Source organism: Ornithorhynchus anatinus, chromosome 7, assembly GCF_004115215.2.
Source record: "Ornithorhynchus anatinus isolate Pmale09 chromosome 7, mOrnAna1.pri.v4, whole genome shotgun sequence".
In the NCBI taxonomy this organism is placed as follows: domain Eukaryota; kingdom Metazoa; phylum Chordata; class Mammalia; order Monotremata; family Ornithorhynchidae; genus Ornithorhynchus; species Ornithorhynchus anatinus.
In genome coordinates this window covers 63,141,645-63,207,515 of record NC_041734.1, presented here as the reverse complement: position 1 = coordinate 63,207,515, position 65,871 = coordinate 63,141,645, and the positions used below count along the sequence as shown (strand labels likewise).

At 47.3% G+C, this 65,871-nt stretch overlaps 1 protein-coding gene and 1 long non-coding RNA gene across 2 annotated transcripts; one reads left to right on the top strand and one right to left on the bottom strand.

Annotated features, from left to right (window-relative positions):
- The first annotated feature begins 6,630 nt into the window (after nucleotides 1-6,630).
- On the top strand, nucleotides 6,631-24,862 carry LOC100088487 (fas apoptotic inhibitory molecule 3). The gene is made up of 8 exons (XM_029068406.2): nucleotides 6,631-6,809; nucleotides 8,598-8,930; nucleotides 11,946-12,125; nucleotides 14,769-14,988; nucleotides 15,170-15,276; nucleotides 16,532-16,687; nucleotides 17,108-17,166; nucleotides 24,021-24,862. Exons 1-8 carry the CDS (start codon nucleotides 6,755-6,757, stop codon nucleotides 24,186-24,188), a joined length of 1,278 nt encoding a protein of 425 aa, XP_028924239.1. The 5' UTR covers nucleotides 6,631-6,754; the 3' UTR covers nucleotides 24,189-24,862.
- Nucleotides 24,863-25,165: 303 nt separating this feature from the next.
- Nucleotides 25,166-28,594, bottom strand: LOC107547452. The gene is made up of 3 exons (XR_003760984.1): nucleotides 28,521-28,594; nucleotides 27,838-27,906; nucleotides 25,166-26,150 (listed from the first exon to the last, which is right to left on the bottom strand). It is a non-coding gene; the product is annotated as an uncharacterized LOC107547452 (long non-coding RNA).
- Nucleotides 28,595-65,871: the final 37,277 nt, after the last annotated feature.

The window sequence follows — 65,871 nt, the reverse complement described above, 5'->3', positions numbered from 1 at the left end:
GGTCAGAGACCGTGACCATGACAGTGATCATGACTGCGCTTAGAGGGTGAGCCCAAAGGCATGTGAGAGGTCTCTTCCGACTTCCAGCTTTAGTTTAGAGAAACAGTGTGGCTTAGTGGATAGAGCTCAGGCCAGGGAGTCAGAAGGACCTGGGTTCTAATACCCCTCCGCCACTTGTCTGCTGTGTGATCTTGGGCAAGTCACTTCACTTCTCTGGGCCTCAGTTACCTCATCTGTAAAAGGGGGATTAAGAGTGTGAGCCCCATGTGGTACAAAGGCTGTGTCCAACTGTTCTAAGTGCTGGGTTAGATACAAGGTAATCAGGTTGGACACAGTCCATGTCCCACCTGGGGCTCACACTCTTAATCTCCATTTTACAGGTGAGGTAACTGAGGCACAGCAAAGTGAAGTGACTTGCCCAAGGTCTCACAACAGATATGTAGCAGAGCTGGAATTAGGACTTACTTCTTCTGATTTCCAGGCTCGGGCTCTTTCTACTAGACCATGCTGCTTCCTCTGATTACCCTGATTAACTTGTATCTACCCCAGTGTTTAGAACACCATTATTATTATTAGTTAGCGACAAGGTAGGGACGTTGTTGACCTATTGCCTGTACCCCACAACGGGGTCTAGGGCTTCCTCTGTGTTTCTCATCCCTGAAGAGGATAAAGGGAAGAGGGTCCCCTAAAAAGCTCAGGTTTCACAGTTTGATCTGTCTCCATATCTTCTGCTCCTCCTTCTCCTTCCCCTCCTCTCTTTCCTTCCACCACTCCTTCGGAGGGGCCAGGCCCCCTGCCGCTTTAGCTCATGTGAACTTGACACTTAACTGCCCCTGCCCCAGCTGGCCCCACTGGGCCCCGAACAGTAGAATGAGAGGTGTCCCTGCTTCCCCAGCTCTTCTGCCCCTCAGGTTCTCCAAATCTATCAGTGATTGTTTGACCGACCTAACTGGTCAACCAAAACCAGACAAGTGGGGTGGTTTGCCTCTGTGCTTGCTGAGCGAACAGTCAGTGATTTTTCCTGATGGTGGGGGCGATGGAGGTGGGGGTGGGAGGGGTGAGAAAGAGACAGGGGCACCTAGGCTCTGAGGCACTGCTCAGAAGCTGGGGGACTGGAGAGCATCGCTCAGAGCTCCCTGCCACCCCCCGCTAGGAATCAGGAATCTAGGAAGAGATGGGAGGAGAAATGGTGTCCAACAAGCCCACTCTTTGCTGCTTGGGTGAATGAGATGGATGTGAGAAGAACTGACTGCCTGGCTGGTTAACCCGGCCTGGCCTGGGTACGACGTGCAGTGCCGATGGGCTCTGGACACGCTCCAGAGGGATGACATTTTGCAGTTTGCCCCCCGTCTTCCGAACAGAAAAGGTGGTTGGACTTGCCAAGAGCCATTTGGGTTGGTGTCCTTGGAGTAACTATGCCTGGTCTCCCAGCTCTGAATCCTCTTTCTCATCCAGTCCGTGGACCAGGGACGCAGAGCTCAAAGGCCGTAGTTGTGTGAGGAGGAATTCTCCTCCTCTGCTGCCCGTCTTGCTCCAGGTCTGGGGCCCAGAAGGCCTATAGAGATAGAAGGGTGGGAGGTGAAGTTTCTGTCAGCCGTCCCCAACCTATGTCTCCTCCAGCCAACCCATGAACTACACATTCTCTCCCCAACCATCTCTGTATCTATGCTCCCCACCAACCAGGCAGGCCAGCCCCAGGGTCAAAACGCTCACCAAGGGATGTTGGGTTCTCCCCAGAGCAGGCAGCACCCCCTGCATCTGGGAAAACAACATATCAGTGGTTTATTCTGGGCCCTGAACTTCATCATTTCCGGCTGCCTCCACCTCACACTCTCGTTCTCTCCTCTGGGAGGAAACCCCACATTTCAGCTGCTCGGAGGCTCTGAAGCGAGACAGCCTAACCAGCAGGCGGGCAGGCAGGCGGGGGTGGGGAAAGAGCAACGCAAACATCCGCCGGCCCAGGCAGGGGCTTCCTGTCCCACCTGCTTCTAGGTGGCAAAGTGTAAAGTGGAAGTGGTATGGCCTAGTGGAAAGAGCCCGGGCCTGGTCGTCAGACGATCTGGGTTCTAGCTCTGAATCTGCCACTTGACTGCAGTGTGATCTTGGGCAAGTCACTTAATCTCTTTGGATCTCAGTTTCCTCAGCTGTAAAATGAGGATTCCAGTCTCCCTCCTACTTAGACTGAAAACTCCATGTGGGTCAGGGTCTCTGTCCAACATTCATTCATTTATTCATTCATTCATTCATTCATTCATTCAATAGTATTTACTGAGTGCTTACGATGTGCAGAGCACTGTACTAAACGCTTGGAATGTACAAATAGGTAACAGATAAAGTCCCTGCCCTTTGAAGGGTTTACAGTCTAGTTGGGGGAGACAGACAGACGAAGACAATAGCAATAAATAGAAACAAGGGGATGAACATCTTATTAAAACAATAGCAAATAAATAGGATCAAGGTGATGTATATCTCATTAACAAAATAAATAGAGTAATGAAAATATATACAGTTGAGCGGACGAGCATAGTGCTGAGGGGAGGGGAAAGGAGGGGGGAGGAGCAGAGGGAAATGGGGGAAAAGAGGGCTTAGTTGAGGGGATTAGAGGGGGATCAGGGGGAGCAGAGGGAACAGAGGGAAAAGGGGAAGCTCAGTCTGGGAAGGCCTCTTGGAGGAGGTGAGCTCTAAGTAGGGTTTTGAAGAAGGGAAGAGAATTAGTTTGGCGGAAGTGAGGAGGGGGGGCATTCCAGGACCGCAGGATTTATAGAGTGCTTACTGCGTGCAGAGCACCGTACTAAGTGCTTGGGAAAGTACGATACAATATTAAACAGACACATTCTCTGCCCACGATGAGCTTACAGTCTAGAGGGGGGAGATGCTAAGCTGGAAGAATCACGCATGCGTCCAGGTGTGTCAGGCCCACTAAGGCACATATATCTCAACCCGAATTTTCCTAAATGTGGGGCTGTTCAAGAATTCATTCATTCATTCAATTGTATTTATTGAGTGCTTACTATGTGCAAAACTCTGTATTAAGCAATTGGGAGAGTACAATAGTACAATAAACAGACACATTCTCTGCCCACAACAAGCTTACAGTTGAGGGGGAGACAGACATTTAATATAAATAAATTACAGATCTGTGCATAAGTGCTGTGGGGCTCGGAGAGGGGATGAATAAAGGGAGCAAGTAAGGGGCAGAAGGGAGTGGGAGAAGAGGAAAGGAGGCCTCTTGAAGGAGGCAACCTCCGTGTGTTTGGAGAACTGGAGTGTGACAGGCAGGCAGCTTGCCAAGGGTCCAGGGCTCCATCTAGGGTGTAGAGAAACAGGCAGGAGCAGCCCTTATCTTGCAGGCCCTCAGGTCGCTTCAGGGTGGCTGACAGCGGCATCAACAGCATCAGCTGCAACGGTGGGTGGGAGAGGCCGAGGCAGAATGGGCCCTGCGGTGATGGGAGTGGGAAGCGGGGGAGCAGTCCTCACCTCCCTCGCTTCCTGGGCTCCAAGTCCTCAGGCATGTCTCGTGGAGAAACTCCGTGGCTAGTGAGGATCATAATAATAATGGTATTTGTTAAGCGCTTTCTATGTGTCAGGCATTCACTCATTCATCCAGTTGCATTTATTGAGAGCTTACCATGTGCACAGCATTGTACTAAGAGCTTGGGAAAGTACCATACAGCAATAATGGGAGACAATCCCTGCCTGCAACAAGCTCAGAGACTTATCCAGTGTGGCTCAGTGGAAAGAGCGCGGGCTTGGGAGTCAGACCTCATGGGTTCGAATCCAGGCTCTGCCACCTGTCAGCTGTGTGACTTTGGGCAAGTCACTTCGCTTCTCTGTGCCTCAGTTCCCTCATCTGTAAAATGGGGATTAAGACTGTGAGCCTCACGTGGACAACCTGATTACCCTGTATCTACCCCAGCGCTTCGAACAGTGATCTGCACATAGTAAGGGCTTAACAAATACCAACATTATTATAGAGAAGCAGCGAGGGTCAGTGGAAAGAGCATGGGCTTGGGAGTCAGAGGTCATGAGTTCGAATCCTGGCTCTGCCACTTATCAGCTGTGTGACTGTGGGCAAGTCACTTCCCACTCCTGACACTCCTCTTCTTTTTAGAGAAGCAGCGTGGCGCAGTGGAAAGAGCACGGGCTTTGGAGTCAGGGCTCATGAGTTTGAATCCCAGCTCTGCCACTTGTCGGCTGTGTGACTGTGGGCAAGTCACTTAACTTCTCTGTGCCTCAGTTCCCTCATCTGTAAAATGGGGATTAAGACTGTGAGCCCCACGTGGGACAACCTGATTCCCCTGTGTCTACCCCAGTGCTTAGAACAGTGCTCTGCACATAGTAAGCGCTTAACAAATACCAACATTATTATTATTATTATCACTTCTCTGTGGCTCAGTTACCTCATCTGTAAAAATGGGGATTAACTGTGAGCCTCACGTGGGACAACCTGATTATCCTGCATCTACCCCAGTGCTTAGAACAATGCTCTGCACATAGTAAGCACTTAACAAATACCAACATTATTATTATCATTATTATTATTACTTCCACCCTCTCTTTCATTCATTCATTCAATTGGATATATTGAGCACTTACTGTACTAAGTGCTTGGGAGAGTACAATATAACAGTAAACAGACCAAGGGGCTCATACTCTATCGCCCTATCCACCTACTTGCCCTTTCCAAATCTTCCATTTATTCATTCAATGGTATTTATTGAGCTCTTATTCATTCATTCAATAGTATTTATTGAGCACTGTTCTAAGCACTAAGCAGAGCCGGGAGTCGAACCCATGACCTCTGACTCCGAAGCCCAGGCTCTTTCCACTAAACCACGCTGCTTCCAATTCGGCAACAGATAGAGACAATCACTGCCCAACAGCAGACTCCCACTCTGGCCTCCAGGATGAGGGAAGGAGAGGCGGGAGATCCCGGCTCTTCCCCTTTCGCCTCGGTGGTGGCTCCCCCAGGACAGGCCAGCCCAGCCAAGCCCAGACCACTACAACTGGGGTAATTCATTCATTCAAAAGTTTTTATTAAGCGTTTACTATGTGCAGAGCACTGTACTAAGCGCTTGGAATGTACAAATCGGTAACAGATAGAGATAGTCCCTGCCCTTTGATGGGCTTACAGTCTAATCGGGGGAGACAGACAGACAAGAACAATGGCAATAAATAGAATCAAGGCAATAAATAGCCAGGGGAGCCACATCCCAAATGTTAAACCGATCCTGGCGCTCAGGCTTCACCCTAACCCCCTTAAGAAAGGAGCAGAGGAAGGATTCAGCGCCATCTCAGCTCAGGAGAGCCTAGCTAAGGGGCTGGGAGTGGGGTGTTAGGTTGCTCGGGGGCGGGGGGCTTATGGGACAAATGATCCAAAGGAGCAGGACTGAGTGGGGGATTCAATCCTGCCGGACTCTCCCCGGATTTGGCTGAACTCCTTCAGCCCCCAAGTCGTTGTCTCTCCTCCAGTCTTTCTCCAATGGGCACTGTTCTAAGAGCTGGGGTAGATACAAGTTGATCAGGTAAGACACAGTCCCTATTTCACATGGGGCTCACAGTCTAGGTATTTAATAGGTATTTAAGCCTCATTTTACAGATGAGGAAACTGAGGTATAAATTAAGTCACTTACCCAAGGTCAAAAAACAGTCAAGGGGCAGAGCATGGATTCATAAGAATAATAACAATAATTATGGTACTGGTTAAGGGCTTACTTTGTGCCTAAAGCTATTCTCAGTGCTGGAATAGATACAATTCATTAGGTTGGACATAGACCTCGTCCTACAAGGGGTTCATAATCATGTCCCCATTTTACAAGCACAGATAGGTTAAGTGACTTGCCCAAGGTCACCCAGCAGACATATAATAATAATTGTGGCATTAGTTAAGTATTTACTATGTGCCAGGCACTGGACTAAGTGCTGGGGTTGGTACTTGCAAATTGGGTTGGACAGAGTTCCTGTCCCACGTGGGGCTCACAACCTTAATCCCCATTTTACAGGTGAAGTAACTGAGGCCCAGAGAAGTTAAGTGACTTGCCCAAGGTCACCCAGCAGACAAATGGGGGAGCCAGGATTAGAGTCCAGGTCCTTCTGAATCCCAGATCTGTGATCTATCCTATAAGCCACACTAGAACCAAGGTTCTCTGACTTTGAGGTCCATGCTCTTTCCAGTGGGCCTCGATGCTTCCCATAGAACCAGCCTGACTTCCAGGCCCCCAGATTCCACCATTCTGTCTTGTAACAATGCAGGGAGAAAAGCTCAGGAGAAATTAGAAATGGAAATTTGTTTTCAGGAAGAATGTTCTGACCACTAGCTTTTGTCCAGCAAAGCCGAAGACAGTGGCCAAGCTTCCATCCCTGGATTTCTCTAATAACGGGAGAGACGTTTGAGCTGGGTCAGAGGTCAACCCAATTGAGGTTGAGCCTCTGGAAGTCAGCTAGGCAGAGAGATTATTGCAAACAAAAGGCACCCAATAAGCCTGAGGTGTTTGTGTCTGAGCCTGCATTCTCCATTCCACTTGTCGCGATGTGTTATTTCAAACCTGGTCGACCAGCTTCCTTTGTGGTTTCTTATTTTCCCTACTACAAGGGCTGGGGTGGGGGCGGGGGTCTAATCATGTAAACTCAGCTAAGGGTGACTTCCTGCTTTCTGTGTTTTGCGCCTCTCGGGGAGCCAGAGACGTGAGACCCCGAGAGGACTAGGCATCAGGGTTTACGTCTCCCCTTCTGAGCCCGGCCTCTGGCCCTTGGGATGGGTGTCGCCCCTCCAACGGCCTTCTCTCTCTGGATCTACCTCATCTTGCCTAGTAAGTATGAAGGGGAGACTGGGCCAAAGGATCCCAAGGTGGGCGGGAGAGGGAGGGGTGTTCTCCAAGGAACTCATAGCCAATCTGGAATCCTGAGACGTTCCTGTCTCTGCTCCGAACTCTCCTCCTGGGGTCCGGCTTGGGAGTTGAAGTCTGGGTGAACCCTGCGGGGAGAGGACGGCGGCAGAGCCGGGGTGTTGATTAAGCCGTTACTATGTGTCAAACACTGTTCTAAGAGCGGAGGTAAATACAAGTTGATCAGTTTAGACACAGTTCCTGTCCCATATGGGGCTCACATTCTAGAGGAGGAGAGTAGGTATTTATTTAATCCCCTTTTTACAGATGAGGAAACTGTAAAAAGAGGAGGCTTGGTTCATATTTTGGCCAAGACCCCGGCCCGCTATCTCTGGTCCCAGCAGGCGACACTTGTAAAAGCACCATTTGAACTGAACTGGATTATGTCCCTCGGTCTGGAGACGGAGCTTTCCAGGGCTTGGTATTCCATAGGCCCTGGGAGTGATTATAATAATTCTCGTCATCTCAGTCAAGTAAGGATTCTTGGATTCTGTTCTATGGTCGGGGGAAGGAAGGTTTGTCGTTTGGGGATGGAGAAGTTGGGGATGGTGAAGGAAGGATGGTCTGCCCCCACAGGGTGACCTTGAGCTGAGGGGAGCAGACAGGGGAAGGAGGTGCCCTCACAGGGACAACCACCCACCTGATCTCCTGGAGTGTTTCTGTAGCTTGGGGCCCAGGATTCCTTCATCCCATCCTGGTCTCCACCTCTGGGGCACGGAGCAAAACAGACCCAATTTCCCCGGGTCTCAGTTTACCCTTTCTGTCTAGTGGTCTTATTCTTGAAACTAAACCCCAAGCTGGCTCACTACAGCTAACTCACTGCCCTGTGGGGAAAAGCAGCTGTCCTTTCCTCACTAAGAACTTCTCCAAAGAGGCTTTTCCAACTAGTCTTCATTTTTCCTACTCCTCTTTTCTCTTCAGAGTCGCCCCTGCACTTGGATTTGTGCCCTTTCAGTACTCTATAGTCTAACCCACCTGCAGCCTCATGTTGCTTATATAAATATCCATAATTTATATTCATGCCTATCTTCCCCTCTAGGCTGTAAATTCCTTGTGGGCAGAGAATGGGCCTACCAACTCTGTTGTATTGCGTTCTCCTAAATGCTTAGCACAGAGCTCTGCCAATAGTGATCACTCAGTAAATAGCCTGGATTGATTACTGTGTGCTGAGCATCATACTAGGAACTTGGGAGAGTACAGTACAACTGAGTTGAAAGACACAAGGAGCTTACAGTTTAGTGGAGGAATGGTCCTATAGACAAATAGACCTAGATGAGCGATATCAAACCCCAAACCAGAGACTCTGTTGGACTGTAAGTTCTAGAGAAGCGGAGTGGCTTAGTGGCAAGAGCATGGGCTTGGGAGTCTGAGGTCATGGATTCTAATCCCATCTCTACCACTTTTCAGCTGTATGACTTTAGGCAAGCCACTTAACTTCTCTTTGCCTCAGTTACCTCATCATAAAATGGGGATGAAGACTGTGAGCCCCATGTAGGACAACCTCATTACTTCGTATCTACTCTAGAGCTTAGAACGGTGCTTGGCATATAGTAAGCGCTTAACAAACACCATCATTATTATTATTTCCAACTCTGTGGATTTGCACTTTCCTCAGTGCTTTGTATAGTGCTCTACACACACACACAATAAGTACTCAATAAATATCATAGATTGGTTGATGGATGGATTGATTTTTTTTTTCTTAATTGGCAGTTTCTGGTGCTCTGAGGCCACCATGGATCCAACTGACCGGAGAGAGGGCTGGCTCCGTCACCATCAGATGTCCGGCCAAGCAAAGCCTTGGGAGAAAGTTCCTGTGTCGGGAATCACACGAAACAGAAATGTGCAACACGGTGGTGTCCACTACGCAGTACGTCGGGAAAGATTACAAGAACCGAGTCAAACTTACTGAGGTGCCTCAAGAGGACATCTTCCTGGTGGAGTTGGGAGAGCTGACCCAGAGTGATACCGGGCTCTATGCTTGTGGGACGGGCCTGGTCACTGACCGGGGGAAGACCCTGTGGGTCAGCCTGAGTGTGATAAGAGGTAGGTTCTCCTGCTTGATGGCTCCAGGGCAGTAAGAGAGAGCTGGGTCTTGGCATCCTTAAGGATCACTGGAGGCAGTGGATTTCCCTCCTGATCTAGTCCTTTTACACCCAAAAGAGTCAGGAGTTTCAGAGTGAGCAGGGAATTGAAATCCACAGGTAATGAAAAATCTTCAGTTTAGAAAATGGCTCTTTCTCTTTCTCCTCCTCCTCTCTTCATTCTTTTTCTCCTCCTCTCCCTGCCCCTCCTCTTCTTCCTCTCCCTCCACCTCCTCTTTCTCCTCTTCCTCCTCCTCCCTCTCCTTCTCTTTGTTCTCTTGTTTCTCCTCTTTTCCCTCCTACTTTTCCTTCTCCTCTTCCTTCTCCTCCTGCTCTTGCTCCTTTCCCTACTCCTCTTTCTCTCTCTTCTCTATTTCTCCCTCCTCCCCTTCCTCTTCCTTTTCTTCCTACTCCTCTCCTGTTTCCTCCTATTGCTATGCCTCCTCTTCCTCTAGACCATGCAGTGAGAGGCCTGTGGGCAGATTTGAACATTCTCTCCTCTCCCTGTACCTGTCCACTCCCTGGAAGAGGGCTAATGAGAAGTAAATAGCTGTGGGCAGCTATACAAACCACAAATTGGGCATTCTCCCCTCTCCCTACCCCCAACCACCACCACGGGCAAATGAAATATTCCACCTATATCCAATTGCAGCTCATCTACCCAGACACAAACAAGAAGCAAGATTTCATCAAATTTCAGTGGAATTCAGGGCCACCACTGAAGCTTGAAGGTAATGGGTTCAAGACAGAGTAACAGTAGGCTGTGATGGTCAGCAGATAGAATTCATTACCCCCAGAGAGTGCCCAAATAACAACAGGTTCAACAAGGAGTTGGGCTGAATCATATGCCAGAGGTACACGATGGTTATCAGAGCGAGAAGTTAAGGATGTCAGTCTGTCTAACTGTAACCATGATGCCGAATGTCATGGTGAGCTGCCAATCCACTGTTCCTCCAAAGATCCTTTGGTGCCACTACCAAAGACAGAACATTGTGTTGAATGGATTAATCCTGTAGAGGCATTGTTGATGTCCTAATGAAATGGTTTTGTCAAAGCTTCTAACCTTTCCTCTTACTCCCTCCTCCTCCTCTATGGTTCTCCACTGGGGCTCCCAAATCCTTATTTCCTGCCTCAGAGACCAGCTCCTTCCCTCAGAACAACAGCCTGAGACCCTTAAGCTCAACGTTGATGTTTTGGGATAAGGTTTAATACGAAGCAATGTGGCCTGGTGAAAAGAGCAAGGACCTGGGAGTTAGAGAATCTAGGTTCTAAACTTGGCTCTGCCACTTGTCTTAAATAAATAAAATAAATGTTGGTATTTGTTAAGCGCTTACAATGTGCAGAGCACTGTTCTAATTGCTGGGGTAAACACAGGGGAATCAGGTTGTCCCACGTGGGGCTCACAGTCTTAATCCCCATTTTACAGATGAGGGAACTGAGGCACAGAGAAGTTAAGTGACTTGCCCAAAGTCACACAGCTGACAAGTGGCAGAGCTGGGATTAAAACTCATGAGCCCTAACTCCAAAGCCCGTGCTCTTTCCACTGCGCCACGCTGCTTCTCAAGGTCTTCTCTGTGACCATGACCATATCACTTAACTTCTCTGGACCTTGGTTACCTCATCTGTAAAATGGAGCTGTGAACCCCATGTGGGACAGGGACTGTGTCTAACTTCCATTCATTCATTCATTTAATCATATTTATTGAGCGCTTCTGTGTGCAGAGCACTGTATTAAACACTTGGGAGGATACAATACAACAATAAACAGTGACATTTCCTGCCCACAGTGAGCTTATGGTCTAGAGTAGGGGAAACAGACATCAATAGAAATAGACATCAATACAAATAAATAAAATTATAGATATGTACGTAAGTGCTGTGGGGCCGGAAGGGCGGAACAGCAAAGGGAACATAGGGTGATGTAGAAGGGAGAGGGAGATGAGGAAAAGTGGGTCTTACTTAGTCTGGGAAGGCCTCTTGGGGGAGATGTGCCTTCAGTAAGGCTGTGAAGGGGGGAGAGTAATTGTCTGTCTGATTTGAGGAGGGAGGGTGTTCCAGGCCAGAGGCAGAATGTGGACTAGGGGTCAGTGGCGAGACAGGCAAGGTCAAGGCACAGTGAGAAGGTTAGCACGAGAGGAACGAAGTGTGCAGGCTGGATTGTAGAAGGAGAGAAGTGAGGTGAGGTAGGAGGGTGTAAGGTAGTGGAGTGCTTTAAAGCCAATAATAAATGTTGGTATTTGTTAAGCGCTTACTATGTGCCAAGCACTGTTCTAAGCGCTGGGGTAGATACAAGGTAATCAGGTGTCCCACGTGGGGCTCACAGTCTTCATCCCCATTTTACAGATGAGGGAACTGGGGCACAGAGAAGTGAAGTGACTTGCCCAAGGTCACACAGTATTTGTTAGGTGCTTACTTTTTGCCAGACATTATACTAAGTGCTATAGTGGATATAAGCAAATCAGGTTGGACACAGTTCCTGTTCCCCACAGGACTCACATTCTTAATCCCCATTTTACAGATGAGATAACTGAGGCCCAGAGAAGTGAAGTGACTTGTCCAAGGTCAAACAGCAGACAAGTGGCAGAGCTGGGATTAGAACCCATGACCTTCTGACTCCCAGGCCCGTGCTCTATCCACTATGCCATGCTGCTTCCCATGGTGTGGAGTTTTTGTTTGGTGTGGCGGTGGATGGGCAATCACTGGAATTTTTTGAAGAGCAGGGTGATGTGTCCTGAATGTTTTTATAGAAAAGTGATGCGGGTGGGAGAGTGAAGTATGGCCTGGAGTGGGGAGAGACAGGAGGCTGGGAGGTCAGCAAGGAGGCCGATGCAGTAATCCAACTTGATTACCTTGAGTCTATTCCAGCTCTCAGTACAGTGCCTGGCACATAATAACTGCTTAATAAATTCCATTAAAAAAAGGTTTCTCCAAGAGGGTCTGGTCTCTAGGGATACGCTTTCTCTGTTCCCACCCACAGGGCACAGTACATTCAGAGAGATGGTGCCAGTCCCTAAGCTCTTGAGAGGAAGCCAGCTGAGGACCATCCTTCCACCTCCTTGGCTTAGGTGGTCAACAGATCCCTCCACTAGCCAGCTAAGGACCAGCCCTCCACCCCCTCGGCCAGCAGACACTTCCCCAGCGGCTGCCAACAAACCAGGTGAGGATCCCTACCTTGGGAGGAAGAGCACAAATCAAATCCTTAAAGGGGTTGGGACCCGGCCCAGAGGAAGCCTTAGGAATCAGGGCTGAACCAATCCATTAATGGTGTCTGTGGCCACCAAACAGCTGTGGCCACTCTGGAAGGGTCCCCACTCTGAGGAACTTGCTGCTTGCCTAGGTCACCTTCTGGCCTGCTGGTTGGGCTTCAGAGGGATATAACTCACCTCCAACACTTTGGGAAGCAGCATAGCTTAGAGGTTAGAGCACGGGCTTGGGAGTCAGAAGGACCTGGGTTCTAATCTCAGCTCTGCCACTTGTTGGCTGTGTGACCTTGCGCAAGTCTCAGGGCCTCGGTTACCTCATCTGTAAAATGGGGGTTGAGATTGTGAGTCCCATGTGGGACAGAGACTGTGGTCAATCTGATTTGTTTGTATCAACCCCAGAGCTCAGTCCAGTGCCTGGCACAGAGTAAGTGCTTAACAGATACCGCGGTTACTGTTACCATTATTAGTATCATTTAGTTTCGGCCCCTCCAGGGCCAGTCCATGACCCTATGGGACTCTACGAACCTGAAGAAATAAGGACTTAACCAACCCTCAGCCTCCCTCTCCTGAACCTGGTCATCTGGTCCTGGCCGGGGGGGGAAGGAAGCCTCTCCCCCAACTCTTGCTCTGAGGTCCACCCGGCCTCCTCTTCCACTCAGAGGCCCCCAGAACACCCACGTCTCCACCCTCAGGATGGGGCCCAGTGGGGACCTCCACTATCCCTCCCTCAATAACTAAACAGACCTAGCTGTAGGCAGTCAGCTCCACACCCCTGAGTCCTGTCTGTCGCCAGTCCTGACGGGAACCAACCCAGAGTCCTCGCAAGCCAGTGGTCACCAGGGGACAGGCTGCGTCGGCCCCTTCCCCCGGCTGTCTGATTCCCACCGGCTACACCTTGTGCCTTTTAAGCACTTGATATTCATCCCACGCTCAGCCCCACAGCATTTTCATTCACTCATTCAATCGTATTTGTTGAGCGCTTACTGTGTGCAAAGCACTGTGATAAGCGCTTGAGCAAATATAATAATGATAATAATAATAATGACATCCGTTAAGCACTTACTATGTGCCGAACACTGTTCTAAGAGCTGGGGTAGATACGAGGTAATCAGGTTGAACACAGTCCCTGTCCCACTTGGGATTTACAGTTTTAATCTCCATTTTACAGATGAGGCAACTGAGGCACAAAGACGTTTAGTGACTTGACCAAGGTCACACAGCAGGCAAGTGAGGAGCTGAGATTAGAACCCACAACCTCGGACTCCCATGCCCGTGTTCTTGCCACTAGGCCATGCTTCACAAACACATTCCTGCCCCCAGTGAGCTCACAGTCCAGAGGGGGAGGAAGATGTGGAAGATGGAAGTATTCATTCAGTCGTATTTATTGAGCGCTCACTGTGTGCAGATCACTGTACTAAGTGTTTGGAATGTACAATTCGGCAACAGATAGAGACAATCCCTGTCCAACAATGGGCTCACAGTCTAAAGAACTTATGGACACTTACGGACCTATCCGTAATGTATTTTAACGTCTGTCTCCCCTGTAAACTGAAAAGTCCTTGTGGGTAGGGAATGTTGTATTCTTCCAAGCATGCACTACAGTGCTCGGAACACAGTAAGCGCTCAATAAATGCCGATAATTGATTGAATTGACTTTCCGACCACTCCCCACACCAGTCCTCCACAAGCTCTTCAGGATTAAATTCCCAATCATAAGTACCCATCCACTGGGGACAAATGGGTAGGTGGACTTCACAGCAGTTTGAGTCTGACTCCCAGACTCAACTGAGGGGTGAGGGGTGAGAACTGAGAATTTCTGCCGACTGATCTCTGGAGCTCTGAGCAGCTGTTCTCCTGTCATTCCCCAGGACTTTCCCCGGGCCATTCCCCGAGTCGGTCCTCCAGCCGGCCCCCAAGCTAACCCACCAGCCGTTCTCTCCACCATCCCTCCAGCTGTTCCCAGGTCCATTCCTCTAGTCATCCCCACAGCCATTCCCCAAGCTGTCCCCCAAGCTATCCCCGGGCCGTTCCCGTGGCTGTTCCCCCAGCTATTCCTCTAGCTGTACCTCAAGCAATCCCCTCTGAGGCTTTCCTGAGCCATTCCCCAAGTAGGTCGTCCAGTCATTCCTTCAGCAGTTCCTCCAGACATTTCCCCAGCCATTCCCAGAGCAGTTCCCACGGCCATCCCCACAGCTGTTCCTCCAGCCATTTCCCCAGCCACCCCCCAGCCATTCCCCCCAGCCGGTCTCATAGCAGTTCCCACAGCCAACCCCACAGCAGTTTCTCATTCATTCATTCATTCATTCATTCATATTTATTGAGTGCTTACTATGTGCAGAGCACTGTACTAAGCGCTTGGAATGTACAATTCGGCAACAAGTCGTTCCCCCAGCCATTATCCCAGCCAACCCCCCCAGGCGTCCCCCCCCCCCCCCCGAGCCATTCCCACAACCATTCCCCCAGCCGGTCCCCAAGCCATTCTCCCAGCCATTTCCCCCAGCTGTTCCCCAGATGTTCCCCAACTGTTCCCCAGGGGCTCAGGCCAGGACAGGTTCTGGCATTTCCCAGTTAAAAAGATTACTCTCTGTTCCCTGCAGTCACCACAAAACCCCAACGAACCACCAGTCAGAGGGCTCGGCATGGACCTTCCACCCTCCCAGGCATCATCCCGTTTCCAACTCCCAGAACCCCCTCTGCCGCTGCCAAGCAACCCGCGCTCCCTCCCTCACCCCTGGCTTCCAGGACCCAGTCAAAGAATGCTCTCTCTGGATTCCGCACCGCCAGCTTTGCTCAGCACACAAACCTGCATAGGTACAGGTGAGAGGACCTTCAGGGGATTTCTCTCTATCCTGGGGACCTACAGGGGACCTTCCCCATGCTGGGACCATGCTCAGGATAAATGGAAGAAAATCAGTGATGTCTGACAGCCCCTTTCTGAATCCCAACTTCCCTTCCCTCCTTCACACCCTTAATCCTCCCACAACTTTGACTTCTATAGGCAAGGGGACAAGGGATTTCCCACTGTCCTGATTCCCATCGTCCTGGCTTTCCTCCTGTTGATGATTCTGGTGATCATGTTGAAGAAGAAACTCCGAAGAAAGAGAGGTGAGAGGTGAGGGGAGGTGTGTGCGTTGGATGAAGGGGGTGGAAGAGAAGGCAGGAAGCTGCCTGGGAGACCCAGGTTTTGGAGGGGACTGAATTCCCCATGGGAACACCAAACTGACATCACCTTCCACATCCAAAGTCTAGATGGAGCAGGGCATCCTGGACTTGGGGGGGAAAATGTTGTGATCCCTGGCCCCACTCCCACCCCTCTGCATTCCTCACCAAATTCGGAGGGAGGGAAACAGGGGAAATTAATTAATTAATTAAATTGTACTTATTGAGTCTCACGGTGTGCTGAGGACTGTACTAAGCGCTTGGGAGACTGCAATACATTAAACAGACGCATTCTCATCTCTGTATATCTAAGTGTTCTGGTTTCCAGAGTCCAGTGTCCAGTTGGCTATTCCTGACTGTGCAGGAAAAATGGACAGGAGAGAGTTAGGGCTGCTGGCTTCTCCCCAGGCTGGGCTCTGCATGTTGATTTCTTTCTGACTTGGCCAAGAAGATCAAGAAAGTGGGCAGAGTCAAAATCATCATGGTCAAGTCTCTCACCAACCCCTGGGTCTAATCCAGTCTACCCCCTGCAGCTGCAATGGGTCCCGTCCCGGCCCTTTCCCTACTTCCCACCCCCATCATTAAGCAGGACTAATCCATTCTAACTCAGTCTGGCAAAAAGCCTCTCGCCCACGCCCTAGGATGAAAACCAATCTGGGGCAGGTAAGTAGTAGAGAAGACTGATACCCCTGCTTTCACCCCCTGGGTCTCTTCTGGATGGAGTGTGGAACAAAAGGAAAAGGAGAATAGAAGAGTTTTGGGGACAGAATCTTCCCTTTTTAAAGTATAAGCTCCCTGAAGGCAGGGAGTGGGTCTAGTTTACTGCATTCTCCCAAGTGCATAGCGCAGTGCTTTACAATCAGTTGTATTTATTGAACACTTACTGTGTGCAGAGCTTGGGAGAGTGCAATATAGCAGAACTGTTAGACGATTCCTGCCTGCAAGGAGCTTATTTGAGAGGGGAGACAGGCGTTAATTTAAATTGAGTACGGACATAAGTGCTTTGGGCCGGAGGATGACGTGAATTAAGGGAACAAATCCAAGTGGAGGGATGACACAGAAGGGAGAGGAAGCAGTAAACACTCAGTAAGTTGCGTTGATGGATCCACTCAAGTCTGGAATCTCGTGGTCTCAAAGGACTCGTTCTCAGGGAACGCTCAGGCTCTATCCATAATCATCACTTGTGCTTCCTTCCGAGAAGCCCTGTCCAGCCGAATCAGCCGTCTGGCCGTCAGAATGAGTGAGCTGGACCCCTCGCGGCGGCCCATGTTTCAGAGAGCCCGCTCCCAGAGGCCCCTGGCCCAGAATAACATCTACAGCGCCTGCCCCCGCAGACCTCAAGGAGGGGCCAAGTACGGTGAGAGGGTCCAAGAGACAGTTTGGCGATCGGGGGTCGGGATAGGGGGCTGGATGAGCTCAGAAGCATTGAGTAGGACAGGGGGCTTCAACCGTCCCTCTCCCTAGGCTCAGAGTGGTTTGTCCACCTTGGCCAGACCCACCATCCCCCTCCCACCATCCCTCGGCTCCCTCTCCTCAGAGGAACCTGGGATTTGAGGGGAATGTTTCCTGTTGAAGCCCTCAACTCCCATTAACCTCCCTTCCCTTCTCTGCTCTGGATGAGCCTTCCCATAAACCCTTTCCACCCTTAGTTTCCCCTGCCCATCTCAACCACATTGCCCAAGTGGGGAAAACCAGCTGGAGAAAGGGACAGAAGACCATATCCCTTCCCCACATTGAGTCATCAATTTTCTGAGACATCAATTCTCCCCTCCTCCAGGTGAGAGGGATCCATCCTCCGCAGAGCTGGGAGCTCCAGCTGCTTCAGCACTGGACCAGGTACGTTCAACTTGTCAGCTGTGTGACTGTGGGCAAGTCACTTAACTTCTCTGTGCCTCAGTTCCCTCATCTGTAAAATGGGGATGAAGACTGTGAGCCCCACGTGGGACAACCTGATTCCCCTGTGTCTACCCCAGCGCTTAGAACAGTGCTCTGCACATAGTAAGCGCTTAACAAATACCAACATCATCATCACCTTCTCAGGTGGGTACAGTGATGACTGGAGCCCCCCGGTCTCCCACATCTCTGTGATGACCGCTCCAGTTCCTCTATATATGCAGGGGCAGTGTGGCCTAGTAGAAAGAGCATGGCCTGGGAGCCACAGGATCTGTGTTCTAATTCCCGCTCTCCATGTGTCTGCTGTGTGATCTTGTCTTGCTAGGGATATGCTCATTGATTTGCTTTATATATTCATATTTGCCTACCTGGGCTGGGGCCCCAGGCAGTGGCCTGGCACCAAAACCACAGGGCAGGTAACTTTCAAAAATCATTTAGTCACAAAAATGATCTTTGTCATCCCAAATTTAAATTTCCCTGTCACACAGTTTTCCCAAAGCCTTTTCTCCCTTCCTTTCCTCAGCCTCTCCTCCTGCTGCCTCTCTCACTAGGTTTAGAGGTCAAGAAGGTTGGTCTGCAACCAACACATTCAAGATCTCCCACAAATAACACTGCTAATAATAATAATGATAATAGTAATTGTGGTACTTGTTAAATGTTGACTATGTGCCAGGCACTCTACTAAGCAATGCGGCCTAGTGGATACAGCATGGGTTTGGGAGTCAAAAGTACCTGGCTTCTAATCCTGACTCTGCCATTTGTCTACTGTGTGACCTTGGGCAAATCACTTAATTTCTCTGGGCCTCAGTTACCTCATCTGGAAAATGGGGATTAAGATTGTGATCCCCGCATGGGACAGCGACTGTGTCCAACCTGATAACCTTGTATCTGCCCCACCACTTAGAACAGATCTTGGCATATACTAAGAACTTAACAAATACAGTCATTATTGTAATTATTTTTACTAAGCACTGGTGTAGATACAAGGTAATTGAGGATGGGGAAATTGAATAACTAACTTGCTCAAGAAGCAGTGAAGCTGAGTGAATAGAGCACAGGCCTCGGTGTTAGAAGGACCTGATCCAAATCCTGTCTCTGCTACTTGTCTCCTGTGTGACTTTGTGCAAGTCACTTAGCTTTTCTGTGCCTCAGTTACCTCATCTGTAAAATGGGGATTAAAATTGTGAGCCTTGTGTGGGACAGGGACTGTGTCCATCCTTATTACCTTGTATCTACCCCAGCGCTTAGAACAGTGCTTGACACTATTTATATTGATGCTATGATGCCTGTTTACTTGTTTTGATGTCTGCCTCCCCGCTGGATCAGTGGAAAGAGCCCGGGCTTGAGAGTCAGAGGTCATGGGTTCGAATGCAGACTCTGCCACTTGTCAGCTGTGTGACTGCGGGCAAGTCATTTAACTTCTCTGTGCCTCAGTTACCTCATCTGTAAAATGGGGATTAAGATTGTGAGCCTCATGTGGGACAACCTGATTACCCTGTATCTACCCCAGCACTTAGAACAGTGCTCTGCACATAGTAAGCACTTAACAAATGCCAACATTATTATTATTATTGTTAACAAATATTATTATTATCATTACTCTAAAGCTCATATAGAATCCCTAAATAGAGGGAAGGAGAAGGGAGAGGCAGAGGATGGCACATTCCTTTTGGTAATCTATATCTCCTGCTAGATTGTGAGCTCCTTGTGAATGGAGATTGTTTTACTCTCCAAGGGTTTAGTACAGTGTTCTGCCCACAGCAAGCACTCAATAAATGCCATTATATTCATTTTTTGTGCCTTTTATTAAGCGATTACTATGTGTCATGCTCTGCACTAAGTTCTGGGGTAGATATAGGCTAATCAGGTTGGATATAGTCCAGGTCCCTAAAGGGGCTCACAGTCTTAACCCCCATTCTACAGATGAGGTAACTGAGGCACAGAGAAACTAAGCAACCTGCCCAAGGTCAAATAGACAAGTAGCAGAGATGGAATTAGAACACAATTGATTGACTAATTAGCTCCATTTCCTGATCTCCCTTGGGTCTTAGCAAAAATGAGTAAGTGCTTACCTTTTGGCCTAAAAATACATTTGTAAATGACTGAGGTGTGCAAATGAAATATTTACCTCTCCGGTGTTTACGAAAATCCTTAAATCCTAATCTATCATTATGACCTAAAGCAATAATGTCTTGAATGAAAGATGGAACATTATTGTAATACATGGCTGTGGAGTAATAAGTAGGTCTAATGATCGATCACTCATTTTAATAAGTAATTTTGAATTCTGTAAACTCGTATGCTGAGGTTGAAAGGGCATGGAGTTAATCGATCAATCAATCGTTGGTATTTATTATGTGCTTACTATGCGTGCAGAACTCTCCACTAAGCATTTGGGAAAGTACCATAAAACAGAGTTGGTAGATGCCATCCCTGCCCGGAAGAGCTTATAGTCAATAGACAAAGACCGACAGTGACATAGATTAGGGATGGGGGAAATAGTAGAGCGTAAGAATATTTCGAAGTTTGGTGGCTGTCTAAATGCTCCCTCCACCACTTCCCTCACCTCTCTTTGAAGGTGCAAAAACAGAATCAATATTTGCACCAGTGCAGTGAGTGTGAACATCCTCAGCTCCCCTGGAAGTCTTCTCCAGGTCTCTGCTCAAAGGAGAAGCAGCATGGCGTAGTGGGTAGAGCATGAGTCTGGGAGTTAGAAGATCATGGGTTTTAATCCCGGCTCTGCCATTTGTCTGCTGTGTGACCTTCGGCAAGTCACTTCACTTCTCCGTGCCTCAGTGACCTCATCTGTGAAAACGGGTTTGAAACTGTGAGCCCGACATGGGACAGGGACTGTGTCCAACCAGATTTGCTTGAACCCACCCCAGCTTTTAGTACAGTGTCTGGCACATACTAAGCGTTTAACAAATACCACAATTATTATTTTTATTATTCTCTGGACTTCAGTTACCTCTTCTGTAAAATGGGGATTGAGACTGTGAGCCCCACATGGGACAGGGCCTCTGTCCAACTTGATTTCCTTGTATCCACCTCAGCGCTTAGTATAGTGTCTGGCACATAGTAAGCATTTTACAAATACCATTATCATTATTATTATCATTAGAATTACCTCACCCGTCCCCGTCCCCCCCCCCCCCCCCGCCCCCAGATTGGCAACGGGGCCTCCGCATCTCCCGTCAGTCTCCGACTCAGCACGGGAAGTGGAGCCTGAGTCACCCGACACCGGGCCCCTCCCTTAGCGGCTGGGTGTTTGGAGGATGCATCATATCTCCCACCTTGGCGGGGAATTCCTCCTCGGGCGCCGGCTTCTCCCAGCCTTGGCTTTGGGGTTTGCCAGCCCAGGTCTGGGGAAGGGGGCCCTCCACTTCACCTGCTGCTCCTGCCCCCGCTGGGTCCAAATGGTTTCCAGTGAGGGGTTGCGGGGGCGCAAGTTCCAATCAAGCTCCCAGGTGAGAATCAGGGAGGGGAGAGTCAATGAAAACCATAATATATGGTCGCCCTTTCTCCTCCACATCAAACAGAAACTCCTCACCGTCAGCTTTGAAGCACTCGATCACGTTGCCCCCTCCACCTCACCTCGCTGGTCTCCCACTACTACTCAGCCCTCACACTTCACTCCTCTCATGCCAACCTACTCACTGTACCTCAATCTCATCTACCTTGCCACCTTCTCGCCCACGTTCTGCCTCTGGCCTGGAACGCCCTCCCTCTTCATATCTGTCAGACGATTACTCTCCCCACCTTCAAAGCCTTACTAAAGGCTCACCTCCTCCGAGAGGCCTTCCCTGACTAAGCCTTGATTTCCTCTTCTCCCACTCTCTTCTGCATCGCCCTTGCCCTTGCATTTGCTCCCTTTATTCAGCCCTCCCTCATTCCCACGGCACTTATGAATATATTCAAAGTTCATTTATTTATATTAATGTCTGCCTCCCCCTTAAGGCTGCAAGCTTATCTTGAGCAGGGATTGTGTCTACCCACTCTGTTATATTATCATACTCTCCCTAGCTTTTAGTACAGTACTCTGAAGTAAGAACTCAATAAATGTGACTGATTGATTGATCGATCCCAAGGGGCTCCCAAAATAAATAAAAGGAAGCCCAGGATCAATCAGAGTGATTGACAGAGCAGCTGTCCTCCCACTTCCAAGTTGGAAGGCCCCCAGGGAGTTTTCCCTTGGTAGCCATCTAGGAACCTCTCCCTCTGGTACCTGGATCTAGCACCTGCCTGGATCTTTAAATATTTTCCTTGCTCCTCTCCAGACCCCCCACTCCTCCTGTACCCTCTTTGACTCTCCCATCTTTCCCAGCAGTATCTCAGGAGGAGATCTCTCTCTTCTCTCAAAATCGCACATCCCACCCCATCCCTTCACACCTTAATCACAAAAGACTTACCATTGGCTTTAAAGCTCTCAATCAACTCTGCCCTTCCTATTTTACCACACTGATCTACTTTAGCCCAGCTTGCCCACTTCACTCCTCTAACACCACCTTCACTCCTCCCTGTGCCTTGAACTTGCCTCTCTCACCTTGGCCCCTCTCCCACATCCTCCTGTGACCTGGAACTCCCTCCCCCTTCACATCCAACAGACAATCACTCTCCCCACCTTCAAAACCTTAGTAAGGTCATCTCTTCTCCAAGAGGCCTTCCCTGATTAAGCCCTCATTTCCCATATTCCTTATCCTTTCTGAATCATCTATTTACTTGTATCTGTACCATTTAAGCTCTTGGTATTGTAGCCCCCTACCCCTAACCCCCCAGAACTTATATGGTGTAATGGATAAAGCATGGGCCTGGGAGTCAGAAGGTTGGGGGTTCTACTCCTGGATCTGCCACTTGTCTGCTCTGTGCCTTGGGCAAGTCACTTCACTTTTCTGTGCCTCAGTTACCTCATCTGTAAAATGGGGATTAAGATAGTGACCCCATGTGGGACAGGGACTGTGTCCAACCCGATTTCCTTCTGTTCACCCCAGTGCTTAGTAATCATTTAACAAATACCTTAATTATTATTATATACCAGTAACTTATTTAATGTCTGTCTCCCCCTCTAGACTGTAAACTTCCTTTTTTATTGTATTTGTTAAGCACTTATTATGTGTCAAACATTGTTCTAAGCACTGGGATAGATGCAAATTAATCAGATTAATCAAATTAATCAGACCAGACACAGTCCCTTTCCCTTATGGAGCTCACAAATAGGAGGGTGGACAGGTTTTTGAATCTCCATTTTACAGCTGAGGAAACTAAAACCCAGAAAAGTTAAGTGACTTGTCCAAGGTCACACTGTTGACAAGTGGCAGAGCAGAGATTTGAACCCAGGTTTTCTGATGCCCAAGTTGGTGATCTATCCTATGAGAAACAGCGTGGCTCAGTGGAATAGAGCCCGGGCTTGGAAGTCAGAGGTCAAGGGTTCTAGTCCCGGCTCCGCCACTTGTCAGCTATGTGACTTTGGGCAAGTCACTAAACTTCTCTGTGCCTCAGTTACCTCATCTGTAAAATGGGGATTGAGACTGTGGAGCCCCACATGGGACAACCTGATCACGTTGTATTCCCCGCCAGCGCTTAGAACAGTACTTTGCACATAGTAAGTGCCTAACAAATACCATCATTATTATTATTAGACCATGTTGCTTGTGGACAGAGAACATGCCTACCAACTCTGTTGGGCAATCCTCTTTCTAATGCTTATATAGTGCTCTGTACACAATAAGCCTTCAATAGGTACCATTGATTAATTGACTGATTGATCTAGGACCCCAACAAGAGCACCCCCAAAATGGAAGTTTGAACAGAAACTCTCTGCAACATCTCCTCTGCTGGGGTGGAAAGATGCCATGGCCCTGATGTAGAGATTTGCAGCAGGGGCACCTTCACCCCTCAGCAAGTTGTTTTCTTTTTCCTCCTCACCTGTCTCTTTTCTCTACTTTCCTGATTTACTGCCCTATCCCGAGGCTGTTTTCTTGTTTGGTTCAATACCATGATATCGCCTAGAAAGCCAAGATCAATGAGCAAGCTGGAGTCTGCCAAGTCTAGCTTATTCATTCCTCCGATGGTGTATGTGGAGCACTGTGCTAAGCAGCTGAACCATGTCTTTCAAAGGCCTACTGCTTTGGTTGATCTGATCTCACCCTCCCACACCGTCCCTAGGTAGGGAAACCCAGATAAGTTCAGGAGCCTGCTTAGTGCCTCGTGAAAATGGTAGCTCTTCTCTGCTGTGGGGGTTAGTAAGAGTCCTTCATTCTTTCAATGGTATTTGTTAAGCGCTTACTATGGGCCAGGCACTCTACTAAGCTAGTCAAGTTGGACACAGTTCATGCACATGGGGCTCACACTCAATCTCCATTTTACAGATGAGGTAATTGAGGCACAGAGAAGTGAGGTGATTTGCCCAGAGTCACACAGCAGAGAAATGGTGGAGTGGGATTAGAACCCAGGTCCTTCTGACTCCCGGGCCGTGCTCTATTTATTAGTCTCTGCTATTTCTTTTAGATGGGTAGATTTGTATGGATTCGCGTTTGAGCCAGGGGTTCAGTATACCCTTGTTTGATCCCTACTAGCCAAAGTTGGGAATATCATCAGATTGTGTAGGGCAGTATGACAAAGAAAGCTTTAGCAGGTGAGAAAAACAGTGTAATAGCAATGCCAGTGGGTGTCACAGCAACCCAGATTGCCGGGAGATTTTTTAAATGGATCTTCAGGCCACTTAGATCAACCCCAAGCTGACTTCCCAACTTTGGGGTCACCATCTCCAATCCCGGGATACCACCTTTGGGTTTTCCTAGGTACCGAAGACTCTGTGCCACCAGTCCCCCCAAAAGCCTCACTGGGAATACCCGGATGACTCAAGCGACTCTGATTCAGACGACTACGTCAACATTCCTGTTCTGGCCACACCTCTGCATTGCTCTCCCAGACCAGACCTTCCTTCCAAGGATTATCACTGCTGGTGAGGACTGGATCCAGTCCTCGCTACTTCCCTGGATGACATCCTGGCGTCTTAGGTGGGATAATTCTCCCCGGTGACTTTGGTTGTTGGATCTCTGCCCTCTTGGGCTGCTATGTAACACACGGAGGAGGAAAAAGCCACCATTCCCCCAGTCCTTGTCTGCCATTTGCCCTTCCTTCCTTTCTTAAATCCCTTGAATATGTGTCAGATGTGACCATGGACATTTCCTGTTGGACAAAGGACATTGCTCAACTTGTCAGTGCCCCAGAGAGCTGCTTATCCCAGGGAAGACCATGCTAGGAGGGACGGATTCACGGCATCCATCTTTGGAATAGCACCCACACTGGGCTAGGCCAAGCGCAGGGAGATACCCGTGGGAGATATTAACACAACCGATAATCTAAATCTCTGAATGTCCACCCTAGATGGATCTAAATCCACCTCAGGGCTCTGAAGTAGCTGCGACTGCTTCTGGTGGGACCCAGGAAACCAGAGACTCCTTCTTGCTCTTAGGAGGGGCTACCCACTGAGAGTAGCTCTACTCCCTGCCTCTCTGACCTTCTCTGCCAACAAGTCAGAAGCAGTGTGGTCTATTGGAAAGAGCAAGGGGCCAAAAGTCAAGAAACCTGGGTTCTAATCCTAGCTCCTCCACCTGCCTGCTGGGGCCCTTAGGCCAGTCACTTAACTTCTATGAGCCTCAGTTTTCTCTTCTGTAAAATGGAATTACATATACCTGTTCTCCCTCCCTCTTAGACTGCGAGCCCCATGTGGGATAGGAACTACCTTGTAACTGTCTCAGCGCTTAGCACAGTTCTTAGCATGTAATAAGCACTTAGTAAATCCTGTTATTATTCCAGCACTTAGTGCTGTTCTGGGAACATAGTATGTGTTTAATAAATGCCATCATTTTCGTTCTTATTAAACAAGCCTCTATCCTTTTAGGAATAGGTGTGGAAAAGAAGACAAGTGGTAACCACAGGCTAATCATTAGTCTTTATTAGGAAAGGACATCAAAACAATTTACTTTTAGTACCAAAAAACTGTTACCCAGGTTAAGTTTGCCTCTGAATAGCCCTTGCCAATTTTTAGTGATATTTCTGCTGAGCAGTAATTTATCCAAAGAAAAGGATTTTTAACATTCCTCACCTCCTTCCCTGTACCTCTCCCTCTCCCCATGTACCCCTTGCTCTCTGTATAAATAAAGTATAAATTACACACAAAACAGTTATTAAATAGGTTTGGAATAAATATATTCAATATACACAACTCACTTTGTTAAAAATCCATAAATTGTAAACTGTGGGTGCCTGATTTGACTGGTGCTGGAAATGAGCTTTCAGGCCTGATTTCAGAGACAACAGTGGCTTTTCTGGTTGCTACAGTTTATCACTTTCTTCCGCTGTCACCATCATCATCAGTGGCATTCATTGAGCATTTATTGTGTGCAGAACATTGTACTAAGCACTTAAAGAACAAAGGTTGACCACTGAAATTTACAGCTTCATTTCCCAGCCCCACCGAGGGAGCTGCTGCATCATGTAGAGGCTGTGCAAAGTCTCCCAAGGCACGTTCTCTAAATATCTAATTTGCTAATGAACAAACCTGCCTTTTCACAAGATCTTTCTTTGCCCATTTCAGTCAGAGGATAAGAGTGTCTGGCCATTGTGGTGATTCCCACAAAAAGATCAATTGGATATTAGACCATTGCCTGGATAAATCAGGCCCCCAAGTTGATTTTTGTTGGTGGAGGGGGGCTGAATAATCTTGAAGAGGGAGGTCTACACTGAACAAATGAACTAGGTATTTTCCAAGTATCCACTTCACCATGTGCGTGGCTTGCTTGAAGTAAAACAGAACGTCAGTCATCCTCTGGACTCAGTTCTTACTGCTGGTATACTTGATTCATCCAGTCAAAGAGGGTATTCAACTCTCCGAGGGCTTTGATCACTCCTGCTTTGGGATCCAGCTAAAGGGAGGAAAGCCAGACATTGAAATTAGCAAGATGCCTGTCCCTAAATAAATAAATCAATATCGAAGTGGCCTAGAGCACAGGCTTGGGAGTCCGAAGGATCTGGGTTCTAATCCCAGCTCCACCACTTGTCTGCTCTGTGACCTCGGGCAAGTCACTTAACTTCCCTTGCCTTGGTTATGTCATCTGTAAAATGGAGATTAAGATTTGGCCCGGGGTCTCTATCCAACCTGGTTACCCTGTACCTACCCCACCGGTTAGTACAGTGCCTGACACATAGTAAGCTCTTAATAAATAAAGCGGTAAAAAAGGCAGTAGAAAAGATGACTGGAGCAGGTGAGTTAGGCTAGCTAAAGAGTACACATCCTTCCTTGGAGATCTTTGTGGACAGAGGAGTCTGAGTTGGGCTAGAGGTAGTCCTGTTCAGATGAGGTGAACTCTGGAAGACCCTTCTAACCACCCAATTCTAGGCTGTCTGTTACCAGGGCAAAGAGTTCCAGGGATTTGTATTGATGTTATAAAAATCTGCCTCATTGCAAATCTGCATGGGGAAATCGATCTTTAATGTTGTCATATTCTGGATTATACTGTGAAGGTAGATCAATTAATCAATCATATTTATTGAGTGCTTACTGAGGGCAGAGCACTGTATTAAGCACTTGGGGGAGTATTATATAACAGAATTGTCAGGCATGTTCTCTCCCCACAAGGAGCTCACAGTCTAGAGGAGGAGAAAGACATTAAAATTAATTACGGCTATGTGGAGATGAGGGTGAGGTGAATAAAGGGTATAAATCCTTATGATGCAGAAGGCAGGGGGAGTAGCAAAAATGAAGCCACTAACACTCCCAAAGAGCACCTGTAACAAGCAACATGGCCTAATCAAAAGATCCCAGGACTGAGAGTCAGAAGACCCAGGTTCTAATTCCAGCTCTACCACTTGCCTGCTGTGTGACCTTGAGCAGGTCACTTCACTTGGCCTCGGTTTCCTCATCTGTAAAATAGGGATAAAATAATACCTATTCTCTCTTCCTCTTAAACTGTGAACCCCATGCGGGACAGGGACTATGTTCGACTTGATTGTATTGTGTCTACCCGAGCACACTGTACTTAGCAACTGCTTGACAAATATAGTAATAATAATGATAATAGGGAAGATTGAGGGCCAACCAGGGCTACTCTCATGACCCTGTCCACTTGTCCACAGCTTGTTCTCTTTTGCTGTTTGGTTCTGTCTTGCCACCAAATCCCAAGAATCAAATCTCCCTTATCATAATCTGATTAGGAAATCAGATATCATCAGCACACTTCATACCCATTTGGAATCGGAAGGTATTTTTTTCCTTCCGTTGCTATTTGACCTAATTCAGACATCATCAAAAACTTTGCCCGAGTGTAATGGGGCAGCACTGTGCAGGAGGAAAATAATCAGAGCAACCAAAACTGCACAATATTCATAATGAAAATGGAAAATTCCTGAAAGCTAGAAAGCTCGGCCTTTGTAGGTAATGCCATGATATGCCAACCTCCTGGACATCCTACAGAATTTTTTATTCATCTGTTCAGATCCCCTGTCCTTTTCTCCACTCTGCTCAAGACTTTGATTCTTTTTTTGCCCCCATTTCACATCAGAGAGGATACCCCGAAGGGCTAACTGCTAGGGAAATTCCTGTATCTACATTACCTTTCCAAAATCATCTTGGAAGAGCTGAAATCTCCTGTTTGCCTCGTTGCCACAGGGACACCTGTTGCCCTGGTCACCATGCAGAGCAAGAGAAGAAAGAAAGGAGAGTTAAACTGGAAGAAGGAGCAGGAGAGCATGCCCCACACTCTGGGCCCTGTGGGGAAAAGAGAAGCGGTCTCGTCTAGTGGAAAGATCCCGGGGCCTGAGGGTCAGAGGATCTGGGTTTAAATTCTGGCTTTGCCACTTGCCTGCTATGTGACCTGGGACAAGTCACTTAGCTTCTCTGAGCCTCTGTTTCCTCCTCCTCGAAATGGAGATTCAATACGTGTTCTCCCTCCTACTTAGCCTGGGAGACCCATGAAGGACCTGATGATTTTGTATCTACCCCATTCCTTAGTAAAGTGCTTGGCACAGAGTAAACACTTAACTAATACCACAATGAATATCATCGGGAGATTTTCTGCTGAACAGGCATGCCTGTTTAGTTTTCTCTATGGAGGAGGGAGATAGGAGAAAGAGGGGACAACCATTCAACCACCCCCACTGGTTCCTTAATGAGCTGGCTCAGTCCCTTCTAGTCTGAAGGAGTAGGGGGAGCAGGGAGCCAGAGTCGGAGCTGATATGTCGAGTGTGCCTGCCAGCTTCCTCATTGCCCACCCTCTGAGCCACCTCCCTCCACTTACACACTGACTCAGCTTCATCTGTACAACAAAGAAGGAGTTGGCCACAGGGGTGACTTTCCTCTGGACCCCAAGTTCCGCCACCCAGGAGCTTCGGAAAACTCGGTCTAAATAGAACCGGACCAGGGAAAGGATCAAGCAACAGCTGTCGTCCAGCTGGAAAGGAAGCCGATGGCGGAGAATTAAATCCAGCAACCAGCCCTGCTCTCTCCAGCCCACAGCTCGGCAGCCGGAATGCTGGCTAGACATTCCCAAAACAGAAAGACATAGAGAACTTGGCTGTGAGAAGACCACATAGGAAATATCCACATGTAAATTCAGTCTGCCAGGTAAGATAGTCATGTATACCTCCCCTTCTGCTTGTGGACTTACATTTGGTAGATGTTTCAGGCCTAGAAGCAGTGCCTAGTAGATAGAGCATAAGCCAGGGAGTCAGAAGGACCTGGGTTCCAATGCTGGCTCCACCACTTGTCTGCGGTGTGACCTTCGACAAGTCATTTTACTTCTCTGTACCTCTGTTACCTCATCTGTAAAAGGGGGATTAAGATTGTAAACCCCATGTGGGACAGGGACTGTGTCCAACCTGATTGGCTTGAATCCACCCCAGTGTTAAGTTATGGTATCTGGCATATAGTAAGTGCTTAACAAATATCATAAGATAAAGAAACACTAAACTTCTCTGTGCCTCAGTTTTCCTCAATTGTAAAATAGGGATTGAATAGCTGTTCTCCCTCCTACTTAGACCGGGATCCCCATGCAGGACCACTCCTGACTCCTGGAAAAGTTATCCAACCTTGGCTTCACTGACTCTGTCTTTTCCTGGTTCTCCTCCTGTCTCTCTGGCTGTTCATTCTCAGTCTCCTTCGTGGGCTCCTCTGCCTTCCATCCCCTAATTGTTGGTGGGTTCCTCAAGGTTCAGTTCTGGGTCCCCTTCTATTCTCTATCTACACTCACTCTCTTGGAGAACTCCTTCGCTCCCACGGCTTCAACTACCACCTCTACGTGGATGATACCCAAATCTACATCTCCAGACCTGATCTCTCTCCCTCTGTGTACAGTCTCACATTTCCTTTTGCTTTCAAGACATCTCTACTTGGATGTCCTCTTGTCACCTTTAGTTTAACGTGTCCAAAACTGAACTCCTCATCTTCCCTCCCTAACCCTGTCTTCCCTCTGATTTTTCCATCCCTGTAGTTGGTACCACCATCCTTCCTGTCTCACAAACTTGTAACCTTGGTGTATCCTTGACTCCTATCTGTCATTCAACCCACATATTCTATCCATCACTAAATCCTGTCGGTCCCACTTTCGCAACATCGCTAAAATCTGCCCTTTCCTCTCCATCCAAACCGCTGCCCCGTTTATACAATCACTCATCTTATCCCGCCTGGAGTACTGCAACAGCCTCCTTGCTGGCCTCCCAGTTTCCTTTCTCTCCTCACTCCAGTCCATATGTCATTCTGCTGCTCGGATCATTCTTCTACTAAAACGTTGAGGACATGTCACTCCGCTCCTCAAACAACTCCAGTGGCTGTCTATCCACCTCAGCATCAAACAAAAACTCCTTATCATTGGCTTTGAAGCAGTCCACCACCTTGCCCCCTTCTACCTCACCTCACTACTCTCCTACAAACCAGCGTACACTCTTTGCTCTTCTAGTGCTGAACTTCTCACTGGGCCACGATCTCACCTATCTTGCCACCAACCAATGGCCCACTTCATCCCTCTGACCTGGGACACCATCCCTCCTCAAATCTGACAAATACTCTCCCCCTCTTCAAAGCCTTATTGAAGGCACATCTCCTCCAAAAGGCCTTCCCAGACTAGGCCCCGCCTTTTCTCTTCTCCCACTCCATCCTGTGTCACCCTGACTTATTCCCTTTGCTCTCCTCCCCTCCCATCCCCACAGCATTTATGTATATATCTGTAATTTATTTATTTGTATTGTTTTCTGTCTCCCCCTCTAGACTTTAAGCTTGTCGTGGGCAGGGAATGTGTCTGTTTTTGTTGCAGTGTACCTTCCCAAACTCTTAGGACAGTGCTCTGCACAGTAAGTGCTCAATGAATATGAATATGACAGGGACTGTGTCCAACCTAATTAACTTGTACCTACTCCAACACTTAGAACAGTGTTTGCAACATAGTAAGCATTTAACAAATACTATACAAAAGAATAGGTATTTCTTACATTAAATAATAATGATGGTATTTGTTAAGCCCTTACTATGTTCTAAGCACTGTTCTAAGCGCTGGGGTAGACAGAAGATAATCAGGTTGTTCCATATGGAGCTCCCAGTCTTAATCCCCATTTTCCAGGTGAGGGAACTGAGGCACAGAGAAGTTAAGTGACTTGCCCAAAGTCACACAGCTGACAAGTGGCGGAGCCAGGATTAGAACCCACGTCCTCTGACTCCCAAGCCCAGGCTCTTTCCACTAAGCCACGCTGCTTCTCTAAGCAGCTCATGATGGGTTGCTAGAGGGAAAGTTAGAGATATTGTATGGTTCATCCTCAAACATTAATGAAGAATCACTGTCATTCATAGTCTCCAAGTATCCCACTGCCACTGCCCGAGACAGAATAATCCATCAGTGGTGTTTATTGAGCAGTTACTCAATAGAATAGAATAGTGGGTTGGATTTACCACTTTTCTGTTCCAGTAATGGAATTTTATTGTCTTAAAATCCAGGCAACTCAGACCAAAGTGGAATTTTAGGTCTTGCTTATCTAAAATTCTTTACTGGAAGCTCGTTCCCAGAAATATCTTGGGGGTCACATCCGATCCCTGATTTTGGGGGAGTCATCGTCGTAGGAGAAGAAGTGGTGAGAAAGAGAAGGAGGTGAAAGAAGAGGAGAAAGAGAAGGAGAGAGAAGAAAAGAATGAGAAGTAGCCCAGGAAGAGGTAGGATAAAAAAGAAGGGGAGGAGGAGAAGAAAAAAAGAAAAGAATGGAGAGTAATCAGAGAAGTTAGGAGAAAAAGATGGAATGAAAGAGGAGAAGAAGAGAGAAATTTCTGAAATCAAAGCAAAATGCTAATAACTGATGCATGGATGAAATTAACTGACTAATCCAGATAAGTAAAAACTTCTATTGTAGACAGAGAGGTTCTGCAGGTTTGAATGATTTAAAGTAGCCACCTCCACTGCCAACCTGATTTAGCCGGATATGCTCCATGCTCCACTTCTCCTTTCCTGGGTAGGTATAGCCCAAGTGACCAGTGATCAGAACCCAGAGACCCCACATGCCACGGAGAATTCGATCTCTGCCAGAACCAACAGGGAAACTGGGCACAGATCAGGTTGGAGCCTTCAGAGGGGGAACTTGGGCAAGTCATTTAACTTCTCTGTACCTCAGTTACATCATCTGTAAAATGGGGATAATACCATGAGCTCCATGTGGGGCAGGGACTGTGTCCAACCTGATTAACTTGTACCTACCCCAGTGCTTAGAACAATTCTTGGAACACAATAAGTGTTTAATAATAATAAGTACCATTATTATTTTTAACTGGAGACAGATGGAGCCTTCCTAAATGGATAGAGCACAGGTCTGGGAGTCAGAGGACTTGGGTTATTCTCCCAGATCTGCCACTTGTCAGCTATGTGTCCTTGGGCAAGTCACTTCACTTCTTTTTGCCTCAGTTACCTCATCTGTAAAATGGGGATTAAGACTATGAGTCCCATGTGGGACAGGGCTTGTGTCCAGCTTGATTAGCACTTAGTGCAGTGTCAGGCACATAGTAAGCAGTTATCAAAGAGCACAAAAAAATGGATGGAAATTCTCTTTCCCAGTTAGCAACTTTACCTTGACATCCAGCAGAAGTTCATTTTTTAGCAATTTGACATCCATAACTTGATCCTGTGCTTGCTGCAGGGAGCAGAAAGGGGAGACAGTGTTAGAAAGAAGAGTAGGTGGAAGCTAACTTTGTAAGCTGTTTCCAGAAGGCAGTCAGCCACAACATTTCTCTTTGGTGCTCAAAACCGGCGACATTTCCCAACGTCATCTCCACCTCCTACTCCCCATCTCTCTGGGCTCAGAAAGCTAGGAGTCAGAAGGACCTAGGTTCTAAACCCAGCTCTGCCACATGTCTGCAATGTGACCTAGATAAGTCCCTTAACTTAGCCATGCCTCAGTTATCTCATCTGTAAAATAGGAACTCAGAGTGTGAGTCCCATGTAGGACAGGGATTAGGTCCAACCTGATTTACTTGTATCTACCTTAGCGCTTAGAACAGTGCTTGGCATAAAGTAAGTGCTTAATAAGTGTCATAATACTAATAATAGGTCTGGAAATAGCTATTACCCCTCACCCCCGGGCCCAAAAGGAATATAGGCCTGATGAGCTCTATGGATGCCTCAAGGGGGACACCCCTGGGGTCTCTCTTGATTGGTCTAGCTCATCCTTGGACTCCTGGAAAATCTAGGTGGGAAAGTGGGGATCACTGTTCTTGGGGACTGAGGTGCCCTGGGGCTTCTAGACCAGATTGAATCCCAGGACTGTGTCTCAGCGCTCAGACCCCGGAGGAACCCAAGGTCAGCCCATCTACCAGAGGGCCACATGGCTGCAAGCCCAATCAACTGTATTTACAGAGTGCTTACTGTGTGCAGAGCACTGTACGAAACACTTGGGAGAGTACAACATAACCATAAACAGAGAAATTCCCTGCCCATAGCATCTCCTCTAGAAGTAGGGGCAGGCAGGACCACCCGGTCTGACCCAGGCCCAGAACGGCAAGGAGACTTACAGCTGCCCCCTTCACCATTTCAGCCCCTTGTGATGCATCCAAGGGTGACATGAGAAACAAGCAAAGGCTGAGCTCTATGGCGTGGACTGCCAGCCTGAAGGAGAGACTACCCTCTCCACTCCCCACAGCACCGCTCCAGCCAACCGTGGGCTGTGGGGCAGGGGAAAGCTGGTCAGCAGCTAGAGCAGAACCGCAAGTCATGCCCAGGGAACACGGTGGCCTAAGCAGGGGCAGAGGAGGGACAGTTGTGGAGGCGATCTCAGCCTTGGGTCCGTGAGGCCAGAACCCAGTCACTGTCGGGCACTGCGGAGGCTTGGTGGAGAAAGATAGTGGGAAGATGGGCTCAGAGTGTTATGTGGCCCATCCCTCTGACTGCCAGGGGAAGCTGCAGGTGAGGACCCCCCCGCCTCCCTCCCCCTGGTCCGTTTTGGTTCCTTCCCGGGCAGCTGGAGCAGAGGAAGAGCGTGGCAGCCGGGGCGTCACTCACCAAGGAGCGGCTCACGGCAGAGACGGGTTTCCACAACTCAGGCAGGGAGATCCCCTGGACAAGACAGTCTCCGAAGTGAAGCCCCCGGCTCCGGGCCCCAGGATCCTGAGCCCAGGACAGCTCGAGCAGAGCCAGGCAGGAGAGAGAAGCCAGAAGCTGCATTCTTCTTGATGGTGCCCGGTGGCTCCTAGGGAGACAGTAAGCAAGGATCACTAGCAGTTCAACTCATATGGACCCTTTGGCCCATTCCCAGGGGTCAACCGTTCCCAGGTGGTTCCTGAGGGACAAGACCTCGTGGAAAGACTGGTCCCTGGTGGAAAAGCATGGGGCTGGAAGTCAGGACGCCACTTGGAATAGTATTTGTAATAGTATTTGTTAAGCACTTACTCTCTGCCAGGCACTGTACTAAGCGCTAGGGTAGAGACAAGCTAATTAGGTTGGATGCAGTCCATGTCCCACGTGGGGCTCACAATCAATCCTCATTCTACAGATGAGGTCACTGAGGCCCAGAGAAGACAAGTGGTGGAGGCGGAATTAGAACCCAGATCCTTCTGACTCTCAGGACCGTGCTCTATCCACTAGGCCCCGCTGCTTCTCACTTGTCTGCTGTGTGACCTCGGGAAAGTCACTTAACTTCTCTGGGACTCAGTTTCCTCATCTGTTCATCTGTAAAATGGAAATATATCTCCTTCTTTAGTCTGCAAGCCCAGTGTTGGACAGGGAAAATGTCCGATCCGGTTGTCTTATATCGATCTTCACACTCAGCACAGTGTTTGGCACATAAAACCACTCGATAAATACTATTACTCTTACTGCGTGCCCCAGAGGAGAATTTCCCATCATCAAAATCTCCTTCTGGAAGCAGCAAGCCTGAGAGAGACTGGGAAAAGGTTGGCCAAGGGGTCCTTTATATCCTAATTCCAAGATCAACAGTTGGAGAACCTCTCAGGTCATCTTGTCCATGCTCCTGCCTCCAAACAGGACAATTTAAGCGAGTCCAAGTAGACACTTGTCCATACTGTTCTAAAAACAAAGTAAGCAGCTCCATGCCCGCACGTGTTATCCCACCTCAGTGACTCACCTTTCTTAAGTCGGAAGTTCTTCTCACCCGAATCACCGTTGCTTGTGGTTGTAGCTGAGGGCATTTCCTTTCCATTCTAAGACCCATCTGTTTCTGCACACATTCTGGCCTCTCTGGTGCGCTCAGAGGTACTAAAGCCCAGAGTGAGAAGGGACATTCACAGAGCCGGGGGCAGGGGGCATGCATGAAGCAGGGAGGGGGAAACATGCAAAATGCACTGGCCTAGGGAATAGAGCATGGGAATTCCGGCTCCACCACTTATCTGCTGTGTGACCTTGGGCAAGTCACTTCACTTCTCTGCACCTCAATTACCTCATCGGTAAAGTGGAGAGTAAGACCGTGAGCCCCACGTGGGACACGGATGTGTCCAACCTGATCAGCTAGTATCTACCCCAGCGATTAGTACAGTGCCTGAGACATATTAAGCACGTAACAAATACCGTTAAAAAGCAAACCAAAACGAAACAAAAACAACAATGGGCACCAAATGCTACCCTTAGCTCCTCTGCCTCCTCCCTAGCTTCAGCAAGTGGAGTTGATTCCCATGGAGAAGGCAGCAGAGTCTACTGGGAAGAGCATAGGGCTGAGAATCAGGAAACCTGGGTTCTCATCCTGACTCTATCATCTGCCTGCTGTGTGGAATTGGGCAGGTCACTTAACTTCTCTATGCCTCAGTCTCCTCACCTGTAAATTGGGGATTAAATATCTGTTCTCCCTCCCCCTAAAAGCTGTGAGTTCCATGTGGGACAGGGACAGGGACTATGTCTGACCTGATTATCTTGGCTCTACCCCAGTGCTTAGCATGGTGCTTGGCACCTAAGTGTGTAACAAATACCACAATTATCATTATTATTATTTCATCCAGTCCTGCCCTTGGGGAAACTGAAGAATAGCTTCTCCTCACAATACTCTCCATTGTTCTTCAGAGCCTTAAACCCTGATCACAGATTCCTTGCCCAAAGCCCTGATCTTCGCAGGAATAAACCGGAGCGAACCAGGATGTGGAGTCAGTCAAAGAGAGATCACTTGTGGACAGGGGTTTTAGTCAGATAGCAAAGCTGTCAAGCTTACCTGGCGTCCTGGAGAGCGATGCTGATGTGGAGAGGGCACGTGGACAGAGTTTGCTCCTTTTATACAGGCAGGGGGGAGAGAGCGAGGTGGCTAGCATTTCTGCTAACTCACCTATCAGATAGGTAAAAGTGGGTGGATTTAAATTCTGGCCTATCTGGGGAAGTCGTTTCAGTCAGAAGAAGGGAAGGAAAAAAAAAAAACCCTTGAAATGATTAATTGGAAAGTGACTTCACCACTCAACGAAATTTCACTTTTGATGTTGGAGGAAAGTTGTGTCTCGTCTGCACTTCCTTAGGAATCGGGGGTGGAGCCCCCCACCCCTCCCCACCTGAGACGGACCTCGCCTCTACCTAAGAGTCTGAGCACCGAGAGACCACCTTTCAAGGGGCTTTAAAGTGGTCCTGTTAGAAGATGGGAGGATCCAGGTAGATCGCCCCTCACAAAACTTTCATCCTCCTGCTTCTCAATTAAAGGGCTTGAATGGGTGCTTTGGCTCGAGATTGGATGGGTGTCAGTTTTGGGAGAGGAAATGGGAGGAGCCCAAGGAGGAGAAAGAATGAAAGGGAGAGTTGAAGGGGTCTGGTTAATTGGAGCGGGACCCAGAGGGAGATGCGGAGAGAGGAGAGTGGGAGGAGAGAGCATGGAAAAGAGGGGAGACGTGATGGAGATGAGAAAAGAAGGAAGGAGGGAGACAGAAAGAAGTGGAAAGGATAGTGAATGGGGCAGGGGTGGGGAAAGAGAAGGGAATGAAGGGGAAATGAGTGAGAGGTTACAGCTAGAGAAGCAGCGTGGCTCAGTGGAAAGAGTACGGGCTTTGGAGTCAGAGGTCATGGGTTCAAATCCCAGCTCGGCCACTTGTCAGCTGTGTGACTGTGGGCAAGTCACTTCACTTCTCTGGGCCTCAGTTACCTCATCTGTAAAATGGGGATTAAGACTGTGAGTCCCACGTGGGACAACCTGATTCCCCTGTGTCTACCCCAGTGCTTAGAACAGTGCTCTGCACATAGTAAGCGCTTAACAAATACCAACATTATTATTATTATTAGCTAGGGTTTGGCCTCCTGGTTTCAGATTCAACTCCCTAGCCTCATTCAATTGATCCATCAATGGAATTTATTGCGTACTTATTGTGTGCAGAGCAGGACACTAAGATCTTGGAAGAGTACAGTAAAATAGAGTTGGTAGACATGCTTAGTACAGTGCTTTCAATGCAGTGAGGGCTCATGTAGGAATAGACATGATCCCTGCCTTCAGAAGCAGCATGACTTAGTGGAAAGAGCACGGGCTTGGAAGTCAGAGGATGTGGGCTTTAATCCCACCTCCGCCACTTGTCTGCTGTGTGACTTTGGGCAAGTCAATTCGCGTCTCTGTGCCACAGTTACCTCATCTGTAAAATGGGGATTAAAAGTATGAGCCCCATGTGAGACAACCTGATTACCCTGTATCTACTCCAGATCTTAGAACAGTGCTTGACACATAGTAAATACTTAACAAATACCATATTATTATTACTACAATCTGGAATCCTGGAAGGGGGCTCAGTTTCCGGGGCCGAGATTCATTCATTCATTCAATAGCATTTATTGAGCACTTACTATGTGCAGAGCACTGTACTAAGCACTTGGAATGTACAATTCAGCAACAGATAGAGACAGTCTCTGCCCATTGATGGGCTTACAGTCTAATCGGGGGAGACAGACAGACAAAAACAGTAGCAATAAATAGAATCAAGGGGCTGTACATCTCATTAACAAAATAGGGTAATAAAAATATCTCTTGGCCTAGTGGATGGAGTCTGGGCCTGGGAGTCAGAAGGACTTGGGTTCTAATCCTGGCTCCGCCACATGTCTGCAGTGGGACCTTGGACAAGTCACTCAAATTCTCTGGGCCTCAGTTATCTCATCTGTAAAATGTGGATTAAGACTGTGAGCCCCATGTGGGACATGGACTGTGTCCAACCCAATTTGCTTATATCCACCCCTGTGCTTAGTATAGTGGCTTGAACATTGTAAGTGTTTAACAAATTCCACAATTATTACTGCTATTGTCTCCAACAGGGAGCAGGGATTTGAAAGAGGCGTCGCAGACAGTGACTGCAGCGAGGCCGAGATATTTAAAATGGATTAACATATTTGCGAACTAAACACATGGGGATAGTCTGGCAAGTTCCAAAGTGTAGAAACGAAATTCAGGATCTCCTCAAAACTTCCAACCCAGACCCACTAAGGCAGAAATCACTGAGAGGCTACAAGTTAAATCTATGTTGCCTTGAGAAACCGAAGCAACGTTCCCTACAAATAACTCGCCTGGAGATAATTAATAGGTTGCCCACAGTCAGGTCAGGAGAAAAGGAAACCGAGTCAAAATAGTGTCAAAAAATTATGTGCTTTCCTTTTAAGCCAGGTGGCAGAATGGAAGTGTATCAAGCCCCTGCTTAGAGAGTATAAACTGAAAAACAACGGCTTGGAGATTAAAGCCAAAGAAACAGAGAAATCTCTACCTGAAAGGACTGAATTCTTTGTTAAATGCCGACAAGTCAACCAGATCGGGGCATTCATCTTCCGGTTCCTCAGAGAGAGCAAGGGCTTCTCGACCCGTTTGACCGTCTCTCTTAGCGGCATCTTCAGGTTCATTTTCACCCTCCTGAAAAACCATCCCATGACATCTCAGACGATGGCTCTCTTCCCCTCAACCTGTCTGCCCCTGCCTCGTTCCCGACATCTCGGGCCCCATCACTGTCGACCCCTTCGTCTGTTTGCCCAGAGTCTCTCGTGGACTCGGCGTCAGAGTCGTCTCCTGATTCACCCGAGCAGTTTGTTTTTGAGCTTGCTTTGAGTTGGTTTTAATCGGGGCGCTGTGAAGAGAGCTTGGCCTTGGAACCCAGGATCTGAGCTCCCACTCTCAGAGGAAAAGATGGGCTCTCTCAGGTGCACACTCTGGGTTATTAATCAGCCAGTCAGTCAATTGTATTTATTGAGCACTAACTCTGTGCAGAGCTCTGTAGTAAGCACTTGGGAGAGGACAATGCAACAGAATTAACGACGTTTCATTAATTCATTCATCAATTGTATTTATTGAGCGCTTACTGTGTGCAGAGCACTGAATTAAGAGTTTGGGAGAGTACCATATAACAATAAATGGACACATTCCCTGCCCATAATGTGCTTAATAGCACAACAGGCTCATTCCCTGGCAGGGAGTCGGACTGGAAAGCGTGGTGAAGGTTTCATATTTTTCCCTGACTTGCTCCCTTTGTCCTTCCCAACGCCCAGCCTGTAATTTATTTCTTTATATCTGGAATTTATTTCTTTGTATTGATGTCTATCTCCTTCTAGACTGTAAGCTCACTGTGGGCAGGGATGTGTCTGTTTCTTCTTGTATTGTGCTTTCCCAAGCACTCGGTACAGTGATCTGCACACAGCAAGCGCTCAATAAATACGACTAAATGAAGGAATGAATGAGAGACTGGCCCATGTGGCCTCACCCCCACCTCTGGACAGGTGTCCCCACTGACCAGCCGGACAGGACAGGTGAGCAGGCAATGGGCTACATGGAGCTGAGTAAAGTCATCATCTACATACTGGAAGTGAAGAGAGAAGGAGTCGTCTCTTCCATTTCTGTTTCTTCCTTAAAAACCCACCAGCCTAGGGTGTTGAGGGGAAGGAGGAGTCTGCAGCACTTCCCATCCGACCTCACTGCCATACAAACTCCCTTTTGTGCCCAGGACAATAGGCGAAAGGAACTGTTGCCAGTAACCCGGGTGTTGGGCCAGGGGAGGGAGGGATATACTTCTGGGAGCCAGCACGATCAGCAAATGGGTGAAGGCTGCGTTCTATTTCAGGTTTCACTGCAGCCTGAAAGAGAGGCAGGAAGCCAGGGTTGCAGGAGGGAATCACGAGAAACCAGGGAGCACCTAAGGAATTTATTTTCCTGCTGGCTGAACGTCTTCATTCATTCGTGTTCTCTGAGCCCTTACTGTGTGTAGGGCCCTGTACTAAGTACTAGGGAGAGAACAGTATAATCACATTTCATTTATTCAGTCGTAGTAATTGAGAATTTACTATGTGCAAAGCACTGTAATAAATACTTGAGAGAGCATAATACAACAATAAACTGCCACAGTCTCTCCCCACAACAAGCCACAGCTATGCACTGCACTAGGCAAAAAGGAGTTTGCATACAATCATAATTCTTATTATGGCATTTCTCAAGTGCTTACTATGTGCCAGGCACCGTACTAAGTACTGCAATTTGGGTTGGACACAGTCCCTGCTCCACGTTGGGCTCCCTGTCTCAATCCCCATTTTTCAGATGAGGTCCCTGAGGCACAGAGAAGTGAAATGACTTGCCCCAGGTCACACAGCAGACAAGTGGCAGAGCCGGGATTAGAACCTATGACCTTCTGATTTCCAGGCCTTTGTTCTATCCACTACACTATGCTGCTTCCCTGCCCACAACAAGCTTATATTCTAGAGGGGGAAAACACCCCTGGCCCTCTCAAATACTCTTTCCAATGCCATCCCCATCCAGGAAAAGCCAGCGGAGGGTCCAAATGGGGCAGGAATTCGACATGGTAAAGACAGGTTATGGAACTGGGGAGTGGCACTAGCCTCTGGCATTTCTGACTCCTTCAGAGCCGTATCTTCAATTTCCATTCAGTTGCTCGAGTTATGGCAGGCCACTTCTTGGTTCCCAGAGGGTCCCAGAGAGTCCCACGGACTCTGTCCTCTCCTGGTTCTCCTCTTACCTCTCTGGCCGATCATTCTCGGTCTCCTTCGCTGGAGCCTCCTCCCCCTCCCATCCTTTAACTGTTGGAGTTCCTCAAGGGTCAGTTCTTGGCCCTCTTCTGTTCTCCATTTACACTCACTCCCTCGGTGAACTCATCCGCTCTCACGGCTTTGACTACCATCTCTACGCAGATGACACGCAGATCTAATCTCCGCCCCTGTCCTCTCCCCCTCCCTTCAGGCTCGCATCTCCTCCTGCCTCCGGGACGTCTCCACCTGGATGTCGGCCCGCCACCTAAAACTCAACATGAGCGAGACTGAGCTCCTCATCTTCCCTCCCGAACCCGGTCCTCTCCCAGACTTCTCTATCACCGTGGATGGCACGACCATCCTTCCCGTCTCTTGGGCCCGCAATCTCGGTGTCATCCTTGACTCGTCCCTCTCGTTCACCCCACACATCCTATCCGTTACCGAGACCTGCCGGTTTCACCTCTACAATATCGCCAAGATCCGCCCTTTCCTCTCCACCCAAACGGCTACCTTACTATTATGGGCTCTCATTATATCCCGGCTAGACTACTGTGTCAGCCTTCTCTCTGACCTCCCTTCCTCCTCTCTCGCCCCGCTCCGGTCTATTCTTCACTCCGCTGCCCGGCTCATCTTCCCGCAGAAACGATCTGGGCATGTCACTCCCCTTCTTAAACAACTCCAGTGGTTGCCTATCGACCTCCGCTCCAAACAAAAACTCCTCACTCTAGGCTTCGAGGCTCTCCATCACCTTGCCCCTTCCTACCTCTCCTCCCTTCTCTCTTTCTACCGCCCACCCCGCACGCTCCGCTCCTCTGCCGCCCACCTCCTCGCCGTCCCTCGGTCTCGCCTATCCCGCCGTCGACCCCTGGGTCACGTCCTCCCGCGGTCCTGGAACGCCCTCCCTCCTCACCTCCGCCAAACCGATTCTCTTTCCCTCTTCAAAACCTTACTTAAAAATCACCTCCTCCAAGAGGCCTTCCCAGACTGAGCTCCTCTTCCCCCTCTACTCCCTCTGCCATCCCCCCTTTACCTCTCCGCAGCTAAAGCCTCATTTTCCCCTTTTCCCTCTCCTCCTCCACCTCTCCCTTCCCATCCCCACAGCACTGTACTCGTCCGCTCAACTGTATATATTTTCGTTACCCTATTTATTTTGTTAATGAATTGTACATCGCCTCGATTCTATTTAGTTGCCATTGTTTTTACGAGATGTTCTTCCCCTTGACGCTGTTTATTGCCATTGTTCTCGTCTGTCCGTCTCCCCCGATTAGACCGTAAGCCCGTCAAACGGCAGGGACTGTCTCTATCTGTTGCCGACTTGTTCATCCCAAGCGCTTAGTACAGTGCTCTGCACATAGTAAGCGCTCAATAAATACTATTGAATGAATGAATGAAAGGGTGAATTCTTGCCATGTGGTGAGAAGCAGCGAGGCCAACTGAAGAGAGCACAGGCCTGAGAGTCAGAAGGATCTGGGTTCTAATCCTGGCTCTGCTATTTGTCTGCTGTGTGACCTTGAGCAAGTCACTTCACTTCTCAATACCACAGTTACCTCACCTGTAAAATGAGACTAAGACTTTTGAGGCCCATGTGGGACAGGGCCTGCATCCAACCTGATTATGCTTAATTTACCCGAGTGCTTAGTACAGTGTCTGGCATATTGTAAGCAATTAACAAATACCATTAAAAAAAAGTCTCTGCCCTGCACAAGGATGCCACGCAAATTTGTGAAGTGTTTCATATTTTTTCTTATTTTATTAATGATGTGTATATATCTATAATTCTATCTATTTCTATTGATGCTATTTATGCCTGCTTACCTGTTTTGATGTCTGTCTCCTCTCTTCTAGAATGTGAGCCCATTGTGGGCAGAGATTGTCTCTTTTGCTGAATTATACTTTCCAAGTGGTTAATACAGTGCTCGGCACACAGTAAGTGCTCAGTAAATATGAATGAATTAAAGAAAGAAATAAATGCTCGTCCTTTAAGGTGCAGAAGAGAGCCTCCTTACACACGCGTGTCCTTTGCCCATCTTCATTCATTCTTTCAGTAGCATTTCTCGATGACCTACTGGGTGCAGAGCACTAAACTAGGTGCTTGGAAGAGTACAAGAGAAATTAGAGTCTCGGTACCTGTCCTCAAAAAGCCTACAGTCTAATGGGGGCACTTTAGACAATTGGAATTCAACCCACCCTTGTTCCCACAGTACTTACGTCCATATCCATATCGAGAAGCAGTGCTGCCTATTGGTTAGAGCCTGGTTGGGCCTGGGTTTCAGAGGGATCTGGGTTCTAATCCCAGGGTTGCCACTTGTCTGCTGGGTGATCTTGGGCAAGTCATTGCATTCTCTGTGCCTCAGTTACTTCATCTGTAAAAATGGGAATTAAGACTGGGAGCTCCATGTGGGACAGGGACTTCGTCCAAGCTAATTTGCTTGTATCCTCACCAGTGCATAATACAGTGTGTGGAATATAGTAAGTATTTAACAAATACCACAGTTATTATATCCATATTTTATTGATCTATATTACTGTCTGTCTCCCCCTCTAGATGGTCAGCTCAATGTGGGTAGGGAATGTGTCTACCGACTCTAATGTATTGTACTCTCTCAAGTGCTTGATACAGTGCTCTGCACTCAGTAAGCGCTCAATAAATACCACTGGTAAGTTGGATGGGGAGACAGGCAGGAAGGAATGATTTACCATTCTGGAGCAAATAGAAGACCATAAACAGAACTAGTAACAGTAAGAATGTGGAAAAATGAAATAAAGGAATAAACAAATGAATAAATAAATGGAGTGAGCGTATTGAATAGGTAATAATGTTGGTATTTGTTAAGCACTTACTATGTGCAGAGCACTGTTCTAAGCGCTGGGGTAGATACAGGGTAATCAGGTTGTCCCACGTGAGGCTCACAGTTAATCCCCATTTTACAGATGAAGGAACTGAGGCCCAGAGAGTGAAGTGACTTGCCCACAGTCACACAGCTGACGTGGCAGAGTCGGGATACGAACCCGTGACCTCTGACTCCCAAGCCCAGGCTCTTTCCACTGAGCCACATGTAGGCAAAAGTGCTAGGGGTGGCTGAGATTATGTCATGATCGGGTGCAGTGGAAGTTCATCAGGGAAAACTTCCAGGAGGAGGTGGGAATTCAGGAAGGTTTTAAAGTGTGGGAGTAGGGGGAGGCTATGGTTTGATAGGTGTGAAATGGAATGAGATAATAATAATAATGATTAATAATTATGGTATTGAGTAAGCACTTACTATGTGCCTGGCCCCCTTCTAAGCACTGGGGTAAACAGAAGATAGGCAGGTGGACACAGTCCCTGTCCCATCTGGTGCTCACAGTGTTAATCCCCATTTTACAGATGAGAGAACCGAGGCTCAGAGAAAGAAGTGATTTGCCCAAGGTCATACAGCAGACTAGTGGTGGAGGCAGGATTAGAACTCATGATCTTCAGACTCCCGGGACTATGATCTATGTGTTACTCTCACATCTGCCCTGCCCTGCCCTTCACTTCCCTGCCCTGAGGAACTCTGCTTCCTTAGGGATTAAGAGAAGCATTATGCCCTAGTGGAAAAAACACAGAATTGGACGTCAGAGGATCTGGGTTCTAATCCCAGCTCTACCACTTGCCAGCTGGATGCTCTCAGGTGAGTCACTTGACTGCTATGTGCTTCTGTTTCCTCATCTGTAAAATGGGGATTCAGTACTTCAAGTATGAGCCCATGTGGGATGGGGACTGTATTATACCACTGCAGGCAAGGGTCATTTATGCCTACTCTTTCGTATTGAACTCTCCCAAGTGCTTAGTACAGTGCTCTGCACAGTAAATGTTCAATAAATACCACTGACTGATGACTCCAGTCCTTGGCATATAGTAAGGACAGGAGAAGCAGCATGGCCTAGTGGATAGACCATGGGCCTGAAAGTCAGAAGGACCTGGGCTCTAATCCTGACTTCCTCACTTGTCTACTGTGTGACCTTGGGCAATTCACTTCTCTTTTTTGTGCCTCAGTTCCCTCATCTGTATACTGGGGATTAAGACTGTGAGTCCCATGTGGGACATGGAAAGTGTTTAACCTGGTTAGCGTCTCTCTACCCCAACACTTAGTACAGTGCCTGGCACATAGAAAGCACTTTTTTTAACGGTGTTTGGTAAGCAATTTCTATATGTCAGCCACTGTACTAAGCTCCAGGGTAAATACAAGTTAATCAGATTGGACATGAATTCCACTTGGAGCTCACGGTCTTAATCCCCATTTTACAGATGAGGGAACTGAGCCACAGAGAAGTGAAGTGACTTGTCTAAGGCCACACAAATGTGCCCAAGATGTTCAGAGGGGCGTGGGCCAGGAAGGCTGAGGGTAGGTGAGAAGATCGAGACTGTGAGCCCCCGTGAGACAGGGACCGTGTCCAACTCAATTAGCTTGTATCTACCCTAGCGCTTAGTATAGGTCCTGGCATATAATAAATGTTTAACAAATACCATAATTATTTCGGGCTGGAGAAGGCATCTGGCATCTCCAGTGGCTCCTGTTTACTCACTGCCTGGAAATGCAGGGGGAAATGGGAGGAAGAGCAGAAGCAGTGATCTGTCCCGGAACGGAACGTGTTGAGGCAGTGAGGTAATGGTTTCACCTCCGCAGGGCCCCAGGGCTCCCTTCCAGATCTGGGGGACACAGGGCAGTTACCCTATCTGGGGCTTCAAAGCCTTCCAGACCACTTCTAAAGCACTTCAAAACCTTATTGAAGGCACATCTCCTCCAAGAAGCCTTCCCTGCCTAAACCCTCCTCTCCTCTTTTCTTACTTCCTTCTGTGCCGCTCTTACTTGCTCCTTCATTCATCCTTCCTCCCATCCCCACAGCCCGTATGTATCTATCTGTAATTTATTTATTTGTCTATTTATTTATTTACATTAATGTCTGTCTCCCCCTCTAGACTGTGAGCTTACTGTGGGCAGGAATGTATCTGTTGTTCTATTGTACTCTCCCAAGCATTTGGTACAGTGCTTTGCACACAGTAAGCACTCAGTAAATCCGAATGAACAAACGAATGAATAAATGAATGGGGCAGGAGGGAGGGGAGACACTGCCCCGCACAGCCCCAGGCCTCAGATGCCGTGACCTGTTACAGGTGCTTCTTCCTGCTCTCTGCCTCTAAGACTCAGTGCTCCTGGACAACAAGTCTTGTCTCCCACTGCAAGGCCTGGCAGGATGCAAGCAAGGACTAGAATCATCCATAAAACTGTGATACCTACTGAGCATCTACTGAGGGACGAGGACTGTAAGCTCACTGTGTGTCTGTTATGTTGTTGTAGTGTACTCTCCCAAGAGCTTAGTACAGTGCTCTGCACAGAGTATGTGCTCAGTAAATATGATTGACTGGCTGTACTGACAGGGAAGCAGCACGCTGTAGTGGATAGAGCACGGGCCTGGGAGTCAGAAAGTCATGGGTGCTAATTCCGGCTCCTCCATATGTCTGCTGTGTGACTTTGGGCAAATCACTTCACTTCTCTGGGCCTCAGTTCCCTCATCTGTAAAATGTGGTTTGAGACAGTGAGCCCTTCATCGGACAGGGACTGTATCCAACTCAATTTGCTTGTATTCACCCCAGTGCTTAGTACAGTGCTTGGCACATAGTAAACATTTAACAAATGCCACAGTTATTATTACTAATCAGCCAGCCAATCAATCAACCGTATTTATTGAACACTCACGGTACACAGAGCACTGTACTAAATGCTTGGGACGGTACCGAATAACAGAGTTGGTAGACATGTTCCCCACCCACAGTGGATTTACCGTCCATTCATTCAATCATATTTATTGAGCTCTTACTGTGTGCAGAACACTGTACTAAGTGCTTGGAAAGTATGATAGAGCAATAAAGAGAGACAATACCTGTCCACAGGGTTTTACAGTCTAGAGGGGGGAGACAGACATCCAAACAAGTGAACAGGCATCATTATAAGTAAATAGAATTATAGATATACACATAAGTGCTGTGAAGTGGGGAGAGGGGAGGGAAGAGCAATGGGAGAGAGTTGTGGTGACACAGAAGGGAGGGGGAGCTGAGGAAGAGGGGCCTGAGGCTGGGAAGGCCTCTTGCTGGAAGTGAGCCTTCAGTAGGGCTTTGAAGTGGGGGGAGAAACCAGTACAGCAGAGGTGGAACCCAGTACAGCAGAAGTAAATTGTATGTTCTCTGCCCTCCAGGAGGACCAGAGAGGGTGTCTGAGGGGCAGAAGTCAGGGCTGGGGGACAAAAGGGAATGAAAGAGTATGAGAGAAAAGGGTCCCTGCTGAAGAAGATCAGGAATGTGGGCTTGTTTCTCTAGCAGATGGATAACGTGACCTAGTGAAAGCAGCAAAAGCTTGGGAGTCAGAGGACCTGAGCTCTAATCCCAGCTCTGCCACTTGTCTGCTGTGTGACCTTGGGCAAGTCACTTCACTTCTCTGGGCCTCAGTTCCCTCATCTGGAAAATGGGGATGAAGACTGTGAGCCCCACGTGGGACAATCTGATTCCCCTGTGTCTACCCCAGCGCTTAGAACAGTGCTCTGCACATAGTAAGCGCTTAACAAATACCAACATTATTAACATTATTACTGTACTAAGTGCTTGGAATTTACAAATCGGTAACAGATAGAGACAATCCCTGCCCTTTGACGGGCTTGGTGCTCATCTGTAAAGTGGGAATTAAGACTGTAAACTCAACTTGGGTCAGGGTCTGTATCCAACCTGATTTTCTCGTATCTATCCTACTGTTTAGTACAGTGCCTGGAACATAGTAAATGTTTAACAAATGCCATTAAAAAAAAAAAGATATGTCCCACATCCAGGAAATAGTGTTGTCTGATCATCGGACATCTTTCTGTCACTTCTGCAGGAATTTGGTTAGGCAGCTAGATCAGTAAGCAGAGGCTGGTTATTATCTTGTATCTCCTCCAACATGTAGTACAGTACAGATAGTAAGCACTTAAATACCACTACTATTATTAATTATTATTAATTATTATTGCTAATTGCAGAGATGTACTGGATGTGTGTGGCAGTCTGCTTTGTCTGATCATCCCATCTGTAATTTTTTTATATCTGTTCTTGCTATTATATTGGAAGCTTCTTGAAGGCAGGGAACATGTCTCAGTTTCATTAGTATTTTCTTGAGCTCTTTTTTTCCTTTAAATAAAAGGGAAAAATGGGGTGAGGGGATATGACCTTCTGCTAAGGGAGAGGTTATTAGCACCCCATGGTGAAGTGGATAGAGCATGGGCCTGGGTGTCACAAAGTCATGAGTTCTAATCCTGGATCCACCACTTGTCCTCTGTGTGGCCTTGGACAAGTCACTTCACTTCTCTGTGCCTCAGTTACCTCAACTGTAAAATGGGGATTGAAACTGTGAGCCCTACGTGTCACTCAATTAGCTTGTGTCCACCCCAGTGCTTAGTGCAGTGCCTGGCACATAATAAGCACTTAAAGAGTGCCACAGGTATTATTAAATTGTCAACAATAAAGGGAAGGGCAAGGGAGAATGTTCCCCAAGGGTAAACAGAGTGGCAGGAGGGCATTTAAGGGCCATCTCCAGTCAATCAGTCAACGGTATTTATTGAGTGTTTATTGTGTGTAGAACACTGTACTGAATACTTGGGAGAGTCCAAAAGAGGCTGTTCAGACCTTGTTTCAGCCACCACCACAAACACAAGCACACGCTCTCTCACTTTCTCTCTCTCTCTTTTTTGTCTCTCCCCATGGAAGATCTTTCCATCAGCTTGGAAGAAACATCTTGAGATGCAATAGTAATGGAAATGTGGACTGGGAAATCAGTTTTGGGACCCTTAGCCCCAGAGGCAAGAAAGGTTTGAAGAGATCCCCGTGCTAGGAATAGTACCTGGCACATTGTAAGTACTTAATATATACCATTTTTTTTAAAAAAAAAAGAGAACTGACCTATGATATCTCCCTGAAAAGAGAAAATGAGGCCAGAGGAGAGAGGTCATAAAGCAGAGGCCATAGACTGGCTCTTACTGATCAGATAATAATAATAAGAAGAAGAAATAATAATATTTGTTAAGGGCTTTACTATGTTCTAAGCACTGTGCTAAGTGCAGGGTTAGACACATGCTATTCAGATAAAAATAATAGCATTCATTAAGCATTTACTATGTGTCAAGCACTGTTGTGAGTGTTGGGGTAGATACAAGATAATCAGGATGGACACAGTCCATGTTCCACATGGAGCTCACAGTCTTAATCCCCATTTTACAGATGAGAGAACTGAGGCACAGAGAAGTGAAGTGACTTGCCCAAAGCCACACAACAGACAAGTGGCAGAGCCAGAATTAGAACCCAGGTCCTTCAGGCCTGTGTTCCATCAACTAGGCCATGCCACTTCTCTACAACAGCTCCGACCCAGACCCACCTTTTCCCACCCGAGCTGGACTCTAAGGCTGGGATTTGGGTGCGAGCCCTGGAGCCGTTCAAGGAAATATCCATTCTGGGTCAGGAGGACCTTAGGAATGACCTGCACCCCCATTTCTAAAGCCTGGATGTGGGAGCTGGATCCTGCAGTAGGGAAAAGGGAGAAGGTGGGGAGAGGGGAACTCCCCATGGAGCTGAATGAGGCAGCCAAGCTCTGTCTCGAGATTTTTCACTCGATTTCTTGACTGCCTGATTCCTGGTCGGAGCGGAGGCCTCAGATGCATTAAGGGTCCTGACCTTCCATCCTCAAGGTCCTGGGGCCAACTGACAGAGGGAATCTCTTCTACTGCCCTTCCAGTCCATGTCTCCCCGCTCCTCAAGAACCTCCACTGCTTGCCCATCCACCTCCATGTAAAACAGAAATTCCTTTTCATTGACTTTAAAGCACTCTATCAGCTTCACCTCACTGATATCCTTCTACAGCCCAGCCTGCACACTTTGCTCCTCTAGCACCAATTTACTCACTGTGACCCGATCTCGTCTATCTCACCTCCAACCCCTTTCCTACGCCCCGCCCCCGTCCTGGAACTCTTTCCCCCTCCGTATATGTCAGACCACCACTTTTTCTGCCTTCAAAGGATTATTTGGTCACATCTTCTCCCAGAGGCCTTCCCTAGTTAAGCCCCCTTTACCTCGACTCAGTTTCCCTTCTGCATTATCTATTCACTTGGATCTGTGACCTCTGGACATTTGATATTCACCCCACCCCCAACCCCACATCACTTATGTATGTATCTTTAAATTAAATTATTATAAATTACTTATTTATTCTTATTCATGTCTGTCTCCCCTCTAAGCTCCTTATGGAAAGGGAACGTGTCAGCTAATTCTGTCTCGCTATACTCTCCCAGGAGCTTAGTACAGTGCTCTGCACACAGTGAGCACTCAATAAATACGAGTGATTGATTGTTTCTTTCCTTTAAGTTCTCTAACCAGATTAACATCCTGGTGATTGCAGTAAGAAGCAATTTAAGGTTAAGATTTCCTAGCATCTTCTCCTCTGGGAACTCCTGAGCTGACAACGGAGTGGACCAGTCCAGGAGTGATAGTAGTAAAGGTATTTATTGAGCACCTACTGGTTGCAACGCACGGTACTAAGTGCTCAAGAAAGTACTACAGAAACCTGACACACTTCTCCTGACCTCAAGGAGCTTCCTCTCTAAGAGGACGAACAGATATAAAAAAAATTTACAAATCAGATGGTCAGATGAAATACCGTGACGTACCCAGCACCAGATCTCCGTAATAATAATTATTATTAGTTATAATAATATTGGTATTTGTTAAGTGCTTACTAAGTGCCAGGCACTGTACTGTGTGCTGGGGGAGATACAAGATAATACTTTATCTCCTCCTGCTATCTAGATTCCTGATCAAACCTCCACAGAGGTGACAGAGAAATGTCTGCTGACCAGATAACACCATTCCCTGGAAACAGAACATTTCTTTTTTTTCTCGTTATGGTATTTGTTAAGCACTTATTATGTTCCAAGCACTATACTAAGCACTGGGATAGATACAAGATAATCAGGTTGGACACTATTCATGTCCCACATAGGGCTCACAGTCTTAATCCCCGTTTTACAGATGAGGTATCTGAGGCAGCAAAGTGAAGTGACTTGCCTGAGGTCACATATCTCCTCGCTGGAAGCCCGGGGACACTTTTTCAGGGTGCAGGTGTCGGGAGGGCCAGAAAACCCAAGGACACAATGCGCTTTGAGTTTGTTTTTACTGTGACCTGGTCACTCTCGGCGAATGTCGGGGATAATGGGTGCAGGGCAGCAGGCCAGAGGACTCCACCCAGAGAATGTCACCCTGGCCCCAGCGAGGGACACGCACAAAGAACAGGGGGCTTGTTTCTTACACTGGGCGGCCTCACAAATGGACACACTGCTCGCGTCAGCCGCTTTGTTCTAAGATGGCCTGGAGAACATTGGGTTCTAACAGACCTCTTCTGGTCTCAAGACAATGACTCTGGTGCCAGACATCTGCTTTCAACTCACGGCAAGCAATCTGTTCCACCATGGGACTGAGGAGCTCGAGATTTCCATTGATTCACCTGAGTCTCTTGTGTGTGGCAATAGACACACTGTGGGTACAAGGCATACTCTCCCCGCCTTCAAAGCCTTAGCAAAGGCACATCTCCTTCAAGAGGCCTTCCCAGACTAAGCCCCGCTTTTCTTCATCTCCCACTCCCTTCTGTGTCTCTCTGACTTGCTCCCTTTGCTCTCTCCTCTCCCAGCCCCACAGCACTTATGTACATATCTGTCATTTTATTTATTTGTATTGTTGTCTGCCTCTCCTTCTCCAGACTGTAAACTCATTATGGGCAGGGAATATCACTGTTTATTGTGTATTGTACTTTCCCAAGTGCTTAGTGCAGTCCTCTGCACACAGTAAGCACTCAATAAATATGAATGAATGAATGAGTGAATGAATGAATGAATAAAAGAGGCCTTCCCTGACTAAGCCTTCCTTTCCTCTTCTCCCACTCCCTTCTGCATTGCTTTGGTTTGCTCCTTTTATTCATCCCCCGTCCCAGCCCCACAGCACTTATGTCCATATCTGTAATTTATTTATTTCTATTATTGTCTGTCTCCTCCTCTAGGACCTTAAACTCGTTGTGGGAATGTGCCTGTTTGTTGTTTGTTATACTGTTCTCTCCCAAGTGCTTAGTACAGTGCTTTGCACACAGTAAGCACTCAATAAAGGTGATTAAATGAATGAATGAATGAGTAGGCCTAACCAGGAGTCAGTCTCAGTTCCCAAGACAACCCAAGTCGTGGCCATTCCAACCCCAAACTCAGACCTCAGCTAATAATACAAATTATAATAATAATTATGGTATTTGGTAAGCACTTACCATGTGCCAGACACTGTACTTAGTGCTGGGTGGATGCAAGTAAATCAGGTTGGACACAGTCCCTGTCCCACATGGGGTTCACTGTCTTAAACCCCATTTTACAAGTGAGGTAACTGAGGCCCAGAGAAGTGAAGTGACTTGCCCAAGGTCAAACAGCAGACAAATGGTGGAGACAGGATTAGAACCCATGATCTTCTGACTCCCAGGCCCGGGCTCTGTCTACTACACCATGCTGTTTCTTTTATACTGTTTCTATAATAATAATAGTATCTGACAACTGCCATCCTCCTCTGTAAATCTCCATCCCAAACCCTGAAGGAGCTTCCTGGCAATGTTGCTGGCCCAACCCCTACCTACTGTGGCCCTCCCCACCCCCAACCATGGCCTACCCACCCCCCTCGGGGGGACTGGTTCAGGGAAAGCAGGTGTGATTACTCCCAAACAGGAATCTGCTCTCACCTTCCCAAATCCTTTTCTCTGGGAAACACATTAGTCATGAAATCCCCCAAAGGGGAGATTACCCCAGCCCAGTGTTGCCTTTTTAAGAAAGGGATCACCCTCTCCAAAGGGAGGAGGCAGCCAGAGAAGAGAAGCCTGGTCTAGTGGTTAAGCCAGGGCCTGGGAGTCAGAGGACCTGGGTTCAAATCCCAGCCCTGCCATTTGTCTGTTTGTGACCATGGGCAAGTCACTTCACTTATCTGGACCTCGGTTTCCTCATCTGCAAAATGGGATTAAGACGGCGAGCTCCCATGTGGGACATGCACTGTGTCCAACCTGATTAGCTTGTATCTACTGCTTAGTACAGTGCCCGACACATAGTAAACAGCTTAGCAAATGTAATAAAAAAAGAAAGCCAAGGCCATCCTGAGGGGCAGAGATGCGTCCTCTCCTCTGACCTGCACTCTGATAGAGGAGGAAAGGAGGAGGAGGAGGAGGAGGAGAAAAAGGAAGAGGAGGAAGATGAAGAGGAGGCCTGTGTTGCTTTCTTGCACCATTTCTTGATGGGAAAGAGCCAAGGCACCCCTGAGCCAGGCACCCCAGGGCTATGTCACGCTCTGAATCTCCTACTCTCCTGGGCCTCAGCAGAAGTCTCCATATTCTCCAGTCCCCAGACATAACCCCTTACCCTGATGGACCTGGAAAGCAAAGAGACCAGGCAATGGTCCATAGAAAAGCAGGCCGCTGCCTTTAGTTCCAGTCCTTCTATGGAAGCTTCCCACAGGAATTTGTGTTCAGGAGACTCTTTTTTTTTAATGCTATTTGTTAAGCGCTTACGATCTTACTATGTTCTAGGCGCTGTACTAAGCACTGAGGTGGATATAAGCTAAAAAGGTTGGACACAGTACATGTCCCACATGGGGCTCACAGTCTTAATCCCCATTTAAACAGATGAGATAACTGAGGCACCAAGAATAATAATAATTATGGCATGTGTCAAGTGCTTACTAGGTGCAGGTACTGAAGCAAAATGACTAAAACCCTGGACTCTCTGAATGTGCTGATGTAGACTGGCTCCAGTATTCTCAGGGTCAGTGAGATTGGAACAGGAGAAAGGGATAGCCTTGAGTGGTGAGATGGCTGACCCATCACCTGGTTTTATACCGGACAGCCAGTCTATCCCCTCAAAATAGTTGTCAGTCATTAAATCAGTCCATTTACAGTGCTCAATAAAGCACTAACAATATATTTGACATATTCCCTGCCCACAACGAGTTTACAGTCTAGATGGGGATACAGACATTAGTGTAAATAAATAAATAAATAAATAAATAAATAAATAAATAAATAAATAAATAAATAAATAAATAAAATTACAGATGTTTTCATAAGTGTTGTGGTGTTGAAGGAGGGATAAATAAAGAGAACAAGACAAGACAACAACAGAGAAGGGAGTGGGAGAAGAGGAAAGAAGAGTTTGGTCAGGAACGGCCCCTTGGAGGTGTTGTGCCTTCAATAAGGCTTTGAAGGAGGGGAGAGTAATTGTCTGCCGGATAAGAGGAGGGAAGGCGTTCCAGGCCGGAGGCAGGACGTGGGAGAGAGGTCAGCCAAAAGATAGACGAGTCGGAGGTACAGGGAGAAGGTTAGCATTAGAGGAGTGAAGTGTACAGTCTGGGAGAGTGAGGTGATTGAGCACTTTAAAGCCAACGGTGAGGAGTTTTTGTTTGATGCGGAGGTGGATGGGCAACCACTGGGGGCTCTTGAGGAGTGGGGAAATATGTCCTGAACGTTTTTGTAGAAAAATGAAAAATGACTGGAATGTGGAGAGACAGTAGGCAGGGAGGTCAGCGTGGAGAACGATAACCAAGGCAAGGTAGGACAAGTGATTGGATTACTGTGGTAGCAGGTGGATTTTAGCGATGTTGTGAAGATGGAATTGACAGGATTTAGTGATGGATTGAATATGTGGGTTGACTGAGAGAGAGGAGTCAAAGATAACGCCAAGGTTACAGGCTTGTGAGACAGCACTTAACAAATGCCAAAATCATCCAGTAACAAAAATGGACCTTGGCCTCACTACATTTCCTAAAGTCTCGCAACCCGGTGACCAAGGAGGCCATTGGCAGGCCTTAAAAGGGGTAAAAAAAAAGGGAGCAGAAGCAGGGAGACGTGCAGGACACTTCATTCATTCAATAGTATTTATTGAGCGCTTACTATGTTCAGAGCACTGTACTAAGCGCTTGGAATGAACAAATCGGCACTTGCACCTGCTTCCTCAGACACTGGCGCTTGTGGCGGGCAACGTGGCTACCAACCGGAATATCGTACTCTTCCAAGTGCTTAGTACAGTGCATTGCACACAGTAGGCGCTCAGTAAATGATTGATTAATCGGTTGATTGGAGGCAAAGCCAGGTAACCCAGTTTGGTGTTATTCTGTGGGTCCGGCGGTTGCTAAGAGCCTCCTGGCCAGCAGGTGGCAGACACGTTTAAAGAGTCTAAATTAGTCTTTTTTTTTTTTTTTACTGGTACTTGTTAAGCGTTTACTATGTGCTAGGCACTGTACTGAGCGCTGAGGTAGATACAAGCTAGTCTGTGAACACAGTCCACATCCCACATAGGTCTCACAGTTGTAACTCCAGGGAACAGAGGCATAGGTTCAGTGACTCACCCAAGGTCACACAGCAGACAAGTGACAGGTATATAAACTCCTGGGCAGAGATTCTCCATCGTTCAGCCTCCAGGAGGGGTTGTGCGAAGATCGCACTACGCAAATGGAGAATTACTGTAGTCCTTAAAGACCTCCAGAATGTACTCCACATGACCCTCTCAATAGTACGTTCTGATATCACTCAGGCAGTCAATCGCGTTTATTGAACGCTTACCGTGTTCAGAGTACTGAATTAAACACTGGGGGCGGTTCAGATTAACAATATAGCAGACACGTTTCCTGCCCACAACGAGATTACCGTCTGGGGGGAAACCGACACTAATATAAATCAGTAAAATTAGAGACATAAGTGCTGTGGGGCTGGGAGTGGAAATGAATAAAGGGAGCGAGTTGAGGGGATACAGAAGAGAGCGAGGGAAGAGGAAAGGTCACTCGACCCTGATCCCCAGGAAGCTCACAGTCAACAGAGATGGTTTTATGAGAGACTAAATGTTCCTCTCTTTCCCTCTGATCCTCTCAGCATTCAACCTTCCCTGAAGGGGGAAGATTGTCCTGGGACGGTTCAGTGACTCCAGTTGGAAAGGTATAGGTTGGGTATAAGGAAACGCTTCCGAAAATCAATCGATCGGTGATATTTATTGAGCGTTTGCTGCAGGTAGAGCACTGTGCTAAGGGTTTGGGAGAGTACGATACCAATGAGTTGGAATCCATCAATGGTATTTATCGAGTGCTTCCTGCATGTAGAGCACTCTACTAAGTGCTCTGACATGAAGACACCATTCCTGCCCTCAAGGTGCTTCAGTCTAGTGGAATCTAGATCATGGAGTGGTGGTACATTGGGATGGACATCATCTTTTATTGAAGGGTTTTAAAAACTAGAGTAACCCTGCCCATCGGCTGGGTATGGCTTCCAACCTCCTGTATGACATGGCCTCTGGTTCTCTGGGCCTAAGCCGGTGCTCTGACCGGGGAACCCAAATGGCCACAGGGAGGGGTCACTCAATAAATCATATTTATTGAATGCTTAATGTGCACAGAGCTCTCCACTAAGCTCTTGGGAGAGTACAGTATAACAGTATAACAGACACATTCCCTGTCCACAATGAGGTTACAGTCTAGAGATGGGGCATGGGGTCACCGGAACTTCCTGACACCAGCTATCATTCGGGAGACCTCTGTGGCCAATTAGAAAGCAGTAAGGCGTAATTGAAAGGGCATAGGATGGGCACTTAGAAGACCTGGATTCTAATTCCCACTCCACCAATTTGCTTGCTGGCTGACCTTGAACAAGTCACTTAACTTCTCTGCCCCCTGTAAAATGTGGATAAAAAAACCTTCCTCTCTCCCTCTAAGACTGTGAGCCCGGAATAGAATGGGGACTCTGTCTGATCGATTACCTTGTTTTCGTCCCCAGCATTTCGTAGAGTGCTTGGTACATAGCGAGTAAGCGTCCAACCAATTCCATGGTTACAATATAACAGGTTATTCATTTTATATTATTAAATTGTCTGATTCATTATTATTTGATAATGTTAGGAAGAGCACACTAGGAAATACTCATCCAGAAAAAAAACAACTTGTCTGCTCCAGGGCTCTTACTGTGTGCAGAGCACTGTTCTAAACGCTTGGGAGAGTATAATACAATAGAGTTGGTAGACACATTCTCTGCCCACAGTGAGATTACAATCTAGATGGGGAAATAGACATTAATGTAAATAAATAAATCATGGGTATATACATCAGTGCTGTGGGCTGAGGGAGGGTGAATAAAGGCTGTAAACCCAACCAACAACTAATCTTTGGCAAACAATTTAGCTGTTGCCATGTCACCGACACAGGTGATGATTTCCAATCAATCAATCATTGGAATATCCTGAGCACTTACTGTGCGCAGAGCACTGTAGTAAGTACTTGGATGGCTCAGTGGAAAGAGCCCGGGCTTGGGAGTCAGTGGTCATGGGTTCGAATCTTGGCTCCGCCACTTGTCAGCTGTGTGACTGTGGGCAAGTCACTTAACTTCTCTGTGCCTCAGTTACCTCATCTGTAAAATGGGGATTAAGACTGTGAGCCTCATGTAAGGCAACCTGATTACCCTGTATCTACCCCAGCGCTTAGAACAGAGCTCTGCACACAGTAAGCGCTTAACAAATACCAACATTATTACTTGGAGAAGCACTATACAACAGGGTCGGCTGATACAATCCCTACCCACTAAGAGCTAAGACGTAGTCTGTCAACCTCATGTGGGACAGGGACTGTGTCTGACCTGATTATCTTGTATCTGCCCCAGCCCTTAGTACAGTGCTTGGCACATAGTAAGAACAAACAAATATCGTAACAAAAATAAAGGAGCTTACAATCTCCAGAGGGAGACAGAAATTAAATAATAATAATAATTGTGGTATTTGTTAAGTGCTTACTTTGTATTAACCTCTGGGATGGATACAAGCAAGTCAGATTGGACACAGTCCCTGTCCCATGTGGGGCTCACAGTCTCAGTCCCCATTTTACAGATAGAGGCGACTGAGGCACAGAGAAGTGAAGTGACTTGCCTAGGGTCACACGGCAGGTGAGTGGCAAAGCTGGGAATAGAACTCACAACCTTCTGACTCCCAGGCCCTAGCTCTATCCACGAGGCCACGCTACCTCTCACAACTGAAATTGCAGTTAATTTTGCCTGATGTGGACAAGGCCAGGGAGAAGGTCCTTTGTGTCCTTTGTGCCCTGACTCTCAGATGGTACCACATGTGTCGGTGGCTCCGTTCCCAAACCGCTGCCCTTGGCATAGTGATTTGCTGTCCCTTTGCGAGCCCAACTGAGGCCAAAGAGCTCCAAACCACATCATAGGTTCCGAAATTCAGATTTACCCACATCTAAGCCCGGAGCAACTACAAGAAGAAAGTAGTCACGATGTCTGAGACCCAGCCAGAGGCGTGGGGAGACAGAGCCATTAAACCCTGATTTTTCTAAGCTGAGGGGTACAGCGCATGGCTAGGACTCCAGCCTGGGCCACGATGTGTTTGCACAGTCCCTCTAGACTATAAGCTCGTTGTATGCAGGAAACGAGTCCGTTTAATAATAATAATGTCGGTATTTGTTAAGCGCTTACTATGTGCAGAGCACTGTTCTAAGTGCTGGGGTAGATACAGGGTAATCAGGTTGTCCCACGTGAGGCTCACAGTCTTCACCCCCATTTTACAGATGAGCTGAGGCACAGAGAACTTAAGTGACTTGCCCACAGTCACACAGCTGACAAGTGGCAGAGCCGGCATTCGAACCTGTGACCTCTGACTCCCAAGCTGGTTTATTGTTATAGTATACTCTCCCGAGCACTTAGTATAGTGCTCTGCATACAGTGAGCACTAGATAAGTACAACTGACTGACTCACTGATGGTCCCGACCCAGTGGGCAGGGTAAGGGAAAAGGTGAGATGGGTGAGTGTCACCTGTGATCCCAACATGGTCCCCACTTGGAAAGAGCCCCGGTGGGAGTCAGAGGTCATGACTTCTAATCCTGGCTCCACCGCTTGTCAGCTGTGTGACTTTGGGCAAGTCACTTCACTTCTCTGTGCTTCAGTTCCCTCATCTGGGAACTGTCCCTGACCCACGTGGGGCTCACAGTCTCAATTCCCATTTTACAGGTGAGGCAACTGAGGCCCAGAGAAGTGAAGTGACTTGCCCAAGGTCACAGAGCAGACAAGTGGAGGAGCCAGGGTTAGAACCCATGACCTTCTGACTCCCAGTCCCATGCTCTATCCACTACGCCATGGTGGGAGCTATTCAAAGGTTGGGAGTCTGAGTCCTAACAGAGGTCTGTCTCACCGCCGACCTCTGGCCCATATCCTACCTCTGGCTTTGAATGCCCTCCCTCCTCAAATCTGCCAGACAAAGACTCTCCCCCTCTTCAAAGCCCTAATGCAGGCTCACCTCCTCCAAGAGGCCTCCCCAGACCAAGCCCCATTTTTCCTCATCTCCCACTCTGGCCTGTGTCACCCTGACCCCTTCCCTTGCTCTTCCCTGCCTCCCTGCCCCATAGCACTTATGTATATATCTAAAATTTCATTTATTTAAATTGATGCCTGTTTACTTACATTAATGTCTGTCTCCCCGCACCATCCCAGACTGTGAACTTGATGTGGGCAGGGAGTCTCTCTTTATTGCTGTATTGTACTTTCCAACTGCTTAGTACAGTGCTCTGCACACAGTAAGCTCTCAGTAAATACAATTAAATGAATGAATAAATGAATGAGGGGGTGGAGGAAGAGGACAGTATCAGGGAACCCCAGGGTCTATTCTGGGAAGTCTGGGCAGGGCCTGATCAATGGCTGGAATTACCGAGATTCAAGATCGACGCAGAATCGGTAAGAGAAGCAGCCTAATCTAGAGCAAAGAGCATGGGCCTGAGAGTCAGAGGACCTGAGTTAGTAATGATATTTGTTAAGCGCTCACTGTGTCAAGTGCTATTCTAAGAGGTAGGGTAGATCAGGTTGGACAAAGTCCCTGCCCCACTTGGGTCTCACGGTTTTAATCCCCATTTTACAGATGAGGTAACTGAGGTTCAGATAAATGAAGTGACTTGCTCAAGGTAACATACGCAGCAGACAAGTGGCGGAGTCAGGATTAAAACTCAGGTCCTTCTGACTCTCAGGCCCGTGCTCTATCCACTAGGCCATGGTGCTTATCCTGGCTTCACCACTTGCCTGCTGTGTGACCTCGGGTAAGACATTTTTCTGTGCCTCAGTTTCCTTATCAGTAAAATGGGGATTCAAACTTTGTTCTCCCTCCCTACTTAGACTGTGAGCCCATGTGGGGCAGGGGCTATGTCTGATATGGTTATCTTAAATTTACCCCAGCACTATATGGGACTCTTGGTACATAGTGTTTAATAAATGTCACCATCATTATTATTGTCAATCAATCAGTGGTGTTTAGCACTGTACTAAGCTCTTGAGAGAATACAACATGGCAGAGTTGGTCCAAACGTTCCCTGCCCACAATGAGCTTACAGTCTAGAGGACTACACAGATATTAATATAAATGAATAATTGTTAATGTATCATTCTAATACATTATTACTCATAGATAAGTAATACATTTCATAGGTAACTCATAAATACGTATGTATATGTAAAATCTCCAAATATTGTCATTTTTTTATTACTGTTATTATCATTGTGGGGAGGTAATGTGTCTGTTATATTGTTATATTGTACTCTCAAGCTAGGGCTGTCCGCTGGACCTGGGTCTGTGGGACCTAATTAACTGTGGTTCTGTGTGCTTACTATGTGTTAAGCAATGTACTAAACTCTGGGGCAGGTTCAAAGTAATAAGGTTAGACACAGTCCTAGTTTCACACAGTGTTCACAGTCTAAGGGGAAGGGAAAATAGGGATTCTATCCTCAGATAAGGAAACCTAGGGACAGAGAAGTTTAGTGACTTGCCTCAGACCACACAGGAGTCAAGTGACTAAACTGGGATTAGAACCCAGGTACCCTGCCTCCCATTCCCATGCTCACTAAGTGCTTTCTGTGTGCCAAGCATTATACTGAGCGCTGGGGTAGATACAAGATAATCAGGTTGGACACAGTCCTCGTCCCTCAGAGGGTTCACAGTCTAAGATGAAGGGAGACCAGGTATTTGAATCCCCATTTCACAGATGGAGGAAACTGAGGTGCAGAGAAGTTAAGTGACTTGACTCAGATCTCACAGGAGGCAGTCAAGTGGCAGAGCTGGGATTAGAACCCAGTTCTCCTGTCTCCGAGTCCCGTGCTCTTCCCACCAAGCTCTTCTGCAGAGGAACTTCTCCCCAAGCCTTGTGAGGAGTCCAGGCTTTCCCAAACTGGTTCTGCCTGTCTGTCCCCTTCCATTTCCCACTTTCTTTGCTTCCGTTCTTGATTCTTTTGCAAATCTCCTCCAGGAAGGCTATTCTTCTGGGGAAATCCAAGGGAAGTCTGACATCAGCATTGTCTTCTTTGTTATACAACTGGAAGATAACCATCTTCAACATTTCTTCAGAGCACCTTCTGTGGGCAGAACAGTTTAGTAGGTGCCTGGAGGGACATAAAGAAGAATATGATATGATCCCTGCCTGTGAGAAGCTCACAGTCTAAAACAATTAGGTATAAGCAGACAAACACGCAATCTGGCATAACGTATGACAATGTATGACCACGGAGTTGAACTCCAGTTCAAGAAGGAAAGAGCAGATGGAAACAATAATGGTAAATAGATAAATAAGTTAATAACCCCTGAAAAGGGATCAAGTGTTGAAGATATTGAAGAGGCTGAAGGGATGGCATGATTGGAAAGAAGAGAGGGATAAATCAGGCAAAGCCACCTGGAGTGGGAAACTTTTAAAAGGGACCTCTAAGGGAAAGAGTGTGCCTTAGTAGAAAGAGCCCAGGTCTGGTTTGGAGACTGGAAAAGAGGACTTTGGCAAAGGAGTATTGACATTCTGCCAGTGGAAGGGATGAGATGAAATGCAAGAGGGTAAATTTAACAACACTCAGCACTTACTGAGCGTTAATAAAGACCCAGTCCTTGTGGACCAAGACTTAGTAAGGGAGTGAGGAATCCAGAGACAAATTATAGGCTTCCACACTGCCCATCTCCAACTGGGTTGAAAAATCTAAATCAAAATAGGATGACAATGTGTTCCCTTAAAAGCTCCTAATAATGATTATAATGATAATACTATTTATGTATTATATCACTTGTTAAGTGCTTACTATGAGCCGAGCACCGCTCTAAGTACTAGGTAGATATGAAATATTTAGGTTGCTCACAGTGTCTGTTCCACATGGGGCTCTGTTAATTCTTACTATGAGCCAAGCACTGTACTAAGCCAATTAGCTCAGATATAGTCCTTGTCCCTCATGGAGCTAAAAGTCTAAGTAACAGTGCCCACTGTGGTATTTGTTAAGCCCTAGTTGAAAGGAGAACAGGGATCAAATCCCCATTTTTCAGATGAAGAAATCAAGGAAGAAGAAGTAGAAGAAGAAAGAAGAAGTAGAAGAAGAAAGAAGAAGACAAAGAAGGGGAAGAAGAAGTAGGAGGAGGAGAAGGAAGAGGAAGAAGAAGAAGAAGAAGAAGAAGAAGAAGAAGAAGAAGAAGAAGAAGAAGAAGAAGAAGAAGAAGAAGAAGAACTGTGGTATTTGTTAAGTGTTTATAATGTGCCAGGCACTGTTCTCAGCACTGGGGTAGATAAAAGATAATCGGGTTGGACACAGTCTCTGTCCCACATAGGGTTCACAGTCTTAATCTCCATTTTACAGATGAGGGAATTGAGGCACTGAGAAGTTAAGTGACTTGCCCAAGGTCACACAAGAGACAAGTAGCAAAGGTAGGATTAGAACCCAGCTCCTCTGACTCTCAGGTCTGTGCTCTTTCTGCTGTCAAACAATCATATTTATTGAGCACTTACTGTGTGCAGAGCACTGTACTAAGCCCTTGGTAGAGTGCAATATAAAAATGTTGGTAGACACATTTCCTGCTCACAAGCAGCTTAGGGACTAGATGGGGGGATAGACATTAATATAAATACATAAATATAAATATAAAATAAATACAAATATAAATAAAATATAATAAGAATAAAATAAATTTTAGGGTATAAATAAATAATTTTTGGATATGTACTAGAGTGCTATGCTCAAATAGAGGCTCTCCTTTTGAGTAGATGTTGTGACTAACATCTTCTGACTGTGTTGACCATTGTGCTTCTCAACGACTGTGTTGAGAAGCAGTGTGGCCTAGTAGATACAGCACAGGCCTGGGAGTCAGAAGGGCCTGGGTTCTAATCCCAGAAATGTCACTCGTCTACTGTGTGACCTTGGGCAAGTCACTTCACTTCTCTGTGCCTCAGTTACCTCATCTGTAAAGTGGGGGTTAAGACTGTGAGGCCCATGTGGGACAGGGACCTGATTATCTTGCAATCTCAGCGCTTAGTACAGTCCCCGGCATAGAGTGAGCACTTCACACATGCCACAGTTGTTATTATATATGGCTCACAGGCTTATTCCCCATTTTTCAGATGAGGTAACTGAGTCACAGAGAAGTGAAGTGACTTGCTCAAGGTCTCACGGAAGAGAAGTGAAGGATCTGGGATTAGGACCCAGATCCTTCTGACTCTCAGGCCCCGGCTTTAACCGCTAGGCAAAACTGCCTCCACTGGTTCCAGACTCGCCTGCCCTTTGGCCAGAATCATTCTATCCATTAGTGGTATTTACTGAGCACCTAGTGAGTGCAAAACACTCTACTAATTGCCTGGGAAAGTACTTTATCCTATTGTATCCTCCCAGGCATTTAGTATAGTGCTCTCTGCACACAGTAATGCTCAATAAATTCCACTGATTGATTGATTATGAGAGAAGCAAGATGCATGTTCCCTGCCCTCAGGGAGTTTACAGTCCAATGGGAGAGACAGATGGATTAAAAATGATTTACAAAGATGAAATATTATTAATAATAATTACGATGATAAGCAATTACATGTTAAGCACTGTGCTAACACAGGGATAGACCCAATGCAGTCAGATCAGACACAGCCCCTGTTCATCATGGGGCTCACAGTGTAAGGAGGAAAGAAAATATGTATTTAATCCCCATTTTACAGATGAAGAAACTGAGGCACGGAGAACCTAAGTGTCTTACCCAAGATCGCTCAGTCTAAACTTCTTAAAATAGCCAAACCTTTCTCTGACTTCACCCGAAACAGTCCATCCTTCTTAGTGGGGCCACTTGATGGTTATGGTAGAAAAAGCCACACTCAAAGATGAAAAAGAGATAGCACGAAGGTTGTCAGTCTTTACTGAGGAAGACGTTGGGGTGATTTCCACACCAGTGTGTTTTCTTAGCAGACAGGTCAGAGGAACTAGATTAGATCGTGGTAACCACACAGGATGTTTTGGATCCAATTGACAATCTAGATATAAACCAATTTGGGGCTGCATGACATCTATGTAAAAAGGCAGTAGGGACTCAGAGAGGAAGTTGCAAAATACCTGATGTGAGTGGGGGCAGGGAATGTGTCTACCAACTCATTATATTGTACTCTCTCAAGGGCTTAGTACAGTGCTCTGAACATAGTAAGCGCTCAATAAATACCGTTGACTGATTGTGCAATCATTACAAATGGCCTCGGTATCAGAGGACCGGAAGTTAATCTGGGAATTACTGACTGGAAATCCTTACTTCTACCTGAAGAATTGGTAGAAATGAGAATTAAGTTTAGAATCCCCAAGTATTAAGTAGAAGCTGGGGGACAGCAGAAGGGTTAGTTACTACAAGGGGAAACTGAGCCTCACTGAATCTGCAGAAGTTCTTGGAAGTGGTTATCCAATGGGTGCGTAGATGGGAACTAGGGGACATAAGATAATTGAATTTGCAAAACATTTCTGACAAGTTTCCACATTAGAGGCTCTTTAAAAAACTGAGTTGTCTTGGAATCTGAGGGTGATTTCTCCCCTGGAGATAAAATTGTCTAAAAGGTAGAAAAATGAGATAGGAACTTATGCCTTCAGTTTTACATCCCTTAAGCACTTTGATACTCACCCCACCCCCACAGCATTTATGTACATGTCCTCATACTCTGTCGTTTCCCCTGTCTGTAATTTATTTAAATGAATGTCTTCCACACCAGTTGAAAGTTTCTTGTGAGCGGGGATCATATCTACCAATTCTATTGTATTGTACTCTCCCAAGCACTCAGTACGGTGCTCTGTTCCTAGTAAGCATTCTATGAATATAACTGATTGATCGGAAAACTGTTAACAACAGTAGATCATTGTCGTAAAACCACAACGAGGAGGTATTCAGAAGCAGCAATAAGCAGCTTTATTGTTATTTTTAATGGTATTTGCTAAGCACTTACTATGTGTCATTCATTCATTCATTCATTCATTCAATAGTATTTATTGAGCGCTTACTATGTGCAGAGCACTGCACTAAACGCTTGGGATGAACAAGTCGGCAACAGATAGAGACAGTCCCTGCCGTCTGACGGGCTCACGGTCTAATCGGGGGAGACGGACAGACGAGAACAATGGCAATAAATAGAGTCGAGGGGAAGAACATCTCGTAAAAACAATGGCAACTAAATAGAATTGAGGTGATGTACATTTCATTAACAAAATAAATAGGGTAATGAAAATATATACAGTTGAGCGGACGAGTTCAGTGCTGAGGGGATGGCAAGGGAGACGGGGAGGAGCAGAGGGAAATGGGGGGAAAAGAGGGTTAAGCTGAGGAGAGGTGAAGGGGGGCGGTAGAAGGAGTAGAGGGAGAAGGGGAGCCCAGTCTGGGAAGGCCTCTTGGAGGAGGTGAGTTTTAAGTAGGGTTTTGAAGAGGGGAAGAGAATCAGTTTGGCGGAGGTGAGGAGGGAGGGCGTTCCGGGACCGCGGGAGAACGTGGCCCGGGGGTCGACGGCGGGATAGGCGAGACCGAGGGACGGTGAGGAGGTGGGTGGCAGAGGAGCAGAGCGTGCGGGGTGGGCAGTAGCACAGATACCATTTGCCAAACACTTAACCAAGCCCCAAGGTAAATAAAAGATAATCAGGGTAAATACAGTCTGGGTCCTTCAAAGAAGCAGCGTGGCTCAGTGGAAAGAGCACGGGCTTTGGAGTCAGAGTTCATGGGTTCGAATCCCGGCTCGGCCACTTGTCAGCTGTGTGACTTTGGGCAAGTCACTTAACTTCTCTGTGCCTCAGTTCCCTCATCTGTAAAATGGGGATTAAGACTGTGAGCCCCACGTGGGACAACCTGATTCCCCTGTGT

Excerpts from the sequence above, each read along its gene's own strand:
- LOC100088487 (XM_029068406.2), top strand. The coding sequence starts at position 6,755 with ATGGGTGTCGCCCCTCCAACGGCCTTCTCTCTCTGGATCTACCTCATC. Across the intron at positions 6,810-8,597 it reads GATCTACCTCATCTTGCCTA|TTTCTGGTGCTCTGAGGCCA; the intron begins GTAAGTATGAAG and ends CTTAATTGGCAG. Across the intron at positions 16,688-17,107 it reads TCAAGGAGGGGCCAAGTACG|GTGAGAGGGATCCATCCTCC; the intron begins GTGAGAGGGTCC and ends CCCCTCCTCCAG.